Here is a 72,089-nt window from a genome sequence, read left to right on the forward strand (position 1 = left end):
AAATTTTTGGAAGTCTTCATGGATGACTTCTCAGTATTTGGAGACTCATTCAGCTCCTGTCTTGACCATCTAGCACTTGTTCTGAAAAGGTGCCAAGAGACTAACCTGGTTTTAAACTGGGAGAAATGTCACTTTATGGTGACTGAAGAAATTGTCCTTGGGCACAAAATTTTGAACAAGGGAATAGAGATGGATAAGGCTAAGGTAGAGGTAATTGAAAAACTAGCACCACCTGCCAATGTTAAGGCAATAAGAAGCTTTTTGGGGCATACAGGATTCAATAGGAGGTTTATAAAGGATTTTTCAAAATTCGCAAAACCTTTGAGCAATCTGCTAGCTGCTAACACGCCATTTGTCTTTGACACGGAGTGTCTGCAGGCATTTGAAACTCTGAAAGCTAAGCTGGTCACAGCACCAGTCATTTCTGCACCAGACTGGACATTACCATTCGAACTAATGTGTGATGCTAGTGACCATGCCATTAGTGCAGTATTGGGACAAAGGCATAACAAGCTCTTGCATGTCATTTATTATACAAGCCGTGCTTTAAATGACGCACAGAAGAATTACACAACCACAGAAAAGGAGTTGCTTGCAGTGGTTTATGCCATTGACAAGTTCAGATCTTATTTAGTAGGATCAAAAGTGATTATGTACACTGACCATGCTGCTCTAAAATATCTCCTCACAAAGCAGGATTCAAAACCTAGACTCATAAGATGGGCGTTACTTCTGCAAGAGTTTGATATAAAAATAAGAGACAGAAAGGGGACAGAGAACCAAGTAGCCAATCACTTGTCCCGAATAGAGCCAGTAGCAGGAGCTTCCCCTCCTCCTACTGAGATCTCTGAAACCTTCCCGGATGAGCAACTCTTTGCCATTCAGGAAGTACCTTGGTTTGTAGACATTGCAAACTATAAAACTGAGACTAAATTAACAGCTCAGGAAATGTCCAGCTAAAGACAGTAAATAAGCCTTTATTGGGAGGCAACCCAATATTCTTTAATTATATATATTTATTTTCCATTGTTATTTTATGTTTTCTTTAGGTTGATGATCATGTGAAGTCATGAAACAGCTGCAAAATTAAAGCAAAATAAAAAACAGCACACCTTGGAGGACAGGTGGTGCACAAAATTGTGATTGTTCATTCCTTGGTAACGGCGCTAAAAACTTAATACGCACGTTCATAATCTTAGTTCTTTTTCACAACTTTGCACAACTAACCAGCAAGTGCACTAGGTCGTCCAAGTAATAAACCTACGTGAGTAAAGGTCGATCCCACGGAGATTGTCGGCTTGAAGCAAGCTATGGTCATCTTGTAAATCTCAGTCAGACAGATTCAAATGGTTATGGTAAATTGATAGTTAAAATATAATTAAAATATAAAATGGGATAGAGATACTTATGCAATTCATTGGTGAGAATTTCAGATAAGTGTATGGAGATGCTTTTTTTCCTTCTGAACCTCTGCTTTCCTACTGTCTTCATCCAATCATTCATACTCCTTTCCATGGCAGGCCGTATGTTGGGCATCACCGTTGTCAATGGCTACATCCCGTCCTCTCAGTGAAAATGGTCCAAATGCGCTGTCACCGCATGGCTAATCATCTGTCGGTTCTCGATCATGTTGGAATAGGATCCAGTGATCCTTTTGCGTCTGTCACACGCCAAACACTCACGAGTTTGAAGCTCGTCACAGTCATCCCTTCCCAGATCCTACTCAGAATACCAGAGACAAGGTTTAGACTATCCGGATCTCAAGAATGGCCGCCAATAATTCTAGCCTATACCACGAAGGTTTTAATCTTAGATTAGAAACCCAAGAGATACACATTCAAGCTTGTTTGCATGTAGAACGGAAGTGGTTGTCAGGCACGCGTTCATAGGTGAGAATGGTGATGAGCGTCACATAATCATCACATTCATCATGTTCTTGTGTGTGAATGAATATCTTGGAGAAGAAATAGACTTGAGTTGAATAGAAAAATAATAGTACTTTGCATTAATTCATGAAGAACAGTAGAGCTCCACACCTTAATCTATGGTGTGTAGAAACCCCACCGTTGAAAATACATAAGAACAAAATGGTCTAGGCATGGCCGTGAGGCCAGCCCCCAAACGTGAAAAGGTCTATCAAAGTCTTTTTTGTAAAAGTATCTTTGTAAAAGTCTGAAAATACAATAGCAAAAGGTCCTATTTATAGAAAACTAGTAGCCTAGGGTTACAGAAATAGGTAATTAATGCAGAAATCTTTTTCCGGGCCCACTTGGTGTGTGCTTGGGCTGAGCATTGAAGTTTTCATGTGTAGAGACTTTTCTTGGAGTTAAACGCCAGCTTTTGTGCCAGTTTGGGCGTTTAACTCCAGCTTTTGTGCCAGTTCTGGCGTTTTGACGCTAGAATTCTTATGCTGACTTGGAACGCCAGTTTGAGCGATCAAATCTTGGGCAAAGTATAGACTATTATATATTTCTAGAAAGCCCAGGATGTCTACTTTCCAACGCGATTGAGAGCGCGCCAATTGGACTTCTGTAGCGCTAGAAAATCCACTTCGAGTGCAGGGAGGTCAGAATCCAACAGCATCTGCAGTCCTTTTTCAGCCTCTGAATCAGATTTTTGCTCAAGTCCCTCAATTTCAGCCAGAAAATACCTGAAATCACAAAAAAATACACAGACTCATAGTAAAGTCCAGAAATGTGATTTTTATTTAAAAACTAATAAAAACATAATAAAAACTAACTAAAATATACTAAAAATAATGCCAAAAAGCATATAAATTATCCGCTCATCACAACACCAAACTTAAATTGTTGCTTGTCCCCAAGCAACTAAAAATCAAATAGGATAAAAAGAAGAGAATATACAATGAATTCCAAAAACATCTATGAAGATCAGTATTAATTAGATGGGCGGGGCTTTTAGCTTTTTGCTTCTGAACAGTTTTGCCATCTCACTTTATCCTTTGAAGTTCAGAATGATTGGCTTCTATAGGAACTCATAATCCAGATAGTGTTATTGATTCTCCTAGTTAGGTATGTTGATTCTTGAACATAGCTACTTTATGAGTCTTGGCCGTGACCCAAAGCATTTTGTTTTCCAGTATTACCGCCGGATACATAAATGCCACAAACACATAACTGGGTGAACCTTTTCAGATTGTGACTCAGCTTTGCTAGAGTCCCCAATTAGAGGTGTCCAGAGCTCTTAAGCACACTCTTTTTCCTTTTGGACCACGACTTTAACCGCTCAGTCTCAAGTTTTCACTTGACACCTTCACGCCACAAGCACATGGTTAGGGACAGCTTGCTTTAGCCGCTTAGGCCAGGAATTTATTCCTGTGGGCCCTCCTATCCACTGATGCTCAAAGCCTTGGATCCTTTTTATTTTACCCTTGCCTTTTGGTTTAAAGGGATATTGGCTTTTTTTGCTTGCTTTTTCTTTTTCTTTCTTTCTCTTTTTTTTTCGCATTTTTTTCGCATATATATATTTTTTCTGCAAGCTTTTCACTGCTTTTTCTTGCTTCAATAATCAATTTTATGATTTTTCAGATTATCAAATAACATTTCTCCTTTTCTATCATTCTTTCAAGAGCCAACAATTTTAACATTTATGAATCAACAAATTCAAAAAAATATGCACTGTTCAAGCATTCATTTAGAAAAAAAATAGTATTGCCACCACATCAAAATAACTAAACTGTTTTAAAATTTGAAATTCATGCACTTCTTTTTCTTTTTCAATTAAAAACATTTTTCATTTAAGGAAGGTGATGGATTCATTTTCATAGCTTTAAGGCATAGACACTAAGACACTAATGATCATGTAATAAAGACACAAACATAGATAAACATAAAGCATAATTTTCGAAAAATAGAGAAATAAAGAACAAGGAAATTAAAGAACGGGTCCACCTTAGTGATGGCGGCTAGTTCTTCCTCTTGAAGATCTTATGGAGTGCTTGAGCTCCTTAATGTCTCTTCCTTGCCTTTGTTGCTCCTCTCTCATGACTCTTTGGTCTTCTCTAATTTCATAGATGAGGATGGAATGCTCTTGGTGCTCCACCCTTAGTTGTCCCATGTTGGAACTTAATTCTCCTAGGGAGGTGATGATTTGCTCTCAATAGTTTTGTGGAGGAAAATGCATCCCTTGAGGCATCTCAGGGATTTCATGGTGAGGAATTTCCTCATGTCTATGAGTGAGATCTCTTGTTTGCTCTATCCTTTTCTTAGTGATGGGCTTATCCTCATCAATGAGGATGTTTTTCTCTATGTCAATTCCAGTTGAATTGCAGAGGTGACAAATGAGATGACGGAAGGCTAACCTTGCCAAAGTAGAGGACTTGTCCGCCACCTTGTAGAGTTCTTGGGATATAACTTCATGAACTTCTACTTCCTCCCTAATCATGATGCTATGGATCATGATAGCCCGGTCTATAGTAACTTCAGACTGGTTGCTAGTGGGAATGATTGAGCGTTGGATGAACTCCAACCATCCCCTAGCCACGGGCTTGAGGTCATGCCTTCTTAGTTGAACCGTCTTCCCTCTTGAATCTCTCTTCCATTAAGCGCCCTCTTCACAGATGTCTATGAGGACTTCGTCCAACCTTTGATCAAAGTTGACCCTTCTAGTGTAGGGGTGTGCATCCCCTTGTATCATGGGCAAGTTGAATGCCAACCTTACATTCTCCGGACTAAAATCTAAGCATTTCTCCCGAACCATTGTAAGCCAATTCTTTGGGTCCGGGTTCACACTTTGATCATGGTTCTTGGTGATCCATGCATTGGCATAGAACTCTTGAACCATTAAGATTCTGATTTGTTGAATGGGGTTGGTGAGAACTTCCCAACCCCTTCTTCGAATCTCATGTCGGATCACCGGATATTCACCCTTTTTGAATTTGAAACGGACCTCGGGGATCACCTTCTTCTTGGCCACAACTTCATAGAAGTGGTCTTGGTGCACCCTTGAGATGAATCTCTCCATCTCCCATGACTCGGAGGTGGAAGCTTTTGCCTTCCGTTTCCTCTTTCTAGAGTTTTCTCTGGCCTTAGGTGCCATAAATGGTTATGGAAAAATAAAAAGCAACACTTTTACCGCACCAAACTTAGAAGGTTTGCTCGTCCTCGAGCAAAAGAAGAAAGAAGAGAGTAGAAGAAGAAGAAATAGAGGAGATGGAGGGGGCTTAGTGTTTCGGCCAAGGGGGAGAAGTAGTATGTATGTTGTGTGAAAATGAAAAAGTGAAGATGGGTTTATATAGGAGTGGAGAGGGGGGTATGGTTCGGCCATTATGGGTAGGTTTGGGTGGGAAAGTGGTTTGAATTTGAATGGTGAGGTAGGTGGGGTTTTATGAAGGATGGATGTGAGTGGTGAAGAGAATGGTGGGATTTGATAGGTGAGGGGTTTTTGGGGAAGAGATATTGAGGTGATTGGTGTATGGGTGAAGAAGAGAGAGAGAGGTGGGGTAGGTGGGGATCCTGTGGGGTCCACAGATCCTGAGGTGTCAACGATATCTCATCCCTGCACCAAGTGGCATGCAAAAATGCCCCTTTCTGCCAATCCTGGCGTTAAACGCCAGGCTGCTGCCCATTTTTGGTGTTTAACGCCAGCTTCTTGCCTATTCCTGGCGTTAAACGCCAGTCTGGTGCCCATTTCTGGCGTTAAACACCCAGAATGGTGCCAGACTGGGCGTTTAACGCCCATTCTGCTACCCTTACTGGCGTTTAAACGCCAGTAAGTTTCTCCTCCAGGGTGTTCTATTTTTTATTCTGTTTTTCAGTCTGTTTTTGCTTTTTCAATTATTTTTGTGACTTCACATGATCATCAACCTACAGAAAGCATAAAATAACAAAAGAAAATAGAAATTTAACATAGATAATTAAAGATTGGGTTGCCTCCCAACAAGCGCTTCTTTAATGTCTATAGCTTGATAGTGGGCTCTCATGGAGCCTCACAGATGTTCAGAGCAATGTTGGAACCTCCCAACACCAAACTTAGAGTTTGAATGTGGGGGCTCTGTCTGACTCTGTATTGAGAGAAGCTCTTCATGCTTCCTCTCCATGGTTACAGAGGGATATCCTTGAGCTTTAAACATAAGGGAGTCTTCATTCACTTGAATGATCAATTCTTCTCTGTTAACATCAATTACAGCTTTTGCTGTGGCTAGGAAGGGTCTGCCAAGGATGATGGATTCATCCACACACTTCCCAGTCCCTAGGATTATGAAATCAGCAGGGATGTAGTGGTCTTCAACCTTTACCAAGACATCCTCTACAAGTCCATAAGCCTGTTTCTTTGAATTGTCTGTCATCTTCAGTGAGATTCTTGCAGCTTGTACCTCAATGATCCCTAGCTTCTCCATTACAGAGAGAGGCATGATGTTTATACTTGACCCTAGGTCACACAGAGCCTTCTCAAAGGTCATGGTGCCTATGGTACAAGGTATTGAGAACTTCCCAGGATCTTGTCTCTTCAGAGGTAATTTCTGCCTAGTCAAGTCATCCAGTTCTTTAGTGAGCAATGGAGGTTTATTCTCCCAAGTCTCATTACCAAATAACTTGGCGTTTAGCTTCATGATTGCTCCAAGGTACTTAGAAACTTGCTCTTCAGTAACATCTTCATCCTCTTCAGAGGAAGAATACTCATCAGAGCTCATGAATGGCAGGAGTAAATTCAATGAAATCTCTATGGTCTCTGTGTGAGCCTTAGATTCCCATGATTTCTCATCAGGGAATTCCATGGAGGCCAGTGGACGTCCATTGAGGTCTTCCTCAGTGGAGATCACTGCCTCTTCCTCCTCTCCAGGTTCGGCCATGTGAGACGTGTTTATGGCCTTGAACTCTCTCTTTGGATTCTCTTCTGTATTGCTTGGGAGAGTACTAGGAGGGGGTTTAGTAACTTTCTTACTCAGCTGATCCACTTGTGCCTCCAAATTTCTAATGGAGGACCTTGTTTCAGTCATGAAACTTTGAGTGGTTTTAATTAGATCAGAGACTATGGTTGCTAAGTCAGAGTGTCTCTACTTAGAATCTTCTGTCTGTTGCTGAAAAGATGATGGAAAAGGCTTGCTATTGCTAAACTTGTTTCTTCCACCATTATTGTTATTGAAGACTTGTTGAGGCCTCTGTTGGTCCTTCCATGAGAGATTTGGATGATTTCTCCATGAAGGATTATAGGTGTTTCCATAGGAATCTCCCATGTAATTCACCTCTTCCATTGCTGGGTTCTCAAGATCATAAGCTTCTTCCTCAGGGGAAGCTTCCTTAGTACTTCCTGGTGCAGCTTGCATTCCAGACAGACTTTGAGAAATCATATTGACTTGCTGAGTCAATATTTTATTCTGAGCCAGTATGGCATTCAGAGTATCAATCTCAAGAACTCCTTTCTTCTGATTTGTCTCATTATTCATAGGTTCCTTTCAGAAGTGTACATGAATTGGTTATTTGTAACCATCTCAATGAGTTCCTGAACTTCTGCAGGCATCTTCTTCAGATGAAGAGATCCTCCAGCAGAGCTGTCCAATGACATCTTGGACAGTTCAGACAGACCATCATAGAAGATACCTATGATGTTTCATTCTGAAAGCATATCAGAAGGACACCTTTTGATCAATTACTTGTATCTTTCCCAAGCTTCATAGAGGGATTCTCCTTCCTTCTGTCTGAAGGTTTGGACTTCCACTCTAAGCTTGCTCAATTTAAGGTGGAAAGAACTTTGCCAAGAAGGCATTGACTAGTTTTTCCCAAGAGTTCAGGCTTTCTTTGGGTTGTGAATCCAACCATGTCCTAGCTCTGTTTCTTATAGCAAAAGGGAAGAGCATAAGTCTGTAGACTTCAGGGTCAACCCCATTGGTCTTGACAGTGTCACAGATTTGCAAGAATTTAGCTAAGAACTGATGAGGATCTTCCAATGGAAGTCCATGAAACTTGCAATTCTGTTGCATTAGAGAAACTAATTGAGGCTTAAGCTCAAAGTTGTTTGCTCCAATGGCAGGGATTGAGATGCTTCTCCCATAGAAGTTGGGAGTAGGTGTAGTAAAGTCACCAAGTACCTTCCTTGCATTGTTGGCATTGTTGTTTTCGGCTGCCATGCCTTCTTCCTCCTTGAAGAGCTCTGTTAGGCCCTCTAGAGAGAGTTATGCTTTAGCTTCTCTTAGCTTTCTCTTCAAGGTCCTTTCAGGTTTAGGATCAGCTTTAACAAGGATGCCTTTGTCTTTTCTCTTGCTCATATGAGAGAGAAGAGAACAAGAAAGTATGGAATCCTCTATGTTACAGTATAGAGATTCCTTGAGGTGTCAGAGGAAAAGAAGAATAGAAGGAGAAGGTAGATAGAAGAGAATTCGAACTTATCAATAAGGATAGAGTTCGAATTGCACCTTGAGGAGGAGTCTTAGTCCCTTAAATAGAAGGATGTGAGAAGAGGGGAAGAATTTTCGAAATTAAAGTAAAAGATTTTTAAAATAATAAAAAGAAATTTGAAAATTTGATTGAGATTTTCGAAATTAAGATTGGGAAAGAAATTAAGTGATTTTGAAAAAGATGTGATTGAAAAGATATGATTGAGAAGATATGATTGAAAATTAATTTTAAAAAAGAAGGTTTTAAAATTAAAGTTGATTACTTGACTAACAAGAAATTAGAAGATATGATTCTAGGATTTAAAATTTGATCCTTCCTTAATAGGCAAGTAACAACTTGAAAATTTTGAATTAAATTACTAATTGTAGCAAGGATTTTCAAAAATAGTAAAAAAAATAAAAAAATGGAAAGAAATTGATTTTGAAGAGATATGATTGAAAATATATGATTTAAAAAAGATTTGATTTTGAAAAATTATGAAGATTTGAAAAAAATTGGATTAAAAACAAAATCTTTCCTCTAGTGTCATCCTGGCGTTAAACGCCTAGAATGGCATCCATTCTGGCGGTTAACGCCCAAAATGCTACCTTTTTGGGCGTTAAATGCCCAGCCAGGTACCCTGGCTGGCGTTTAAATGCCAGTTTTCCTTCTTCACTGGCGTTTTGAACGCCCAGCGTTTAAACGCCAGTTTTCCTTCTTCACCTTTTAATGATGAGAAACAATAAAAAATGCAACTAAGATTAAATAAACAATGCATGCAAGACACCAAACTTAGAAGTTTGTATACTAAGGACTATAACAATTTGAAAATGCATGTAAGAAACAACAAAATACACAAAACAAGAGAATTTAAAGATCAGAGCTAGGAAATCATTAAGAACAATTGAAGATCAATGAAGAACATATTATATATATTCGAAAAAAGGCAAGAAGAAGAAAGACATGCAATTGACACCAAACTTAAAAATTGACACTAAGATACATAAAATATTTTTGATTTTTATGATTTTATAAATTTTTTTGTGATTTTTCGAAAATTATATGGAAAAGAGAATAAAGAGATTCAAAACTTTTAATAAGAATTCCAGGAATCATGCAATGTTAGTCTAAAGCTTCAGTCTAAAAAGATTAGACATTGCTAGCCAAGCTTCAGCAGGACATTACATTCAGTAGCTAAATTGATGAGAATCAATAGGCTTTTGTGATGATAAGAACATCACCTTGAAACTCTAGAATTCATTCTTAAAAATTCTGAAAAATAAAAAGAAAAGTACCTAATCTAAGCAACAAGATGAACCATCAGTTATCCAAACTCAAACAATCCCCGGCAACGGTGCCAAAAACTTGGTGCACGAAATTGTGATCATCAACAATGGCGCCAATGACTTGGAGCTCTCAAACGTGAATCACACTTTGTCACAATTCCGCACAACTAACCAGCAAGTGCACTGGGTCGTCCAAGTAATACCTTACGCGAGTAAGGTTCGATCCCACGGAGACTGTCGGCTTGAAGCAAGCTATGGTCATCTTGTAAATCTCAGTCAGGCAGATTCAAATGGTTATGGAGGATTGATAATTAAAGATAAATAAAACATAAAATAAAGATAGAGATAGAGATACTTATGTAATTCATTGGTAGGAATTTTAGATAAGCGTATGAAGATGCTTTGTTCCTCCTGAACCTCAGCTTTCCTATTGCCTTCTTCCAATCATTCATACTCCTTTCCATGGCAAGCTTTATGTTGGGCATCACCGTTGTCAATGGCTACTTTCCGTCCTCTCAGTGAAAATATTCTACGCACGCTGTCACCGCACGGCTAATCATCTGTCGGTTCTCGATCATGTTGGAATAGGATCCATTGATCCTTTTGCGTCTGTCACACGCCCAACACTCGCGAGTTTAAAGCTCGTCACAGTCATCCCTTCCCAGATCCTACTCAGAATACCACAGACAAGGTTTAGACATTCCGGATCTCAGGAATGGCCGCCAATAATTCTAGCCTATACCACGAAGGTTCTAATCTTATATTAGAAACCCAAGAGATACACATTCAAGCTTGTTTGCATGTAGAACGGAAGTGGTTGTCAGGCACGCGTTCATAGGTGAGAATGGTGATGAGTGTCACATAATCATCACATTCATCATGTTCTTGGGTGCGAATGAATATCTTGGAGAAGAAATAGACTTGAGTTGAATAGAAAAACAATAGTACTTTGCATTAATTCATGAAGAACAGTAGAGCTCCACACCTTAATCTATGGTGTGTAGAAACTCCACCGTTGAAAATACATAAGAATAAAATGGTCTAGGCATGGCCGTGAGGCCAGCCCCCAAACGTGAAAAGGTCTATCAAAGTCTTTTTTGTAAAAGTATCTTTGTAAAAGTCTGAAAATACAATAGCAAAAGGTCCTATTTATAGAAAACTAGTAGCCTAGGGTTACAGAAATAGGTAATTAATGCAGAAATCTTTTTCCGAGCCCACTTGGTGTGTGCTTGGGTTGAGCATTGAAGCTTTCATGTGTAGAGACTTTTCTTGGAGTTAAACGCCAGCTTTTGTGCCCGTTTGGGCGTTTAACTCCAGCTTTTGTGCCAGTTCTGGCGTTTTGACGCCAAAATTCTTAAGCTGACTTGGAACGCCGGTTTGGGCCATCAAATCCTGGGCAAAGTATGGACTATTAAAAATTGCGGGAAAGCCTAGGATGTCTACTTTCCAACACAATTCAGAGCGCGTCAATTGGGCTTCTATAGCTCCAGAAAATCCATTTCGAGTGCAGGGAGGTCAGAATCCAACAGCATCTACAGTCCTTTTTCAGCCTCTGAATAAGATTTTTGCTTAGGTCCCTCAATTTCAGCCAGAAAATATCTGAAATCACAGAAAAACATACAAACTCATAGTAAAGTCCAGAAATGTGATTTTTATTTAAAAACTAATAAAAATATAATAAAAACTAACAAAAATATACTAAAAACATACTAAAAACAATGCCAAAAAGCGTATAAATTATTTGCTCATCATCCCTCAATTTCAGCCAGAAATTACCTGAAATCACAGAAAAACATACAAACTCATAGTAAAGTCCAGAAATGTGATTTTTATTTAAAACCTAATAAAAATATATTAAAAACTTACTTAATCATACTAAAAACTATGTAAAAACAATGCCAAAAAGCGTATAAATTATCCGCTCATCAACAGGCTTACTGGCGTTTAAACGCCAGTAAGGATAGCAGAATGGGCGTTTAAGACCCAGCCTGGCAGTATTCTCGGCGTTAAACGCCAGAATGGGCAGCATTTTGGGCGTTTAACGCCAGAATGGGGTGCCTGGCGTCTGCCTGGCATTAAACGCCAGAAAGGGGCAGCAGACTGGCGTTTAATGCCAGGAAACGTAGCAGAGTGGGCGTTAAACACTAGAATGGATAGCATTCTGGCCGTTTAATGCCAGGATGACACAAGGGAGGTAACTTTGTTTCTAATTCGATTTTTTTTTCAATTTTTCATCTATTAATTCATAATTTTTTGCATTAAACATATTTTAAACATTCATCTATCAATTTTTATTTTCAAAAATTAATAATCTTTCCAATTCCTTTTAATTCTTTTTCAATTCTTTTTAATTCCTTCCAAAACATTTTCAAAACTTACATGTCTTTTCAAACCCTTTTCAACTCTTTTTAATTTCTCTTGCACACAATAATAAGTTTTCAAAATTAATTGCATCATTCTTCTTCTACTCCCTTCTATCTTATTTTGCTCGTGGACGAGTGGTGCACGAATTGTGAATCACACTTTTCACAACTCGTACCACTAACCAGCAAGTGCACTGGGTCATCCAAGTAATACCTTACGTGAGTAAGGGTCGATCCCACGGAGATTGTTGGTTTTAAAGCAATCTATGGTTATCTTGTAAATCTTAGTCAGGAAATCAATTATAATTATCAGTATGAATTACAAAGAATAAAAGAGCATGGATTAAATACTTGTTCTACAGTAATGGAGAATATGTTGGAGTTTTGGAGATACTTTGTCTTCTGAATCTCTGCTTTCTCCCTGTCTTCTTCTTCACGCACGCAAGGTTCCTCCTATGGCAAGCTGTGTGTTGATGGATCACTGTTGTCAATGGCTACCATCCGTCCTCTCAGTGAAAAAGGTCCAGGTGCGCTGTCACCGCACGGATAATCATCTGTCGGTTCCCACTCATGCTGGAATAGGATCCATTGATCCTTTTGCGTCTGTCACTACGCCCAGCCCTTGTGAGTTTGAAGCTCGTCACAGTCATTCAATCCCTGAATCCTACTCGGAATACCACAGACAAGGTTTAGACTTTCCGGATTCTCAAGAATGCTGCCAATGGATTCTAGCTTATACCACGAAGATTCTGATTAAGGAATCCAAGAGATATTCATTCAATCGAAGGTAGAACGGAGGTGGTTGTCAGGCATGCGTTCATAGGTTGAGGATGATGATGAGTGTCACGGATCATCACATCCATCATATTGAAGTGCGAATAAACATCTTAGATAGAAACAAGCGTGTTTGAATAGAAACAGAAATAGTTGCATTAATTCATCGAAACACAACAGAGCTCCTCACCCCCAACAATGGAGTTCAGAGACTCATGCCGTCAAAGAGTATAAAGTTCAGATCTAAAATGTCATGAGGTACAAAATAAATCTCTAAAAGTTGTTTAAATACTAAACTAGTAACCTAGGTTTACAGAAAATGAATAAACTAAGATAGATGGTGTAGAAATCTACTTCTGGGGCTCACTTGGTGTGTGTTGGGGCTGAGACTTAAGCTTTACACGTGTCTGGGCTGTTTCTGGAGTTAAGTGCCAGGTAGTAACCTATTTTGGGCGTTCAACTCCAACTTGTAACCTGTTTCTGGCGTTTAACGCCAGACTGCAACATAGAACTGGTGTTGAACGCCAGTTTACGTCATCTATCCTTGAGAAAAGTATAGACTATTATATATTGCTGGAAAGCCCTGGATATTGACTTTCCAACGCAATTGAGAGCGTGCTAATTGGACTCCTGTAGCTCCAGAAAATGCATTCCGAGTGCATGGAGGTCAGAATCCAACAGCATCAGCAGTCCTTTTTCAGCCTAAATCAGATTTTTGCTCAGCTCCCTTAATTTCAGCCAGAAATTACCTGAAATCACAGAAAAATACACAAACTCATAGTAAAGTCCAGAAATGTGATTTTTATTTAAAAACAAATAAAAATATAATAAAAAGTGACTAAAACATATTAAAAACTACCTAAAAACAATGCCAAAATGCGTATAAATTATCCGCTCATCACAACACCAATCTTAAATTGTTGCTTGTCCCCAAGCAACTAAAAATAAAGTAGGATAAAAAGAAGAGAATATAAAATAAATTTCAAAAACATCTATGAAGATCAGTCTTAATTAGATGAGCGGGGCTATTAGCTTTTTGCTTCTGAACAGTTTTGGCATCTCACTTTATCCTTTGAAGTTCAGAATGATTGGTATCTATAGGAACTCAGAATTCAGATAGTGTTATTGATTCTCCTAGTTCAGTATGTTGATTCTTGAACACAGCTACTTTATGAGTCTTGGCCGTGGCCCTAGGCACTCTGTTTTCCAGTATTACCACCGGATACATACATGCCACAGACACATAACTGGGTGAACCTTTTCAGATTGTGACTCAGCTTTGCTAAAGTCCCCAATTAGAGGTGTCCAGGGTTCTTAAGCACACTCTGTTTTTGCTTTGGACCTCGACTTTAACCGCTCAGTCTCAAGTTTTCACTTGACACCTTCACGCCACAAGCACATGGTTAGGGACAGCTTGGTTTAGCCGCTTAGGCCAGGATTTTATTCCTTTAGGCCCTCCTATCCACTGATGCTCAAAGCCTTGGATCCTTTTTATTACCCTTGCCTTTTTGTTTTAAGGGCTATTGCCTTTTTTTGCTTACTTTTTCTTTTTCTTGCTCTCTTTTTTTTGCATTTTTTTCTGCAAGCTTTGTTCTTCACTGCTTTTTCTTGCTTCAAGAATCATTTTTATGATTTTTCAGATTATCAAATAACATTTCTCCTTTTTCATCATTCTTTCAAGAGCCAAAAATTTTAACATTCATAAACAACAAATTCAAAAGACATATGCACTGTTCAAGCATTCATTCAGAAAACAAAAAGTATTGCCACCACATCAAAATAATTAAACTATTTTAAAATTTGAAATTCATGTACTTCTTTTTCTTTTTCAGAAAATATTTTTAATTTAAGAAAGGTGATGGGTTCATAGGACATTCATATCTTTAAGACATAGACACTTAGATACTAGTGATCATGTAATAAGACCCAAACATAAATAAACATAAAGCATAGTAAACGAAAAACAGAGAAATAAGAACAAGGAGATTAAGGAACGGGTCCACCTTAGTGAGGGTGGCGTCTTCCTCTTCTTGAAGAACCAATGGTGCTGTTGAGCTCCTCTATGTCTCTTCCTTGTCTTTGTTGCTCCTTCCTCATAGCTCTTTGATCTGCAGTCAATGCTCTACCACTGAACTATGGGCCTTTGAGATGAACCTCTCCATCTCTCATGACTCAGGGGTGGAAGCAACTGCCTTCCTTTTCCTCTTTCTAGAGATTTCTCCGACCTTACGTGCCTTAAATGGTTATCGAAAAACAAAAAAAAGCAACGCTTTTTTTCCACACCAAACTTAAAAGGTTTGCTCGTCCTCAAGCAAAAGAAGATAGAAGGGAGTAGAAGGAGAAGTGGAGGAGAAGGAGGTGTGTGAATGGGTGGGTATGGGAGGGGAATGGTTTGAATTGGAATGGTGAGGTAGATGCGGATCCTATGGGGTCCACAGATCCTGAGGGAATCCTGTGGGGTCCACAGATCAAGTGGGGTCAAGGACTTAACATCCCTACTCAAATTAGGCATGTAAAACTCCCTTGCTGTGCAATCCTGGTGTTTAATGCCAGACTGCTACTTGTTTCTGGCGTTAAATGCCCAAATGTAGCTTGTTTCTGGCGTTTAATGCCAGGCAGATGCTTGTTTCTGGCGTTAAACACCAGCTTGGTGCTTGTTTCTGGCGTTAAACGCCAGACAGATGCTTGTTTCTGGCGTTTAAATGCCAGACTGCTCTCCTCCAGGGTGTGCTATTTTTAATGCTATTTTTCAATTTGTTTTTTGATTTTTCAGTAGTTTTTGTGACTTCACATGATCAACAACCTAATATATCACGAAATAACAAAAAGAAAATAAAATAGATATGATTAAATAACATTGGGTTGCCTCCCAACAAGCGCTTCTTTAATGTTAATAGCTTGACAATGAGCTCTCATGGAGCCTCACAGATAATCAGAGCAAGGTTGGAACCTCCCAACACCAAACTTAGAGTTTGGTTGTGGCCTCCCAACACCAAACTTAGAGTTTGAATGTGGGGGGTTTTGTTTGACTCTGTATTGAGAGAAGCTTTTCATGCTTCCTCTCCATAGTTACAGAAGGAGAACCTTGTGTCTTATAGTTTGCAATGTCTGCAAACCACAGAGCTTCCTGAATGGCAAACAATTTCTCTTCCGGAAAGGTTTCAGAGATCTCAGTAGGAGGGAGGGATGTTCCTGCTACTGGTTCTATCCGGGACAGGTGATCAGCTACTTGATTCTCTGTCCCTTTTCTGTCTCTTATTTCTATATCAAACTCTTGCAGAAGCAACACCCATCTTATGAGCCTGGGTTTTGAATCCTGCTTTGTGAGTAGATATTTAAGAGCAGCATGGTCAGTATACACAATCACTTTTGATCTTACTAACTATGATCTAAACTTGTCAATGGCATAAACCACTGCAAGCAATTCTTTTTCTGTGGTTGTGTAATTTTTCTAGGCATCATTTAAAATGCGGCTAGCATAATAAATGACATGCAGAAGCTTGTTATGCCTCTGTCCCAGTACTGCACCAATGACATGTCACTGGCATCACACATTAGTTCAAATGGTAATGTCCAATCTGGTGCAGAAATAACTGGTGCTGTGACCAGCTTAGCTTTCAGAGTTTCAAATGCCTGTAGACACTCTGTGTCAAACACAAATGGCGTGTCAGCAGCTAGCAGATTGCTAAGGGGTTTTGCGATTTTTGAAAAATCCTTTATAAACCTCCTGTAGAATCCTGCATGCCCCAGAAAGCTTCTGATTGCTTTAACATTAGCATGTGGTGGTAATTTTTCAATCACTTCCACTTTAGCTTGATCCACCTCTATTCCCTTGTTTAAAATTTTATGCCCAAGGACAATTCCTTCAGTCACCATAAGGTGACACTTTTCCCAGTTTAAAACTAGGTTTGTCTCTTGGCATCTTTTCAGAACAAGTGCTAAATGGTTAAGGCAGGAGCTGAATAAGTCTCCAAATACTGAAAAGTCATCCATGAAGACCTCCAGAAATTTCTCTACCATATCAGAAAAAATAGAGAGCATGCATATCTGAAAGGTTGCAGGTGCATTACACAGCCCAAATGGCATCCTTCTGTAGGCAAATACTCCAGATGGACATGTGAATGCTATTTTCTCTTGATCCTGGGGATCTACTGTAATTTGGTTGTAGCCTGAATAGCCATCCAAAAAGTAGTAATAATCATGACCTGCTAGTCTTTCTAGCATCTGGTCTATGAATGGTAAAGGAAAATGATCCTTTCTGGTGGCTATATTGAGCCTTCTATAGTCAATACACATGCGCCACCCTGTAACTGTTCTTGTAGGAACCAGTTCATTTTTTTCATTATGTACCACTGTCATGCCTCCCTTTTTGGGGACAACTTGGACAGGGCTCACCCAGGGGCTATCAGAAATAGGATAAATAATCCCAGCCTCCAGTAACTTGGTGACCTCTTTCTGCACCACTTCCTTCATGGCTGGATTTAGCCGCCTCTGTGGTTGAACCACTGGCTTAGCATCATCCTCCAATAGGATCTTGTGCATGCATCTTGCTGGGCTGATGCCTTTAAGGTCACTTATGGACCACCCAAGAGCTGTCTTGTGTGTCCTTAGCACTTGAAGTAGTGCTTCCTCTTCCAGGGGATTTAAAGCAGAGCTTATGATCACCGGAAAAGTGTCACCTTCTCCCAGAAATGCATATTTCAGGGATGGTGGTAATGGTTTGAGCTTGGTTTTAGGAGGTTTTTCCTCTTTCTGAGGAAGTTTCAGAGGCTCTTTCAATTCCTCTAAATCCTCCAGATCAGGCTGAACATCTTTAAAAATGTCCTCTAGCTCTGATTCGAGACTCTCAGTCATATTGACCTCTTCCACTAGGGAGTCAATAATATCAACGCTCAGGTAGTCGTCTGATGTGTCTGGATGTTGCATAGCTTTGACAACATTCAACTTAAACTCATCCTCATTGACTCTCAGGGTTATCTCCCCTTTTTGGACGTCAATGAGGTTCGTCCAGTTGCTAGGAATGGTCTTCCTAGAATGAGAGTTGCACTCTTGTGCTCCTCCATTTCCAGCACTACAAAGTCAGTAGGGAAGGCGAATGGCCCAACCTTGACAATCATGTCCTCAATTATGCCTGATGGGTATTTAATGGAGCCATCAGCAAGTTGAAGACAGATCCGGGTTGGTTTGACCTCTTCAGTCAAGCCAAGCTTTCTGATAGTGGATGCAGGGATTAGGTTGATGCTCGCCCCAAGATCACATAAAGCTGTCTTGGTGCAATTACCCTCTAATATGCATGGTATCATAAAGCTCCCGGGATCTTTAAGCTTTTCTAAGAAGCTTTTCAGAATGACTGCACTGCATTTTTCAGTGAGGAGAACTCTTTCATTTTCTCTCCAATCCTTCTTATGACTCAAGATATCTTTCATGAACTTGGCATAAGAGGGTATTTGCTCAAGTGCCTCTGCAAACGGAATCTATATTTCAAGAGTCCTGAGATAGTCTGCAAAGCGAGCAAATTGCTTATCCTGCTCCTCTATGTGGAGTTTTTGAGGATAAGGTATCTTGGCTTTGTACTCCTCAACTTTGGCTGCTGCAGGTTTATTTCCTATAGAAGTGGTTGGGAAAGCCTTTTTAGAGGGGTTGTTATCAGCACTTATGTGTGTCTGATCCCTCATTGGCGTTTGAATGCCAGGGTTGGAAGCTTGATTGGCGTTGGACGCCAACTTCCTACCTGTTTCTGGCATTTGAACGCCAGAACTGAGCTACCATTGGGCGTTTGACGCCAGCTCCTTGCCTGTTCCTGGCGTTTGAACGCCAGAACTGTGCGTGGGTTGGGCGTTTAATGCCAGCTTTGCACCCTTTTCTGGCGTTTGAACCCCAGAGTTATTCCTCTCTGGGCTCTTACTGTCCTCAGAGGGATTTTGGATAGTATTTAACTCATCCTCTGTCAGTTGTTCTTTTCTTGGCTTTCTGCTGCTCTGAAGTGAGGTGTTTAATGTTTTCCCACTTCTTAATTGAACTCTTTGGCACTCTTCTGTTATTTGTTTTGATAACTGCTGTTTTGTTTGCTTCAACTGTACTTCCATATTTATATTAGCTATTCTTGTGTCTTGTAGTATCTCCTTGAATTCGACTAGCTGTTTTGTTAGAAAATCTAATTACTGATTGAATTCAGTAACTTTTTCTACAGGACTGAGTTCAGCAGTGACTGTTTTAGCCTCTTCTTTCATGGAAGACTCACTACTTAGGTACAGATGCTGATTTCTGGCAACTGTATCAATGAGCTCTTGAGCCTCTTCAATTGTCTTTCTCATGTGTATAGATCCACCAGCTGTGTGGTCTAGAGAAATCTGAGCTTTCTCTGTAAGCCCGTAATAGAAGATGTCTAACTGCACCCATTCTGAAAACATTTCAGAGGGGCATTTTCTTAGAATTTCTCTGTATCTCTCCCAGGCATCATAAAGAGATTCATTATCTTCTTGTTTAAAGCCTTGGATGTCCAGCCTTAGCTGTGTTATCCGTTTTGGAGGGAAGTATTGATTCAGAAATTTTTCTGACACCTGTTTCTATGTCCTTATGCTAGCCTTAGGTTGGTTATTTAACCACCTCTTAGCTTGGTCTTTTACAGCAAATGGAAACAGTAATAATCTGTAGACATCCTGATCTACTTCCTTATCATGTACTGTGTCAGCAATTTGTAAAAACTGTGCCAAAAACTCTGTAGGTTCTTCCTGTGGAAGACCAGAATACTGGCAACTTTGCTGCACCATGATAATAAGCTGAGAATTCAACTCAAAGCTACTGACTCCGATGGAGGGTATATAGATACTACTCCTATATGAAGAAGTAGTGGGGTTAGCATATGACCCCAGAGTCTTTCTGGACTGTTCATTTCCACTTAGGTCCATGATGGAGAAAGGGAGATGATGTGGATTGTATTATTATTATTTTTTTTGAAACCGAAAATAAAATAAAATAAAGTAAAATAAAATAAGTGAAAATTCGAATATAAGTTCAGAAATTAAAAGGAAATTGAAAACTAAAATAATTAGTTAATTAAAAAGATTTGAAAAATAAGGGTAAGGATTTTCGAAAAATGAAGAGAGAGAAAATGGTTAGGAAGTTTTGAAATTTAAATTTTAGATTTGAAAATTAAAATTTGAATTCTTAAATTTTTGAAATTTGAAATTTGAATTTTGAAATTTGAAAATTTGAATTTTGAATTTTGAAAAAGTCAACAATATAAGATAAGGATTTGAAAGAGATTTAAATTTTGAAAAGATTTGATTTTTAAGTTTGAAAATTAAATTTTGAAGTTTAAAATTTTGAAATTTGAAATTTGAAATTTTGAAATTTGAATTTTGAATTTTGAATTTTGAATTTTGGAAGTTGAAAATTGAAATTTGAATTTGAAATAAGATAAGATAAGATTTTGAAACATATATGATTTTTTTTTGAAAGAGATTTGAATTTTGAAATTTTAAAACTAAGATAAGATAAAATTTTGAAATTGAAATCTGAATTTTTATAAAAAATTTCGAAATATTTGCTTAAAAATAGTTAGAAAAGATATTTTTTGATTTTTGAATTTTATGATGAAAGAGAAAAACACACAAAAGACACACAACTTAAAATTTTTAGATCTAATTCTCCTTGTTTTCGAAAATTTTGGAGGAAAAACACCAAGGAACACCAAACTTAAAAATTTTAAGATCAAAACACAAGGAAGACTCAAGAACACTTTGAAGACTCACAAGAACACAAGAACATGAAGAAAGAACACCAAACTTAAAATTTTTAGAAAACTAAAATAAAATTTTTGAAAACTAAAGAAAAGTTACAGGAGAACACCAAACTTAAAGTTTGGCACAAGATTTGTTCAAAGAAAAATTATTTTTGAAAAATTTTTAAAAAGAAGATACCCAATTTCCAAGAACATAAGCACCACGCTCTCGCCAATTGAGCTATAAATTTAACGTATTTTAATAAGGTATATAATAAATAATAATTTTTTTTTGAAAACTGATATTTTGAAAAAGCACAACAAAAACAAGAAAAGACACAGAACAAGAAAACTAAAGATCAAACAAGAAAAATTGACAAGAACAACTTGAATATCAAGGAAGAACAAAGAACATGCAATTCGAAAATTTAAAGGAAAATAAAAACATGCAGTTGACACCAAACTTAAAACATGAAACTAAACTCAAACAGAAGACTAAATCATGAAGTTATTGGTTTTAAAAATTTTTGAAAATAATTAAGAAAAAGGAAATAAGGATTCTAAAGTTTTAACAAGAACAATAATAAAAGACTCTGACCCAAAAGACAAAATTTTCCTAATCTAAGCAACAAGATGAACCGTTAGTTGTTCAAACTCGAACAATCCCCGGCAATGGCACCAAAAACTTGGTGCACGAATTGTGAATCACACTTTTCACAACTCGTACCACTAACCAGCAAGTGCACTGGGTCGTCCAAGTAATACCTTACGTGAGTAAGGGTCGATCCCACGGAGATTGTTGGTTTTGAAGAAATCTATGGTTATCTTGTAAATCTTAGTCAGGAAATCAATTATAATTATCAGTATGAATTACGAAGAATAAAAGAGCATGGATTAAATACTTATTCTGCAGTAATGGAGAATATGTTGGAGTTTTAGAGATGCTTTGTCTTCTGAATCTCTGCTTTCTTCCTGTCTTCTTCTTCACGCACGCAAGGTTCCTCCTATGGCAAGCTGTGTGTTGGTGGATCACCGTTGTCAATGGCTACCATCCGTCCTCTCAGTGAAAAAGGTCCAGGTGCACTGTCACCGAACGGCTAATCATCTGTCGGTTCCCACTCATGCTGGAATAGGATCCATTGATCCTTTTGCGTCTGTCACTACGCCCAGCCCTTGTGAGTTTGAAGCTCGTCACAGTCATTCAATCCCTGAATCCTACTCGGAATATCACAGACAAGGTTTAGACTTTCCGGATTCTCAAGAATGCTGCCAATAGATTCTAGCTTATACCACAAAGATTCTGATTAAGGAATCCAAGAGATATTCATTCAATCGAAGGTAGAACGGAGGTGGTTGTCAGGCACGCGTTCATAGGTTGAGGATGATGATGAGTGTCACGGATCATCACATCCATCATATTGAAGTGCGAATAAACATCTTAGATAGAAACAAGCGTGTTTGAATAGAAAACAGAAATAGTTGCATTAATTCATCGAAACACAGCAGAGCTCCTCACCCCCCAACAATGGAATTCAGAGACTCATGCCGTCAAAGAGTATAAAGTTCAAATCTAAAATGTCATGAGGTACAAAATAAATCTCTAAAAGTTGTTTAAATACTAAACTAGTAACCTAGGTTTACAGAAAATGAATAAACTAAGATAGATGGTGCAGAAATCCACTTCTGGGGCCCACTTGGTGTGTGCTGGGGCTGAGACTTAAGCTTTACACGTGCCTGGGCTGTTTCTGGAGTTAAGCGCCAGGTTGTAACCTGTTTTGGGCGTTCAACTCCAACTTGTAACCTGTTTCTGGCGTTTAACGCCAGACTGCAACATGGAACTGGGGTTGAACGCCAGTTTACATCGTCTATCCTTGAGCAAAGTATAAACTATTATATATTTCTGGAAAGTCCTGGATGTCTACTTTCCAACGCAATTGAGAGCGCGCCAATTGGACTCCTGTAGCTCCATAAAATGCATTCCGAGTGCAGGGAGGTCAGAATCCAACAGCATCAGCAGTCCTTTTTCAGCCTGAATTAGATTTTTGCTCAGCTCCCTCAATTTCAGCCAGAAATTACCTGAAATCACAGAAAAACACACAAACTCATAGTAAAGTCCAGAAATGTGATTTTTATTTAAAAACTAATAAAAATATAATAAAAAGTGACTAAATCATATTAAAAATACCTAAAAATAATGCCAAAAAGCGTATAAATTATCCGCTTTGCTTTTTGCTTTTCCATAACCATTAATGGCACCTAAGGCCGGAGAAACCTCTAGGAAGAGGAAAAGGAAGGCAGTCGCTTCCAACTCCGAGTCAAGAGAGATGGAGAGATTCATCTCAAAAACCCATTACTAGAAAGAGGATGGAGCAAACAATAGAGCCCACTCATGGACCTCAACAAGAGCACTCCATTATCCTCAATGAAATTAGAGAAGACCAAAGAGCCATGAGGGAGGAGCAACAAAGGCAAGGAAGAGACATTGAGGAGCTAAAGCACTCCATAAGATATTCAAGAGGAAGAACTAGCCGCCATCACTAAGGTGGACCTGTTCTTTAATTTCATTGTTCTTATTTTTCTATTTTTTGAAAATTATGCTTTATGTTTTGTCTATGTTTGTATCTTTATGACATGATCATTAGTGTCTAGTGTCTATGTCTTAAAGCTATGAATGTCCTATGAATCCTTCACCTTTCTTAAATAAAAAAAATGCTTTTAATTGCAAAAGAACAAGAAGTACATGGTTTCGAATTCTATCTTAAAATTAGTTTAATTATTTTGATGTGGTGGCAATACCTTTTGTTTTCTGAATGAATGCTTGAACAATGCATATTTTTGAAATTGTTGTTTATGAATGTTAAAATTTTTGGCTCTTGAAAGAATAAGAAAAAAGGAAAAATGTTATTGATAATCTGAAAAATCATAAAACTGATTCTTGAAGCAAGAAAAAGTAGTGAATACAAAGCTTGCAGAAAAAAAGAAAAAAAAGAGAAAAAGTGGTGATAAAAATAAAAAAAAGAAAGAAAAAGAAAAAGCAAGTAGAAAAAGCCAATAGACCTTTAAACCAAAAGGCAAGGTTCAAATAAAAAGGATCCAAGGCTTTGAGCATTAATGGATAGGAGGGCCCAAAGGAATAAAATCCTGGCCTAAGCGGCTAAACTAAGCTGTCCCTAACCATGTGCTTGTGGCGTGAAGGTGTCAAGTGAAAAGCTTGAGACTAAGCGGTTAAAGTCGTGGTCTAAAGCAAAAAGAGTGTGCTTAAGAGCTCTGAACACCTCTAACTGGGGACTCTAGCAAAGCTGAGTAACAATCTGAAAAGGTTCACCCAGTTATGTGTCTGTGGCATTTATGTATCCGGTGGTAATACTGGAAAACAAAATGCTTAGGGTCACGACCAAGACTCATAAAGTAACTGTGTTCAAGAATCAACATACTGAACTAGCAGAATCAATAACACTATCTGAATTCTGAGTTCCTATAGATGCCAATCATTTTGAACTTCAAAGGATAAAGTGAGATGCCAAAACTATTCAGAAGCAAAAAGGCTACAAGTCCCGCTCATCTAATTGAAGCTAATCTTCATTGATAAGTTTGGAATTCATTGTATATTATCTTCTTTTTATTCTATTTTCTTTTTAGTTGCTTGGGAACAAGCAACAATTTAAGTTTGGTGTTGTGATGAGCGGATAATTTATACCCTTTTTGGCATTGTTTTTACATAGTTTTTAGTATGTTTTAGTTACTTTTTATTATATTTTTATTAGTTTTTATTCAAAAATCATATTTCTGGAATTTACTATGAGTTTGTGTGTTTTTCTGTAATTTCAGGTATTTACTGGCTGAAATTGAGGGACCTGAGCAAAAATCTGATTCAGAGACTGAAAAAGGACTGCAGATGCTGTTGGATTCTGACCCTCCTGCACGCGAAATGGATTTTCTCGAGCTACAGAAGTCCAATTGGCGCAATCTTAGTTGCGTTGAAAAGTAGACATCCTGGGCTTTCCAGCAATATTTAATAGTCCATACTTTGTTTGAGATTTGATGGCCCAAACTGGCGTTCAAAGTAAGCCTAAAAATTCTGGCGTAAAACGCCCAAACTGGCACCAGAATTGGAGTTAAACGCCCAAACTGGCACCAAAGCTGGTGTTTAACTCTAGGAACAGCCTAAGCACGAAAAAGCTTCAATGCTCAGCCCAAGCACACACCAAGTGGGCCCCGAAAGTGGATTTCTGCACTATCTACACTTAGTTACTCATTTTCTGTAGCCCTAGGTTACTAGTCTAGTATAAAAACTACTTTTAGAGATTCATTCAGCACCTTATGACATTTTTACACTTTACATTGTATTGTTGGGGGTGAGGAGCTCTGCTGTGTTTCAATGGATTAATGCAATTACTACTGTTTTCTATTTAATCACGCTTGATTCTATTCTAAGATACTCATTCGTACTTCAATCTGGAGAAGATGATGATCCGTGACACTCATTATTATTCTCAATTCTATGAACGCGTGCCTGACAACCACTTTCATTCTATCTGAGCTCAACGTAGTCATTGGGCAACAGCTTGAGTGTGTATCTCTTGGGTCTTTGATCCATGAGATCAGAACCTTCGTGGTAGAGGATAGAACCAATTGATAGCATTCTTGAGATCCGAAAAGTCTAAACCTTATCTGTGGTATTCCGAGTTGGATCTGGAAGGGGATGACTATGACGAGCTTCAAACATGCGAATGTTGGGCATAGTGACAGTGTGCAAAAGGACAAGGGTCCTATTCCAACGCTAGTGGGAACCGACAGATGATTAGCCGTACGGTGACAGCACATATGAATTTGTTTCATATGAAAGGATCATACAGCCTGCCATGGAAGGAAGCCATGCGTGTTTGGAGAAGAAGACAGTAGGAAAGCAGATATTCAGATGATAGAGCATCTCCGGAACCTCAACCTGCTTCTCATTACTGAATCACAAGTACTGTTTATTTCATGTTATTTATTTTCATAAATATAACCACTATTATCATTAATCTCCTGATTGAGATCTACAAAATAACCATAGCTTGCTTCAAGCTGACAATCTCTGTGGGATCGACCGTTACTCACGTAAGGTATTACTTGGACGACCCAGTGCACTTGCTGGTTAGTTGTATGGAGTTTTGAAAACTGTTATCATAATTTCGTACACCAATCCCTGAGGTCCCTTTCAGGCTTAAGAAGAATGAGTGTCCAAAAATCCGAAGAGAGATTCGGAGAAGAGGTTGGGAAGTTTTAACCAATCCCATCCAAGAGGTTAGGATCCTAATGGTGCAAGAATTCTATGCTAATGCATGGGTCACGAAAAACCATGACATTAATGTGAATCCAAATCCCAAGAATTGGAGCTCCATGGTCTGAGGGAGAATCTTATATTTTAGCCAAGAAAGTGTGAGGTTGGCATTCAACCTACCTTTGACGCAAGGAGATCCACATCCTTACACTAGAAAAGTCAACTTTGATCAAAGACTAGATCAAGTGCTCTTAGACATCTGTGTGGAAGGAGCACAATGAAAAAGGGATTCTCAAGGAAGCCTATCCAATTGAGGAGGCCTGATCTCAAACCCATAGCTAGAGGAGGGTTGGAGTTTATTCAACGGTCTATCATCCCTACTAGCAACCGGTCCGAAGTGACCGTAGACCAAGCCATCATGATCCATTGCATCATGCTCAGAGAGAAGGTGGAAGTACATGAGGTGATACCTCAAGAGTTGTACAAAGTGGCAGACAAGCCCTCCACCAAGGCTAGGTTAGCCTTCCCTCATCTTATATGTCACCTATGCAATTCAGCTAGAATTGCCATAGAAGGAGACATTCCTATTGAGGAGGACAAGTGATAAACCCCATTTTTAGGGTTTATCATGTATAGATTTTGAAGATTTTATCAATGATCTTCCACACTTATTCATATAAAAATGCATGATTTTGTGTTCCTTTCCTAATTTTGCCTCATAGATGAAAACATGCTTCTCATTAAAATTGATATATTGTAATCCCCCTCTATTACCATTCGATGCCGTGACCTGTTTGTTAAGTGGTTTCAGAAGTTATAGGGAAAAAATGGCTAAGAGGGATGAAGGAAGCATGCATGAATGGAAGGAGCATGGAAAAATTAGAGTTTTGGAACTTCGGCTTGGGCGCGCACGCGCACCGTACGCATACACGCGGATGTGCACCCTCAGAGCCGGCTAAATGGAGTCAAAACGAGAAGCCGGCGCGCTTACATGGCTCGACCAGAAATCCTTGGACGTGCGCGCGCACTACGCGCCTACGCGCACACTCGCAAAAAGCCGCAGGGATGCGTACGCGAATTGTGCGCATATGCGCCGATGGTCGCATGTGATTTTTTAAGAAGAAAACGTGACCACCGATTTCAGGTAGTGGCAGGCCCTATTTTGGGGTAGAATTCTGGTGGGAAGAGCATAAGAAGACCAAAGATTAAGGATATTGGGACAATGAGACATAATTCTAGATATTTTGAGGAGTTATTTACATTTTTGCTTTTAGAGAGAGAAACTCCAACTTCTCTCTAGGATCTTACTCTCTCCATTGCAATTCTTCTTTGATTTCTTGGTGAGATCCATTGCTAATTCACTTTTACTTTGATACAAGTTGTAGATCTACTCTTCTTCTACTCTCAATTAGTGTTCTCTTGATTCATTCAATTAGATCTAGATTTATGACTTTGTTACTTTGAATTTTGATTAATGAATTGAGGAATTTTATTCAATTGCTTGATTGTTGATGATTGCTTGGATTAGATAGCTTTAATTCAATTCTCTTCTCTCAATTTCATCATGTCTTCTTTGATTGCCTACCAATTGTTTGTGAAAATGACAACCTTAGCTATGGAGTAGATTTCTCTTACATGGTTTAGGGGTTGAGTTATTAGAGACACTTGAGTAGTGGATATCAATTGTTGATTAGGAATTGAGAATTGCTAATTGACTTGGAGTGCACTAAAGCTAGACTTCCCTAGGGTTAGGCTAGGACTTGTGACTCGAGTTAGTTACTCTCACTTAACTTTCCTCCATTATTAGGGGGTTAACTAAGTGAAACAATAATTAATTCTTATCATAATTGAAGGAAACTACAATGAGGGAACTTCGAATACTCACCCTTGGCCAAGACCTTTATCTCAACTAATTGTCGTTTACTTTTTTTAGTTTGAATTCTTGCACCAACTCTCAAAACAACAAAAGACTTCCTAATCAATGATGTGCATTCTAAGGCAATTCCTAGGGAGAACGACCCGGGATCAACACTCTCGGTCATAGATTTTAGAATTGTTTGATGCGATATTTGCGTGTCGGTTAGACTATACTCACGAATGGATTCATTGCTAATGTCTAATCCGACATAAGAATATTTTGTTCATAAAAAATGGTGCCGTTACCGGGGAGTTGCTTATGTGTGCCGTTCTCTTGGTTAGTGTAAATATGTTAATATGTGGATACTTGCATTTTTCTCTTGATTGTTTGTTTGGTTGATTGTTAGTTAGGATTAATCTTTGCTTAAGTACCATTTGATGTCATGAGCTTCTTATCTCCTTCATTGTATGACGCATTCACTACCGAATCCGAGCTTAGCACCACTTGATTCGGAAATTGAAAGAACTTTACTTCATATTAGGCAAGCTCGGAGGCGGTTAGCCTTTGAGGAAGGTGAAAAGGTTTTTACCAACTCACCAACCATATCCGAGGTGGATACCGAATCATCATCCAAAGAAGGCACTAATTACTCTTCCATTGATGCTACTAATAGTTCTTCTTTTGATCTAGGTGTTGACAATATGGCCACTCCAAGGAGAGTTACTCTCAAGGAAGCGGGTGCACCGGACTTTGTTCTCCAACCTCTTCATGTGCTTCATCCCAACTTGAATGCAAACTTTGAACTCAAGACCGCTATCATCAATCTTCTACCAAAGTTTCATGGACTTCCCGCACAAGATCCAATTAGACACCTCAAGGACTTTCATAGGGTATGCTCGACCACTAGGCGGGAAGGATCCGATGAAGTAGTGATATGGTTGTTTGCCTTCCCTTTCTCTCTTGAGGGAAGAGCCAAAGAGTGGTTTTATACCTTACCTAGTGATGTTGTCTCTGATTGGGACTTGCTTAGAAGAGAATTCATAGATAAATTCATGCCTGTAGAAATGACGGATAAGCTAAGGAAGGAGATCTCATGTATTGTACAAGGCGAGATGGAAACCCTATATGAGTATTGGGAGCAGTTTCGCAAACTTCTTGACTCATGTCCCAACCACATAATTGACACTCAAGTATTGCTTAGCTATGTGTTCCAAGGCATGAGAGAGCAAGATAAGAATCTATTGGATGCCTCAAGCAACGGTTTTTTGTCAAAGTATAGGACGGCGGAGGAGGCATGGCAACTCATTACCGACTTGGCCGAATCCATTCAACATGTTAGACAGAGAATCAACCGCCCAAAGGCCGTGAATGAAGTCTCTTCTAGTGGTGAGACCGCCACCCTTACCAAAACCTTGTGTGAGATGACAAGTCTTCTAAAGCAACTCCAAGTGAATCAACAACAACCTCCACCATCTCCTCAACACCAACAAAGCCAACAATTGGTTCCCCAAAAAGCATGAGGTATTTTCTCATGCTACTTCCACTACACGGATGAAAGTCCGAGTCTCCAAGAAGATAACACTTTAGCGGCTACCCACAACTTTTATGATCGCTCCTTCTATGAGCGCCCTAATCAAGGATACCATTCACAAGGGAGCAATTTCAACCAAGGGTACCCCCATCAAGGAAGCAATTATAACCAAGGGAGTAGCAACTCTAATCAAGGTTGGAGGGATAGCTCCAACCAAGGTTGGTGGGACAATTATCAATAAGGAGGTAGGGACAATGGAGGCAACCAAAGATGGAACACCAACAATCCACAAAACCGACACTCACAAAACCCTCCAAATCAATAACCAAACCAAGGAAGAAACTACCAAACTTACATACTACCTCATAGACAACCACTTCCACCCAACCAATCACAAGTACCACAAATCACCTATCCTTCCACTTCTTTAAATCAAGATGAGACACTCCGGTCCATACTCCAAGGGCAAAAAGAACTCCAAAATACACTCAACTCTAGTCTTAATGGCCTCACTTTCACCCTCCAAGCTCTCATTGCTCGCATGGAGCTACCATCTACCTCCACTCCTCAAGCTCCAAACTCTAGTGCCATACCTTCTCAACCTCTACCCAATCCCAAGGGTGGTATCAACACCATAGCCTTGAGGTCCAAAACTAAATTGAAAGAGAGGGGCTCAAAGGCACCTAGTCCAATGATAGTTGCTCAAGAGGAGGATAGAGTTGAGATAGAAGAAATAGAAGAGGAGGAGGAAACACATGAGATAGTTGAAGATGAAGACCCTCAACCAAGGAGTGAAGTCCCTAGAAAGGAGCAAGTCTTGGAGGAAGTGGCTCAACCAATCCCATTTCCTACATTGGCAAGAAGGACCAAGAAGCATGTAGAACTTGACCCAAAAATGGTAGAGATGTTCATGAAAGTAGAGGTAACTATCCCTCTCTTTGATGCTATTCATCAAGTGCCTAAATATACAAAGTTTCTTAAGAACTTGTGCCTGAACAAAGATAGAATCCATGAGTTAGAAACCATTCCATTAGGGAGTTCTATTTTGGCTTTGATGGGAGCCATCCCAGAAAAGTGTGTTGATCTGGGCCTTTGCTTGGTCTCTTGTATCATCGATGGAGTCCAATTCATTGATTGTATGTGTGACCTTTGTGCATGCATTAGCATTATGCCCCTTTCCATTTATCATATATTGAAGCTCCCACTGTTGAAACGGTTGGCAGCTAGGTTTTTCTTGGCGGACAAGAGCATAATAACCGTGACGGGTATTGCGGAAGATGTGTTAGTCAACATAAAGGGTTTGGTATTTCCAATTGATTTACATATCCTTGAGATGCCACCAAGTGAATCCAAAAGGACATCATCTATCCTACATGGGACGCCGTTTTTGAGGACCTCTAGATTCAAGTTGGATGCCCATTCGAGAACCTACTCATTTGGGATAGATGGGAGACTCGTAAGTTTTAGCTTAGAAGAAGCAATGAAGCACCCACTGGAGAACTATTCCATATTCCGGTGTGATTTAATTGACAACATTGTGGCCGAAGTACATTATGCAAAGCTAGATGAGAAACATATGATTGAAGAAAATAGTGAAGACCAAAGTGAAGAAGTTCAAGTGTCAATTCAAGAGCAAAAGCTTGAATTGAAGCCACTGCCGCCCCACCTAAAGTACTCATACCTTGATGAAGCCCACAAGTTCCCGGTGATTTATCAAGGGAACAAAATCCTCAACAAGAAGAGAAGTTGCTATGTGTTTTGAGGAGGAACAAAAGAGTAATAGGATGGAGCTTGGCAGATCTAGTGGGGATATGTCCCCGAGTGTGTGAGCACCGGATCTTCTTAGAGGAAGAAGCTAGACCCGTTAGACAACCTCAAAGACGACTGAATCCTACCATTCTAGAGATCGTCAAGAAGGAGGTGACCCGGTTACTCGAGGCAGACATCATCTACCCCATTTCGGATTGTTAATGGGTGAGTCCCGTTCAAGTTGTGCCAAAGAAATCTGGGGTAACCACAATCAAGAATGAAAGCGATGAGCTTATAGCAACAAGGGTGCAAAAATCTTGGAGGGTATGTATCGACTACCGAAGGTTGAACTCGGCCACTAGAAAGGATCATTTTCCACTTCCGTTTATCGATCAAATTCTTGATCGGCTATCCGTAAACCTTATTATTGCTTTCTAGATGGCTATTCGGGGTACTTTCAAATCTACATTGCTCTAGAGGACCAAGAAAAAACAACATTTACTTGCCCCTTTAGAACTTATGCCCACAAGCGTATACCATTTGGCCTATGCAATGCACCGGCAACTTTCCAAAGATGCATGATGAGCATATTTGCGGATTTTCTAGAGCAATGCATGGAGGTATTCATGGATGACTTCACGGTATATGGTGATTCTTTTGATCATTGCTTGGATAACCTTGAAAGAGTTTTGGAAAGATGTACTAAATCCAACCTTGTCTTAAATTTTGAGAAGTGCCATTTCATGGTAAGGCAAGGCATTGTTTTAGGACATATTGTTTCCAAAGATGGTATTTCTGTAGATCCAGCAAAGATCAATGCTATATCTAGCTTGCCTTATCCCTCTTCCGAGAGGAAAGTCTGTTCTTTCCTTGGACATGCAGGATTCTATCGAAGATTCATAAAGGACTTTAGTAAGGTAGCATTGCCTCTCTCAAGATTGTTGCAAAAGGACATTGAGTTTGATCTAAGCAAGGAGTTCATCGAGGCTTTTGACAAGCTCAAGGTAGCATTGACCCAAGCTCCCATCGTGCGAGGGCCGGATTGGAGTCGGCCATTCGAAATAATGTGTGATGCTTCAAATTCTGCCGTGGGAGCCTCGTTAGCACAACGCGAGGGTAAAAATCCATATGTCATAGCCTATGGATCAAAAACACTAGATGGAGCCCAATCCAACTACACTACCACCGAAAAAGAACTATTGGCAATAGTTTTTGCCTTGGACAAGTTTCGAGCAATCTACTTGGTTCCAAGGTGGTAGTATACTCGGATCATGCGACGTTAAAGCATTTGTTGGCTAAGAAGGAATCCAAACCGAGATTGATTAGATGGGATTTATTGTTGCAATAATTTGACTTGGAAATTAAAGATAGGAGTGGTTCACAAAATCTAGTGGCGGACCACTTAAGTCGCCTTGAACATACCAAAGGCAATACCACTCCTATTAATGATTCTTTTCCCTTTGAGGGCTTGCAAGCAATCTTGGAAGTTATTCCTTGGTATGCATCAATTGCCAATTACTTCGTGTCTCGCTCCTTTCCTCCTAATCTCTCCAAACGTCAAAGGGATAAGCTAAAAAGCGAATCCAAATACTATGTGTGGGATGACCCATACCTTTGGAGATGTGGAGCGGATGAAGTAATTCGGAGGTGCATTCCACAAATCGAATTCCACTCAATCTTGGAAGCTTGCCACTCCTCTGAAGGAGGAGGCCATTATGGACCTCAAAGAACGGCAAGGAAAATCCTAGATTGTGGATTTTGGTGGCCAACTCTTTTCAAGGACTCTTCTCTTTTTTGTAAATCTTGTTCTCAATTCCTTAGATTTGGTAATATCTCCAAGAAGGACGAAATCCCCCAACAAACCATGCTATTTTGTGAGATTTTTTATGTGTGGGGTATCGACTTCATGGGGCCATTCCCAAATTCTAATGGTTTTCTCTACATTCTACTAGCCATTGATTATGTGTCCAAATGGGTGGAAGCAATACCCACCTGGACGGACGATGCTAATGTGGTCCTTTCTTTTGTGAGAAATAACATCATTTGTATATTTGGGTCGCCACGAGCAATCGTGAGCGACCAAGGCTCACATTATTGCAATAGAAGAATGGAAGGGCTAATGAAGAAATACGGCATCATGCATAAAGTGGCTATGGCCTTCTACCCACAGATAAACGGCCAAGCTGAGGTTTCCAATCGGGAGATTAAACGCATATTGGAAAGGATTGTGAAACCCAATAGAAAAGATTGGAGTGCCAAGCTTACCGACGCACTATGGGCATACCAAATGGCATACAAGATGCCAATTGGCATGAGCCCCTTTCTGTTGGTGTATGGAAAAGCTAGCCACTTACCGGTGGAGGTAGAGCATAGAGCATATTGGGCCGTCAAGGAGTGCAATCCAAGTTTGGGTGGGGCCGGAGTTGAGAGAAAGCTTCAACTAGTGGAATTAGAGTGTTTGAGGTTGGAAGCCTATGAGAACTCGAGACTTTACAAGGAGAAAATGAAAGCCGTGCACGACAAGAATATAAGAAGAAGAGAATTTAGAGCCGGTGATCTAGTCCTCCTTTACAATTAAAGGTTGAGATTGTTGCCCAGAAAACTAAGGTCAAAATGGGATAGCCCATATTGAGTGGAGAAAGCGGAGCCCTATGGAGTCTACCATTTACGCCATCCCTCAAGTCCGGATATCTTCAAGGTCAATGGGCACCGTCTCAAGTTATATCATGGTGAGCAAATGAAGAGCAACAAGGAGATTGAGGTATTCCTTTTGGAAGATGCACCTCTTGGCAAAGAGCAATGAGCTAGTGAAAGTCCAACTTAAGGACATTAAACAAAAGTGCTAGGTGGGAGACAGCCCACCATGGTGAGATCTATCTTTTTGCCCCTTTTGTATATAGTTCTTGAATTCTTCATTGTTTTGTGATTGCTTAGCTACAGTTTTGTTTGGTTAGATTTGATTGTGACTACCTTAGATATATTGATTCGTGACTTTTTGAGTTAAATTTGACTTAGTGTTCTCCATTTAGTGTTCTTTTTCATTCACGTGCTTGTTCATATGTGCATTGAGCTTACTACTTTTGTTGCTTCATTCCTACATGCTCATCCCTTAACTCTTATCTCTTGTTATTGATGTTGAGAGTGTGTGCTCCTCATGCTTCTTGCTTGCATGCCTATATCACTCCTATATATTGCTGGAAAGTATGGACTATTATATATTGCTGGAAAGCCCTAGATGTATACTTTCCAACACAATTAGAGTCACGCCATTTGGAGTTCTGTAGCTCCAAAAAATCCACTTTGAGTGCAGGGAGGTCAGAATCCAACAGCATCTGCAGTCCTTCTTCAACCTCTGAATCTGATTTTTTCTCAGGTCCTTCAATTTCAGCCAGAAAATACCTGAAATCACAGAAAAACACACAAACTCATAGTAAAGTCCAGAAATGTGATTTTTAATTAAAAACTAATAAAAATATAATGAAAACTAATTAAATCATACCAAAAAAATACTAAAAACAATGCCAAAAAGTGTATAAATTATCCGCTCATCACAACACCAAACTTAAATTGTTGCTTGTCCCCAAGCAACTGAAAATCAAATAGGATAAAAAGAAGAGAATATAATATAAATTCCAAAATATCAATGAAACATAGCTTCAATCAGATGAGCGGGACTTGTAGCTTTTTGCCTCTTGAATAGTTTTGGCATCTCACTTCCTCCATTGAAGTTCAGAATGATTGGCATATATAGGAACTCAGAATTCAGATAGTGTTATTGATTCTCCTAGTTCAGTATGTTGATTCTTGAACACAGCTACTTCATGAGTCTTGGCCGTGGCCCTAAGCACTTTGTTTTCCAGTATTACCACCGGATACATAAATGCCACAGACACATAACTGGGTGAACCTTTTCAAATTGTGACTCAGCTTTGCTAAAGTCCCCAATTAGAGGTGTCCCGGGTTCTTAAGCACACTCTTTTTTTGCTTTGGACCTTGACTTTAACCGCTCAGTCTCAAGTTTTCACTTGACACCTTCACGCCACAAGCACATGGTTAGGGACAGCTTGGTTTAGCCGCTTAGGCTAGGATTTTATTCCTTTAGGCCCTCCTATCCACTGATGCTCAAAGCCTTGGATCCTTTTTATTACCCTTGCCTTTTGGTTTTAAGGGTTACTGGCTTTTTGCTCTTGCCTCTTGTTTTTAAGAGCTTTTGGCTTTTTCTGCTTGCTTTTTCTTTTTCTTTCTATTTTTTTTCGCAAGCTTTCTGTATTCACTGCTTTTTCTTGCTTCAAGAATCATTTTTATGATTTTTCAAATTATCAAATAATATTCTCCTATTCATCATTCTTTCAAGAGCCAACATATTTAACATTCTTAAACAACAACTTCAAAAGACATATGCACTGTTCAAGCATTCATTCAGAAAACACAAAGTATTGCCACCACATCAAAATAATTAAACTAGTTTCAAGGATGAATTCGAAACCATGTACTTCTTGTTCTTTTGTAATTAAAACATTTTTCATTCAAGAGAGGTGATGGATTCATAGTACATTCATAACTTTAAGGCATAGACACTTAAATACTAGTGATCATGAAGACAAAAACATAAACAAACATAAAGCATAAAAATCGAAAAATAGGAAAATAAATAAACAAGGAGATTAAGGAATGAGTCCACCTTAGTGAGGGTGGCGTCTTCCTCTGCTTGAAGAACCAATGGTGCTTTTGAGCTCCTCTATGTCTCTTCCTTGTCTTTCTTGCTCCTCCCTCATAGCTCTTTGATCTTCTTTAATTTCATGGAGGATGATGGAGTGCTCTTGATGTTCCACCCTTAATTGTCCTATGTTGGAACTTAATTCACCTAGGGAAGTGTTGATTTGTTCCCAATAGTTTTGTGGAGGAAAGTGCATCCCTTGAGGCATCTCAGGGATTTCATGGTGAGGACTTTCCTCATGCTCATATTGAGGTCCATGCTCTCTTGTTTGCTCCATCTTTTTCTTAGTGATGGGCTTATCCTCTTCAATGAGGATGTCTCCCTCTAAGTCAATTCCAGCCGAATTGCAGAGGTGGCAAATGAGGTGAGGAAAGGCTAACCTTGCCAAAGTAGAGGTCTTGTCAGCCACCTTGTAGAGTTCTTGAGGTATAATCTCATGAACTTCCACTTCCTCCCCAATCATGATACTATGGATCATGATGGCCCGGTCTATAGTAACTTCAGACCGGCTGCTAGTAGGAATTATTGAGCGTTGAATGAACTCCAACCATCCTCTAGCTACTGGTTTGAGGTCAAGCCTTCTTAGTTGAACCGGCTTGCCCTTTGAGTCAATTTTCCATTGAGCTCCTTCCACACATATGTCCATGAGGACTTGGTCCAACCTTTGATCAAAGTTGACTCTTCTAGTGTAGGGGCGTGCATTTTCTTCCATCATTGGCAAGTTGAACGTCAGCCTTACATTTTACGGACTGAAATCTAAGTATTTCCCCCGAACCATGGTAAGCCAATGCTTTGGATTCGGGTTCACACTTTGATCATGGTTCCTTGTGATCCATGCATTTGCATAGAACTCTTGAACCTTTAGGATCCCGACTTGTTGAATGGGGTTGGTGAGAACTTCCCAACCTCTTCTTTGGATTTCAAGTCAGATCTCTGGATACTCATTCTTCTTGAGTTTGAAAGGAACCTCAGGGATCACTTTCTTCTTGGCCACAACTTCATAGAAGTTGTCTTGATGGACCTTTGAGATGAATCTCTCCATCTTCCATGACTCAGAGGTGGAAGCAATTGCCTTCCCTTTCCTCTTTCTAGAGGTTTCTCTGGCCTTAGGTGCCATAAATGGTTATGGAAAAACAGAAAGCAATGCTTTTACCACACCAAACTTAAAATGGTTGCTCGTCCTCGAGCAAAAGAAAAGAGAAAGAAGTAGAAGAAGAAGAAAAATGGAGGAGATGGAGGGAGAAGTTGGATTCGGCCATTTAGGGTTGGGTTTGGGAGGGAAATTATTTTGAATTTAAAGGTAGGTGGGGTTTTTGGGGAAGAGATGAGGGATGTGAGTGGTGAAGAGGTGATGGGAAAGAGTGATTGAGTTGATTGGTGAGGGGTATTTGGGGAAGAGAATTATGAAAAGGTGTGAAGAGGAGAGAAGAAGTAGGTGGGGATCCTGTGGGGTCTACAGATCCTGAGGAGATCCTGTGGGGTCCACAGATCCAGTGGGGCCAAGGACTTTAATCATCCTTGCTCCAATTAGGCGTGTAAATGCCTTCTGTAGGCAATCCTGGCGTTTAACGCCAGATTGCAGCATATTTCTGGCGTTAAACGCCACTTCCATGCTTGTTTTGGGCGTTCAACGCCAGTCTGCAGCATGTTTCTAGCGTTGAACACCAATTTTCCTCTAGGGTGCATTCCTGGCGTTTAAACGCCAGAATGCTACTTGTTTCTGGCGTTTAACGCCAGTTTCATGCTCTTTTCTGGCGTTAAATGCCAGCCAGATGCTCCTTACTGGCGTTTAGTAAGCCCTTCCTCAAGGGTGTTCTATTTTCAATGCTGTTTTTCATTCTGTTTTTGAATTTTTTTGTAGTTTTTGTGACTCCACATGATTATCAACCTAGTAAATCAAGAAATAACAAAGAGAAAATAAAATAAAACATATTAAATAACATTGGGTTGCCTCCCAACAAGCGCTTCTTTAATGTCAATAGCTTGACAGTGGACTCTCATTGAGCCACACAGGTGATCAGGTCAATTTTATAGATTTCCAACACCAAACTTAGAGTTTGGATGTGGGGATTCAACACCAAACTTAGAGTTTGGCTGAGGCCTCCCAACACCAAACTTAGAGTTTGATTGTGGGGGCTTTGTTTGACTCTGTAGTGAGAGAAGCTTTTCATGCTTCCTTTCCATGGTTACAGAAGGAGAACCTTGAGTTTTAAACACAAGGTAGTCCTCATTCAGTTGAAGGACCAACTCTCCTCTGTCCACATCAATCACAGCTCTTGCTGTGGCTAGGAAGGGTCTTCCAAGGATGATGGATTCATCCTCTTCCTTCCCAGTGTCTAGGATTATGAAATCAGCAGGGATGTAAAGGTCTTCAACCTTTACTAACATGTCCTTTACTAGTCCATAAGCCTATTTTCTTGAGTTGTCTGCCATCTCTAGTGAGATTCTGGTAGCTTGCACCTCATAGATTCCCAATTTCTCCATTACAGAGAGGGGCATGAGGTTTATCCCTGACCCAAGGTCACATAGAGCCTTCTCAAAGGTTATGGTGCCTATGGTACAAGGTATTAAGAACTTTCCAGGATCCTGTTTCTTCTGAGGCAATATCAGTTGATCCAGATCACTTAGTTCATTGATGAGCAAGGAAGGTTCATCTTTCCAAGTCTCATTACCAAATAATTTGGCATTCAGCTTCATGATTGCAACAAGGTACTTGGCAACTTACTCTTCAGTAACATCCTCGTTCTCTTCAGAAAAAGAATATTCATCAGAGCTCATGAATGGCATATAGAGGTTTAATGGAATCTCTATGGTCTCCAAATGAGCCTCAGAGTCCTTTGGTTCCTCAAAGGAAAACTCCTTGTTGATCACTGGCCGTCCCAGGAGGTCTTCCTCACTGGGATTCACGTCCTCCTCCTCTTTTGTGGTTTCGGCCATGATGGTCATTTCAATGGCCTTGCACTCTCCTTTTGGATTTTCTTTTGTATTGCTTGGGAGAGTACTAGGAGGGGTTTCAGTGATCCTTTTACTCAGCTGGCCCACTTGTGCTTCCAAATTTCTAATGGAGGACCTTGTTTCATTCATGAAACTTAGAGTAGCCTTAGATAGATCAGAGACTATATTTGCCAAGCTAGATGGATTCTGCTCAGAACTCTCTGTCTTTTGCTGAGTGGATGATGGAAAAGGCTTGCTATTGCTAAACCTGTTTCTTCCACCATTATTAAATCCTTGTTGAGGCTTTTGTTGATCCTTCCATGAGAGACTTGGATGATTTCTCTATGAGGAATTATAGGTGTTTCCATAGGGTTCACCCATGTAATTCACCTCTGCTATTGCAGGGTTCTCAGGATCATAAGCTTCTTCCTCAGAAGATGCCTCTTGAGTACTGTTGGATGCAGCTTGCATTCCATGCAGACTCTGAAAAATCATATTGACTTGCTGAGTCAATATTTTATTCTGAGCCAATATGGCATTTAGAGTATCAATTTCAAGAACTCCCTTCTTCTGAGGCGTCCCATTACTCACAGGATTCCTCTCAGAAGTGTACATGAACTGGTTATTAGCAACCATGTCAATGAGTTCTTGAGCTTCTGCAGGTGTTTTCTTTAGGTGAATGGATCTACCTGCAGAAGTATCCAATGACATCTTACCTAATTCAGACAGACCATCATAGAATATATCCAGGATGGTCCATTCTGAAAGCATGTTAGAAGGACACTTTTTGGTCAGTTGCTTATATCTCTCCCAAGCTTCATAGAGGGATTCACCTTCTTTCTGTTTGAAGGTTTGAACATCCACTCTAAGCTTACTCAGCTTTTGAAGAGGAAAGAACTTGGCTAAGAAAGCCGTGACCAGCTTATCCCAAGAGTTCAGGCTATCTTTGGGTTGAGAGTCCAACCACACTCTAGCTCTGTCTCTTACAGCAAACGGGAAAAGCATAAGCCTGTAGACCTCGGGATCAACCCCATTGGTCTTAACAGTATCACAGATCTGCAAGAATTCCGTTAAGAACTTAAAAGGATCTTCAGATGGAAGTCCTTGAAACTTGCAGTTCTACTGCATCAGAGAAACTAATTGAGGTTTCAGCTCAAAGTTGTTTGCTCCAATGGCAGGGATGGAGATGCTTCTTCCATGTAAATTGGAATTAGGTGCAGTGAAGTCACCAAGCATCCTCCTTGCATTATTATTATTTTCGGCTGCCATCTCCTCTTCTTGTTCGAAAATTCCTGTAAGGTTTTCTCTGGATTGTTGTATTTTAGCTTCTCTTAGTTTCCTTTTTAGAGTCCTTTCAGGTTCAGGATATGCTTCAACAAGAATGTTCTTGTCCTTGCTCCTGCTCATATGACAAAGAAGCGAATAACAAAGAAAATATGGAATCCTCTATGTCACAGTATAGAGATTCCTTTGTATGAGTAGAAGAAGAAAAGAATGTAATGTAAAGAAGAATGGATAATCCAAACACAAGGGTGAGGATAGAAGCAGAGATATGAGATGAAGAGTAGTGTTAGTAAGTAATTAAATAAATAGAAGAAGATGAGAGAGAAGTTTTCGAAAATAATTAAAATAAAAATTAAATTTAAAGTTAAATTTCGAAAATTAAAGTTTGAAATTAAATTAAAAATTAAAATTTAAAATAATTAGTTAATTAAAAAGGAATTTTGAAAAAAAAAATAGGGAGGGATTTTCGAAAATTTGAGGTAGAAAGTTAGTTGGGCAGTTTTGAAAAAGATAAGAATCAAACAAAAAGTCAATTAGTTAGTTGAAAAAGATTTGAAATTCAATTTTGAAAAGATAAGAAGATGAGAAGTTAGAAGAAATATTTCAAAATCAAATTTTTGAAAAAGATATGATTTAAAAAGATATGATAGAAAAGATATGATTGAAAGAGATTTGTTTAAAAAAGATTTGAAATTTTAAAATCAAAATTAATGACTTGACATACAAGTAATCACAAGATATGATTCTAGAACTTAAAGTTTGAATCTTTCTTAACAAACTTGAAATTTTTGAATCAAAACATTAATTGTTGATAATATTTTCGAAAATTATGAGATAAAATTAAGAAAAATATTTTTGAAAAATATTTTTAAAATTTTTGAAAATAAATAAGAAAAATGAAAGAGATTTGATTTTTAAAAAATATTTTGAAAAAGATAAGATTTTCAAATTGAAAATTTGATTTGACTCATAAGAAACAACTAGATTTTTAAAATTTTGAAAAAAGTCAACTCAAATTTTCGAAAATTTATGAGAGAAAAAGGGAAAGATATATTTTTGATTTTTGAATTTTTTTTTATGATGAAAGAGAAAAACATCAAAAAGACTCAATGCATGAAAATTTTGGATGAAAACATGTGATGCATGCAAGAACACTATGAATGTCAAGATGAACACCAAGAACACTTTGAAGATCAAGATGAACATCAAGACTTATTTTTGAAAAATTTTCAAGAAAAGAAAACATGCAAGACGCCAAACTTAAAATTTTTTTATTCTTTAGACATTAACAAATTGAGAATGCATATGAAAAACAAGAAAAGATACAAAACAAGAAAATATGAAGATCAAACAAGAAGACTTACTAAGAACAACTTGAAGATCATGAAGAACACTATGAATGCATGAATTTTCAAAAATTTTTAGAAAAATAAAAATATGCAATTGACACCAAACTTAGAAATTGACTCAAGACTCAAACAAACACATAAAATATTTTTGATTTTTATGATTTTATTAATTTTTTTGGATTTTTGTACATTTTTATTTTTTTGAAAACATATAGGGAAAAGGAAGCAATAAATTCAAAGTCCTCAATCAAGATTCCAGGAATCATACCAGGTTAGTCTAAAACTTGATGGCCAACCAAACTTCAGCATACCATTTTGAAACTTTAGAATTCATTCTTAAAAATTTTAAAATAATTTTCGAAAACAAAGGGAAAATTTTTTTTTTTTTGAAAGATTTTTGAAGAAATTTTTTTTTCGAAAATAAGAAATAAAAAGCTTAAATTAAAATAAAATTACCTAATCTGAGCAACAAGATGAACCGTCAGTTGTCCAAACTCGAACAATCCCCGGCAACGGCGCCAAAAACTTGGTGTGCGAAATCGTGATCATTCCATTCCTTGGTAACGGCACTAAAAACTCAATACGCACGTTCATGATCTTATATCTGTTTCACAACTTCGTACAACTAACCAGCAAGTGCACTGGGTCGTCCAAGTAATAAACCTTACGTGAGTAAGGGTCGATCCCACGGAGATTGTCGGTATGAAGCAAGCTATGGTCACCTTGTAAATCTCAGTCAGGCGGATTCAACTAATTTTATGAATTGATAAATAAAAGATAAGTAAAATATAAAATAGGATACTGGTACTTATGTAATTCATTGGTGAGAATTTCAGATAAGCGTATAGAGATGCTTTCGTTCCTCTAATCTCTGCTTTCCTGCTATCTTCATCCAATCAATCATACTCCTTTCCATGGCAATCTTTGTGTAGGGCATCACCGTTGTCAATGGCTACTTCCCATCCTCTCTGTGAAAATGGTCCGATGCGCTGTCACTGCATGGCTAATCATCTGGAGGTTCTCGATCATACTGGAATAGGATTCACCATCCTTTTGCGTCTGTCACTACGCCCAGCACTCACGAGTTTGAAGCTCGTCACAGCCATCCCTTCCCAGATCCTACTCGGAATACCACAGACAAGGTTTAGACTTTTCGGATCTTGGGAATGGCTATCCATGGGTTCTAACTTATACCACAAAGACACTAATAACTCGGACTCGGTCCCCTGTATTAGATATCCAAGAGATATCCATAGAATCTAAGGTAGAACGGAAGTGGTTGTCAGGCACGTGTTCATAAGTTGAGAATAATGATGACTGTCACGATCATCACATCCATCATATTGAAGTGCAAATGAATATCTTAGAAGCGGAATAAGTTGAATTGAATAGAAAAACAGTAGTACTTTGCATTAATCCTTGAGGAACAGTAGAGCTCCACACCTTAATCTATGGTGTGTAGAAACTCTACCGTTGAAAATACATAAGTGATGAAGGTCCAGGCATGGCCGAGAGGCCAGCCCCTAAACGTGATCAAAGGATCAAAAGATAATCCAAAGACGTAAATACAATAGTAAAAAGTCCTATTTATACTGAACTAGTTACTAGGGTTTACAGAAATAAGTAAATGATGCAGAAATCCACTTCTGAGGCCCACTTGGTGTGTGCTTGGGCTGAGCATTGAGATTTACACATGTAGAGGCTTCTTTTGGAGTTGAACGCCAGTTTGTAGCCTGTTTCTGGCATTGAACTCCACTTTGCAACCTGTTTCTGGCGTTTGACTCTAGAATTCAGCATGGAACTGGCGTTGAACGCCAGTTTACATCATCAATCCTTATTCAACGTATGGACTATTATATATTGCGAGAAAGCCCTGGATGTCTACTTTCCAACGCAATTGGAAGCACACCATTTGGGGTTTTGTAGCTCCAGAAAATCCACTTTGAGTGCAGGGAGGTCAGAATCCAACAGCATCTGCAGTCCTTCTTCAACCTCTGAATCTGATTTTTGCTCAGGTCCCTCAATTTCAGCCAAAAAATACCTGAAATCACAAAAAAACACACAAACTCATAGTAAAGTCCAGAAATGTGATTTTTAATTAAAAAATAATAAAAATATAATGAAAACTAATTAAATCATACTGAAAACATACTAAAAATAATGCCAAAAAGCGTATAAATTATCCGCTCATCAGAGCCTCTTCTTGTCCCTTCGGCTCATGTTGCTCCATTTGTGATGCACCACATCGAGCGGAGGCAATGGGGGTTTCTTATGAGACAACCTAAGGAAGCCAATCTATCGTGGGTGGTGGAGTTATACTCCAACTACAACTCGGCTTCTCTTGCATTGGTTTTCGTGCGTAGAAAGCAAGTTCCCGTCACGGAGGAGGCCAATCAAAAAGTGCTTAAAACCGGCCCATTAGCGGATGGGATTGATGTTTACCAATAGATCTTGTTGGCCTGTTGTGAATATGAATTTGATTGGGGTGCCATTCTCTGAGTCATTGCCATACCCAAATCGTTTTGGATTCAAGGGAGAATGAGGCAAAGGCCCAAGGGCATTGACGCATGTTTTCTCACTCAAGAGGCTGGGGCGTGGGCCCAAATCTTATTTTGGCTTCCGAGCACCCATGGGTCATCCATTACCGCCGAGCTTGCCTTATTGTTTTGGTGCATCCTAACCGAGAAACTGGTCAATATTCCATCTATCATCTAGCAAGCCATGGGGCGTATTCATGCTAAGGGTGACCTACTCTTCCCCGCCTTGGTGACCGAGTTAGTTACGGTGGCCGGTGTTCACCGTGAGACCAAGGATCGAAAAGCCATAATCCTGGTTGATGGTAATGTTATACCAACCGAGAAATATCTCAAGGCTCCGGTGAGCACCAAGAACTTTGGCATGGCCACTCCCGCAAGCACTCCTGCTACTTCATCCGCACCGTCCAAGTCAACCCACCAATGCCTTAAGGATCTTCACAAGAAGATGGATCGTTATGAACGACAAAACCAACGCCGGTATGCCTATGTAAAGAAGCTTCTAAGTGTTGCCACCCCACCTATGAAGGAACTAGATATCTCTACATCCACCGCAACCTCAAGTGAAGATAGCGGTGATGAGGAAGATGATGGACATTTCGGAGTCGATCGCCCATTGTGCATCACTTATAGCACGGAGGACCGTCCTAAGTTTTAAGTGTGGGGAGGTCGGTCGACCGATCTCTATAGGTAACACCCGAATAAACTTTGAATCTCTTTTGTTAACTAGGATAGATTGCATGATTAGGTTTTTCATTTTTTTTTACATCCTTTGCATGATAGTTATATTTTAATAAGTCCACTTGGTTAGAGTAATGACTTCTTTCTGAAGAAACTAGAGTTTTAGGGCAACCCTACTAATTTTGAAAATTTTGGATGCTAAAATTGTTTGAAGAATGTAATTTGGAACATAGATTTTGAGCCAAGAACACAAGCAAGTGAGTTTTGAGCTTAATTGCATGGCTACATCTTCTAGCCACTTACCTTCCTTCTTGTGTGCATTATCCTCTCTCTATGATGGTGATCCTTAATTTGTTTGACTCTATATGTCCATTGTTATATGTATGAATGCATGTACATGATTGAGGCCATCAATTCACTTAGCCACTTACCCAAATGACCTTACCTTATAACAACCTTTGCAACTAACTTTGAGCCTATGCTTAACCCACTTATTCTTAATTTTAGCATATTACAAGCCAAAAGCGGAAAACCATGAATGTCTCTATTTGAATCCTTGAATAGCTTAGGCTAGAGTGTGTATGTCATTCAAGTGTGGAAAAACGGGAGAAGGGGGGAGGGGGACATTAGTTGAGGTAAGAGCATGTTGTTGATTTTGTTAAAAATATCGGAAAGTGGATACATACTCATGCATTAATCAAATGTTAAACCTTATGCATTAATGATCATGTATGTAGTTTTGAAAGAAAGAAAATAATTGAAAAAAAATAATAATAAAAGAAAAGAAAAAAATATGGAAAGGAAAAGAGAAGAAAAAATATGCATAGAAGAAAAAGAAAAAAAAGAAGAAGAAAAAAAACAATAAAAAGGGGACAAAATGCCCCAAAGTAATGCTTAAAAACAATCAATGGATATGTATAATGATCAAAAGTAAATGCATGAGTATGTGAAAGAGTGAGGAATGGGTAGTTAAGTTAGTACATAATTGTATAGGATGTTATATAGGTTAGGAGGGGAGCTTAAGTTAATCAGAGGATTCAATTTTTAGCCCACTTAGCCAACTATATAACCCTACCTTAACCCTAACCCCATTACAACCTAAGGAAAGACCTCATGATATATGTATGCATGCATAGAACAATTGTTAATTGGTTAGAGGAAGAACAAATTTTGGAAAAGCTTGAAGTAGGGGAGGATTGAGTGATCATCCCTATACACCGAGCGAATAGAGTGCAAACCCTTCCGGTGAGGGGTTTGAAGCTCATTACCTTGTTCCCGGCTCTCGCGAGCGTTCTTCATGTAAGTAGATTGCATCCCATGAGTCTCATTCTCTTGTGATCCCTTGATCTTTTGCTTTTCTTTAGCATGAAGACATGCTATAGTTTAAGTGGAGGGAGGTTGATAAACCCCATTTTTAGGGTTTATCATGTATAGATTTTGAAGGTTTTATCAATGATCTTCCACACTTATTCATATAAAAATGCATGATTTTGTGTTCCTTTCCTAATTTTGCCTCATAGATGAAAACATGCTTCTTTTACATTAAAATTGATATATTGTAATCCCCCACTATTACCATTCGATGCCGTGACCCGTTTGTTAAGTGGTTTCAGAAAGTTATAGGGCAAAAATGGCTAAGAGGGATGAAGGAAGCATGCATGAATGGAAGGAGCATGGAAAAATTAGAGTTTTGGAACTTCGGCATGGGCGCGCACGCGCACCGTACGCGTACACGCGGATGTGCACCCTCAGAGCCGGCTAGATGGAGCCGAAACGAGAAGCCGGCACGCTTACATGGCTCGGCCAAAAATACTTGGACGCGCGCGCGCACTGCGCGCCTGCGCGCACACTCGCAAAATGCTCCAGGGACGCGTACGTGTACTGTGCGCGTACACGCCGATGGCCGCACATGATTTTTTAAGAAGAAAATGTGACCAGCGACTTCAGGCAGTGGCAGGCCCTGTTTTGGGGCAGAATTCTGGCGGAAAGAGCATAAGAAGACTAAGGATTAAGGAGATTGGGACAATGAGACATAATTCTAGATATTTTGAGGAGTTAGTTACATTTTTGCTTTTAGAGAGAGAAACTCCAACTTCTCTCTAGGATTTTACTCTCTCCATTGCAATTCTTCTTTGATTTCTTGGTGAGATCCATTGCTAATTCACTTTTACTTTGATACAAGTTGTAGATCTACTCTTCTTCTACTCTCAATTAGTGTTCTCTTGATTCATTCACTTGGATCTAGATTTGTGACTTTGATGCGATATTTGCGTGTCGGTTACACTATACTCATGATTGGATTCATTGCTAATTTCTAATCCGGCATAAGAATATTTCGTTCATCAACAAGCCCATCACTAAAAGTATGATGGAGCACACTAGGGGGTCGGCACATGAACCACAACATGAGTATATGGGGCCACCTCAACATGAGATCCTGGAGATGCCTCAAGGGATGCATTTTCCTCCTCAAAGCTATTGGGATCAATGGCATACTTCTCTTGGAGAACTAAGCGCTAAGATAGATCAATTGAGGTTGGAGCATCAGGATCATTCCACCACCCTCCATGGAATAAGAGAAGATCAAAGAGCCATGAGGGAGGAACAAAGAATTATGAGGGAAGAACAACAGAGACAAGGGCGTGAAATAGAGGAAATCAAGCACTCTGATAAACCATTATTTTATGGTTTATCTTGGGCTAAATTGAGTGGTTTTTATCAATTCTTTGCACACTTATTCATACAATTTGCATGGTTTTACAAATCTTTCCCAATTTTGTTCTATGATTGAAAACTTTCTTCCTAAGCCTTTAAATTGTGTATTTTTAAATCCCCTTTATACCATTCGATGCTGTGATCCATGCGTTATGTGTTTTCAGGTTATATAGGACAGGAATGGCTTAAAGAATGGAGAGGAAGCTTGCAATAATGGAAGGAACACAAGAAACAAAGGAGATGACCAGCGAAGATCGATGCACACATATGGCTCACGCGTGCGCGTGACTTGAAGCTTTTCACAGCGACGCGTATGCGTGACAAGCAAAGATGCACAGCGACGCATACGCGTGACATGCGCAGAACACCATCGACGCGTACGCATGACGTGCGCCACGTGCAGAAATTGCAGAAGACGCTGGGGGCAATTTTGGGCTGGTTTTGGAACCAGTTTTCGGCCCAGAAACACAGACTAGAGCCAGGGGTCAAGTAGAGACTCAAGACACATTCACTTTTACACAATTTTAGTTTTAGTTTTGAATCTTAGAAAGAAAATCACTACTTCCTCTAGGGTTCTTCACATTCATAATTTTCTAGTTTTATGCTTTCGATTGGGATATTGAGAAGAGTTACTACCTCCGTTTGAAGTCTTTGCCATTACAGTTTGCTTTCTTATTTCCTTACTCTTTCAGTTTTCATTCACTTTGTTCAGAGTTACATATGGATATCTACGATTTTGGAAAGGATTAATGCAAAGAATTATTTTTACCTTTGATTAATTTTCTGTTATTATTTTACTTGAATTTCCATGTCTTCTTTTCATTCCCTTTTTATGTTTATGAAAATGGAATTCATGTCAATGGAGTAGACTCCCAATTTGACTTGGGAGTTGATTAATAGGAGACCCTTGAGTTGGAATACTCAAGTGTTAATTGGTAATTGGAAGTTGTTGGCTGACTCTCTAGTCACTAAAGCTAATCGTTCCATAGGAGAGGATTAGGACTTGTGAATCGGAGTTGGTTCAGTTACTTGACTTTCGTTTATTCGGTAAGGGATAACTAAGTAGAAACAACAACCTCTTACCATTACACTTGGGAAAATTCAACATGGATAGAACTTCTAATTAATCTTCTCCGAGTCAAAGCTTTTTATTTTAAATATATAAAACCTCTTTTTAATTTTCATTGCTTTAGTTAATAATTATTTTATTTTCCCCGTTCTCCAACTCTAAAACTTCTCAGAAAATTCCTGACCCATAAATTGCACTCTTTTGTCAACTCGTTGGGAGACGACCTAGGAATTCTACTCCTAGTATTTTATTCTTAAATTGTGACAACTCTTTTTAAATTGATAAGTGGAACTTTCGTCGGTTAAAAACTGTTCTTACAACGCTGTTCTTATTATAAATTCTTAATCGACAAACCTCCGCCCGTCAATTTTTGGCGCCGTTGCTGGGGAGTTGCAACAGTGTGCTACATTATTGGTTGGTGTAAATATTTTTGAATTTCAATAATTGCATATTTTATTTTATTTTATTACCATGAGCTGTATGTTTCTTTTATTGAATGACGCGTTCACTACCTGATCCGAGCTTAGCCACGTTTGATCCTGAAATCGAAAGAACTATTTCACATATTAGGTGAGCTCGGTGTCGGTTAGCCTCTGAGGGTGGTGAAGTGGTTACTACCAATTCACCAATCTTATCTGAGGGCGAATTTGAAGTGCCATTTGAGGAAGAAGCAAGCTCGTCTTCTACTGATTCTGTTGATTTACGTGCAGGTAATATGGCAGAGCATAGAAGGATTACTCTCTAGGAAGCAGGAGCTCCGTACTTTACACTACAACCGTATCAAGCCCGTCATCCAAATCTGGCTGCAGATTTTGAACTGAAGACTGCACAAATCAATCTACTGCCTAAGTTTCATGGCTTACCTGCTCAAGAGCCTATAAAGCACCTCAGAAATTTTCAGACAGCCTGCTCAACTACTAGGCGTCATGGTGCATATGAGACTACTATTTGGCTATATGCCTTCCCGTTCTCTCTTGAGGGAAAGGCAAGAGAGTGTTTCTACACTCAACCTTAAGAAGTTGTTACTAATTGGGATCTGCTTAGAAGGGAATTCCTGGACAAATACTTTCCAGCTGAAGTTACAGATAGACTGAGGAAAGAAATTTCCTGCATTATCCAAGGCAAATCAGAGACTCTTTACGAGTATTGGGAATGCTTCAAGAATCTCCTAGACTAATGTCCCCACCACATGATTGACCAGTTGGTGTTGATTAGCTATTTCACACAAGGCATGAAGCGTCAAGACAAGACTATATTAGATGCTGTGAGTAATGGCTCTCTGACAAAGTACAAGAAGGCAACAGAAGCGTGGCAATTGATCACCGATCTAGCTGAGTCTACTCGGAATGCCAGGCACAGGAACAACCATCCCAAGGCTATTACGGAGGTTTCCTCTAGTAGTGAGACTGATGCTCTCACATACTCTGGGAGAGATGACTAACATATTGAAGCAGCTACAGCTAAATCAACAACAACCTCAGCCTCCCCCACAATAACAGTGTCAATAGTTGGTTCCTTAGAGAGTGTGCGGAATATGTGCCTGCTATTCTCGTTACACTAAGAAATGTCCGCAACTCCAACAAGAAGACAACACCTTGGCAGCTACTAGCAACTACTATAACCGCCCAAATCAAGGGAATTATCAACAAGGCGATAATTATAACCAAAGTGGGAACTACAATCAAGGTTGGCAAGACAACTCTAACCAGGGATGGAGAGACAATTCCAACCAAGGGTGGAGAAATAATTCCAACCAAGCATGGAGGGACTACTACAATCAAAGAAGCAGAGTCAACGGTGGAAATCAGAGGTGGAACAAAAACAATAATCAGCAGAACTGGTATCAGCAGAATCCTTCCTACCAATAGTAGAACCAAGGCTAGCCTTACCGAGCACCTCACCAAAGGCAAGCCCAGGCACCTCAAAACAACCAACAGCAAGCCCCTCAAATTACTTACCCTCCTTCATCTTCCAATGATGAGATGCTTCGCTCTATTTCACAAGGACAAAAAACATTCAGAATACACTTAACTCTACCATAAATGGTCTTAACTCCACTCTACAAGTTCTCATTTCCCGGTTGGAACCACCTTCTACCCCCAATAATCAACCCACAAGCTCAAGTGCACTTCCTCTCAACCCTTACCTAACCCAAATGGTGGAATCAATGCCATTACTTTGAGGTCCAGAACCACACTGCAAGAGGGGAGTCATGAAGAGCCAAGCTCAAAAGAAGATATTCATGTTGAAGACATTGTTGAGGTAGAGGATGCTGAAGAAGAGGATGAAGTACAAGACATGGTTGAGGAAGAAGCGGCTCAACCAAGGAATGAAGTACCAAAGGAAGATGAGGTTACAAGAGAAGCCATTCCCATTCCTTTTCCACACCTTGCTAGGAAATCCAAAAAGCAGATGGAGCTAGACCCCAAAATGGTGGAGATCTTCAAAAAGGTTGAGGTAACTATTCTCCTTTTTTATGCCATTCACCAGGTACCTAAGTATGCTAAGTTTCTAAAAGATTTATGCACGAATAAAGATAAAATACATGATTTAGAAAATATTCCTCTAGGTAGCTCTATTTCTACTTTAATGGGTGCTATACTCGAAAAATGTGGTGATCCGGGTCCTTGCATGGTTACTATTACTATAGAGGGTGTACAATCTTTTGACTGCATGTGTGATTTAGGTGCATGTGTGAGTATTATGCCATTATCTGTATATGATGCCTTGAGGCTCCCTTCCTTAAAAAGGTCGGCAACACGTTTTGTTTTGGCAGATAAGAGCATAATTTCGGTGGTTGGAATTGCTGAAGATGTCCTGGTGGGTATTAAGTGGTTAACATTCCCTATTGACTTCTACATTTTGGAGATGCCCCCTAATGACTCAGGAAGACCATCATCCATCCTGCTTGGAAGCCATTTCTGAAGACTTCAAAGTTCAAATTGGATGCCTTCTCAGGAACTTACTCTTTTGAAATAGATGGTAGAGCAGTGAGCTTCAACTTGGATGAAGCTATGAAACACCCTCCGAAAGATCACTCCATCTTCCAGTGTGACATCATTAATGAGAGTGTAGCTGCAGTTCACCAAGAAGAAGTAGAAGAGATGCACATGGAGCAAGGTGCAAGTGTGGGAAAGCCCTCTAAACAAGATGAAGACACCTTGCCACCACCAATGGCTCTAGATGATCAAGTGTCAAGCCATGAGCAGAAAATGGAGTTGAAGCCCCTTCCACCCCACCTCAAGTATGCTTACCTTGAGTATCATCAGAAGCTTCCAGTTATCATTGCAAGGGAACTCACTTCCCAACAAGAGGAGCAGTTGCTTAGTGTGCTGAGAAGACACAAGAGAGCTACTGGGTGGAGCTTGGCGGATATAGTAGGTATCAGCCCTCACGTCTATGAGCACCGTATATTTTTAGAAGAGGGAGCAAGGCTTGTCTGTCAACCTCAAAAGCGGTTGAACCCCATCATCTTAGAAGTTTTCAAGAAGGAAGTAACCAGACTGCTTGAAGCTGATATCATCTATCCAATCTCGGATAGTGAATGGGTTAGCCCAGTACAAATGGTGCCCAAGAATTCTAGAGTAACAACAGTGAAGAATGAGCATGGAGAACTCATGGCAACTAGAGTGCAGAACTCCTGGAGGGTATGCATTGATTACAAGCGCCTCAACCAGGCTACTCGCAAGGATCACTACCCCCTGCCCTTCATCGATCAAATGCTTGATCGCCTATCAGGTAAATCACACTACTATTTTCTAGATGGTTACACTGGCTATTTTCAAATTCATATAGCTCCTGAAGATCAGGAGAAAACTACTTTTACATGTTCCTTTGGAACGTATGCATACAAGAGGATGCCTTTTGGCTTATGTAATGCACCGGCTACGTTTCAAAGATGCATGATGAGCATTTTCTCAGATCTTCTTGGGAACTGTATGAAAGTTTTCATGGATGACTTCATTTAACCTTTGCTTGGATAGTTTAGCTAGAGTATTGATCAGAAGACTTTTGTGTGGTTTAGAATTCACAATAAATTCTCATTGCAATATAGTTTCTAAACCATCAATGATACTTTCATACAAAAATTTGTTTATCACAAGTACAAACCCCTAAAATCTATAAACCAAAGTATTCAAACCTCGGGTCGTTCTCCCTAGGAATTACAATAAAGTGTCTTGTTATTGGTTATGGGTTATGTTTGGAGTTTTTGGGATAAGAGACATGAAATGTAAATGGCAATGAATTAAACTAATAGCTAAAAATGCCTTGGCAAGGTTTGGTAGTCAAGGATTTCTATCCTAATCACTAACCACAACATGAGAATTGGCAAGGATCAACCCCATTAAGTCATCCTCTAACTAATAAAGGAAAGTCAAATGAGCTATGACAATCCAAGTCCATAAGTCCTAGTTCTACACCAAATCAATTAGTGAGATCTAGAGTTAATGGCTCCCAATCGTCAATCACTTAGACATTAGCAACTCAAGAGTTCCTAAGTTATCTTCCCAAGCCAAGAGCATAAAATTCTACTCTAAAATCTAACTAAGCATTTTATCAAACACTTAGAAGGCATAAAAGGAAAGCATAGTAAAATTGCAAGGAAATGTAAATCTACACTAAAATCTAACCAAGTATTTTATCAAACACTTGGAAGGCATAAAAGGAAAACATAGTAAAATAGCAAGGAAAGTAAATATACACTACTCAATTGCAAGGAATTAAACAACAACAAATCAAATCAACAATAAAGGAACATGAATCATAAGTTGCATTGAAAGAGAGATAGAAGAACAAAAGTGCATCAACATAAAAGTAAAGGATTACAAGAATTAAATGCAAAACTAGAGAGAAAAAAGGTAGAAGAATAAGAATTTCAAAGAGAAAAGTAAATCAAAGCATGAAATTAAACTAGATCTAAGAGTTCCTAATCTAGATCTAACCTACTCCTAATTCTAGAGAGAAGAGAGAGCTTCTCTCTCTAGAAACTAACTAAAAGTATGTAAAAACTAAAATAAAACTAAACTAATGACTAGATGTCTCATCCCTCTTCTATCCTTGGCTTAAATAGCATTATAAATGAGTTGGATTGGGACCACAAAGCTTTAGAATTCGCTGGCCACGAGTTGCATTAAGTAAATCATGTGGCACCATCGATGCGTACGCATATTGTGCGCGTGCGCGTCTCTATCCACGATGCAACTATGAAAAATCTTATATCATTTCGAAGCTCTGGATGTTAGTTTTCCAACGCAACTGAAACCGTATCATTTGGACCTTTGTAGCTCAAGTTATGGTCGATTAAGTGCGAAGAGGTTAGCTTGATAGCTTTTGCGATTCCTTCATTTCTTCATGAGTTCTCCATTTTTACATGCTTTTCCTTCATTCCCTTGATCCAATCTTTGCCTCCTAAACATGAAATTACTTAACAAACATATCAAAGCATCTAATGGTATCAAGGTGAATTAATATTAAACAATTAAGGGCCTAAAAAGCATGTTTTCACTCTTAAGCACAATTAAAGGAGAATTTACAAAACCATGCTATTTCATTGAATAAATGTGGGAAAAGATGATAAAACCCTCTAAATTCAACACAAGATAAACCCTACAAATGGGGTTTATCAACCTCCCCACACTTAAACCAAGCATATCCTCATGCTTAAACCAAGAGAAAGCAAAGGGGTATCAACATTTATTCAATGAAATCTAACTAAATGCAACCTAAACTATATGCAACTATCTACATGAATGCAATTGCTTGGTCAAAATAAATCAATGTCCAAGAAGCATATATGCACAAGGGCTAAAGGTATTAGCAACCATGCCAAACCACAATTGAATTGAGCTATTAAATAATTTTACATACTTGCATGAAGAATGATGAACATAGGTGAAAACATGTAATTGAGCATCAAACCCTCACCGGATGTGTTTGCACTCTATTCGCTCAAGTGTGTAGGGTTGATTCACTCAATTCTCCCCTAATCATGCTTTCCAAGATTTGTTTTTCTTCTAACAAAAATCATTTATTTCATGCATGCATACACCTATCATGAGGTCTTTTCATTGGTTGTAATGGGGCTAGGGTCAAGGTAGGATGCATATTTGGTCAAGTGAGCTTGAAATTTGAATCTTTGATAAGCTTAGACTTCCCACCTAACCTATGACATCCTATCCAATTCAAACTAACCTAACTACCCATTTTTCACTTTTTGACATACTCATGCATTTTCTTTTCAATTGATCACAACACATATGCATTGATTTTATTGAGCTTCACTTTGGGGCATTTTATCCCCTTTTTATTTCTTTTCTTTTTCTATTTTTTTCTTTTGATATCTACATATATTTTTTTCTTTTTTTTCTTTTTTTCTTTTTTCTTTTTCCAATAAAGTATATACAAGAGTATCAATGCATATGGTTTTACATTTGATTAACACATGAGCACGTACCCAATTTCCAATATTTACAACAAAAATACAAAATTACCCTTTTATTCACCGAATGTCCCAAGATTTCCCACACTTAAATGACACACACACACACACTAGCCTAAGCTAATCAAAGATCCAAATTAAGGACATTTATTGTTTTCCGCTTCAAGGCTTCTAATGTGCTAAAATTAAGAACAAAGTGGGTTAATCGTAGGCTCAAATTGGCTAACAATGGAAGATAAAAGGTAAGGTTATTTGGGTAAGTGGGTTAAAAGAAACGATGGCCTCAATCATATACATGCATAAATACAAGGAATAATGGACATAGAGAATCAAACAAATCAAAGATTACAATTATAGAAAGAGAATAATGCACACAAGAAGGAAAATAAGTGGCTATATAATGTAACCACATAATTAGGCTCAAATCTCACTTGCTTGTGTTCTTAGCTCAAAAATCATGTTCCACAATATATATATATATATATATATATATATATATATATATATATATATATATATATATATATATATATATATATATAATTCAAGCAAGTTCTATGAAAAGTTTTCACTCAAATCAATTGATGCCCTATAGATAGAATTCTTGAAAGATTCCATTATTTTGACTAAGCTTATTATGTATATATATGCAAAAATAAGAAAATGAAACAAAAATCCTAAAAGACCTAAAATGAAATGCAAAAGTGTTGGAATTAGAAATTTGTCACCCAAAATCGCTGACCGGTCGGACGACCTCCCCATACTTATAAGTTTGCACCGTCTTTGGTGCAAGCAAAGATGAACAGGGGGTACGACGACTCTCTGGATTGCTACCTTCAGCTGGTAGATCAACCGGTTGCTGCGTATTCTTTCTTCCGCTTCCATTTTTGCTTGCGGTGCATCATTCATGAAAAACAAAAATATAACACCATAAGATGAGAAAATACAAAAGCAAGGAAGTATACATTGTTGGAATGAGGTAATAATCACTAGAATTGAGTGAGTGAATTAGTGTGACATTAATCACAAAAAGGAATGTGAGTCCTAAATTAGGCGCCTTTTAGAACACACATTATCATAAAAAGCGATGTCACAAAAGAAGCATGCACTTCACTTATCCTAGTGTGCTTGAGATGCTTTAAGTAAACTTGTGAGGTAAAAGAAGCATTAAAGAAGCATGAAGGCATTCAAGCTATAAGCATATGGAGGCATATGATCATGAAATACAATGCATTGAAGTAAATGCACATCATCATCCATTAAAAAGTTGCCTAATCAAAGAATAAAGTTCGAATCACATGGTGGCCAAATCATGCAATTCAAAAGGATTTAAAAACTTGAAGGTAATGTCATGTACTTGGTATTCACAAAAGTGAAGCATGAGAAACTCAAAACCAAGTAGCAAAATATAACCTCAAAAATAGAATCCCACAAAGATTATAAACATAATGATGTTAAGATAACATCCCTTTTTAATACTCAGCAGCAATTAATGGTAAACAAGAATAACAATCCAACACTTACAATGAAAAAGAGAAAATAAAATGAAAACTAACTAAAACTAACTAATCATCTAACTAACTAACTAATTAGTTAACTAAAATAAATGGTTATCAATGGTGTTTGGGAGTGTTGGATGAGGGGTAGAAAAAGGGAAGAAGAAAGGAGAAGGAAAGAAATGGAAAGAGGAGAAGAACATAGATGTGTTGAAGGAAGGACATCCGCGCGTACGCGAACATGGCGCGCGCGCACGGATGGTGATGCAATGGACGCGACGCATACGCATACATGGCGCGTAAACGTCGATGGCTTATTTCGAGAGTGGCGCGTACGCGTCATGTGCGCGTACGCGCGAGTTGGTTTGTGCGAAAGGCACAATGCGCACGCAACGTTCGCACAACTCTCGGGTTTTTGACTTGGGGTGGAATTTCTCAATCCACGCGTACGCGCGCAGTACGCATACACGCGGATGATGCTCTTTTTTTTTTTCAAAATTTTTCTATATTTTTGCACCAATCCAAGCATTTCAAACCTCCAAACAGCTACCAAAACACCATAAAACCTTATTTAACATACTAAACTACCAATTATACTCAACAAATCAACCAAAAACATGAATTTGAACTAATTACCAATATGTACAAAAAGAGAAAATGAAAAGAAGTTACCATGGTGGGGTGTCTCCCACCTAGCACTTTTGTTTATTGTCCTTAAGTTGGACTTATGGGGAGCTCCTCTCAAGGTGGCTTGTGCTTGAAACCATCCTTGAACACCCCACCAATGCTTGCATTTCCAATGAGCTCCATTCTTCAAGTTCAATTCTTCCAAGATTATGGGCTCCCAAAGTTGATCCTCATGTATGCCGGGATCCCATATCTTGTTTCTACACCCATCTTTGAGTTTATTAGCATTATTCCATTTGGGTGGCATAATCTTGGAATTCTCATTTATGCGACCAAACAACATCCTAGACCCAAGTAATCTAGTTCTACACCAACTATTGCAATTAAGCTTTGAACGTGTAGCCATCATGAACCTAGAATGATATTTCCAACCACTAGCCATCTCCCTTTTGCTCTTAAGGCCACAAATATATCTAAGTTGACCATTCATCTCAAGCAAACCATATTCAAGGGGAATAATAAAGCTTAAGTACAAGGAATTTACCCAGTTGAATGAAAGAATGGATGGTGATGGCTTGGGGAGAGGTATCTCCAATGTCCTTGCAAGCTCTACTCCCTTATGTTCTTCCTTGTCAATCTCCACCTCTTCATAAATTTCTTCAACTTCAATCCTTTGTTCATTAATTTCATCTAGCTCTTCTCCATCACTCAAATCATAAATGGGAGGAAGAGAGAAATCTACCTCCACATTACTTTCTATCTTATTAGAGGAAGGTTCCTCAAATTCAAAGGATTCACCACCAAGAAGGTTGGATGCATGGTCTTCATCACCAAGGGAACTCAATTCTTGCTTCATTCCCTCCAAGTCTTCACTCAAAAATTGTTTTGGAGGTTGTGCATTCTCCTCCTCAACATCAAATTCAATCTTCTTGGAGGAATTTTCTATGATTTTAGCTTCTCATGGAGGTTCCGCATCTCCTAGGTCATCAACCACTTCTTCCTCTTCTTCAATGATCATAGGTTCCTCCAATTGTTTTAACACAAAGTGGCCTTCCTCCTTCTCCACCGGAGTTTCCAATCTCTCCTTCATGTGTTGCTCTTCAATTGATTCTCCACATGTAACTATGGAAGTGCTTTGAGAGCTCAAATATTGGGAAGCTAAGGTGCTTACTACCTTGGTCAAGGTAGCCACAAATTCTAGTGTCTCCCTTTGCATTTCTCCTTGCCCTTGAAGTATGAGGCTAAGGATTTCATCCATTAGAGATTGGGGTGGATAGGAGGGTTCAATGTCTTGGAGAATGGGTTCATAATAGAAAGGTGGTTTTTCTTGGTAAGGATGTGGTGGTGTGTATTGTGGTGGTTCTTGGAAGTAGTAATCTTGGAATGGTGGTTCCATGTATGGCTCATATGGTTCAAGAGGTGGTTGGTAGGATGGATATGGATTAGGGTCATATGGAGGTATTTGGTGAAAGTAGGCTTGTGAGTGTGGTTGAGGCTCATGTTGAGGATATGACTCATAAGCATATGGTGGTGGTTCTTGAAAGTCACAAGGAGATTCACCATAGCCATTGGATTGTTGTGCATCAAAGAATGGCTCTTCTTCACAGTGCATTGGTGGAGGTTGTTGCCAAGAAGATTGATCATGTGCATATGGCTCCTCCCACCTTTGGTTATCCCATCTTTGATACATATCTTCATTGTAGCTCCCATTTCCTACAACATAGTTGTAATCACACTCATAGCCAAAGTGAGAATTCATAATGAAAAGAGAAAATAAAATTCAAAAGCTAATAGAAAAATAATGAAACAAAGTCCTAAAACTAGCCAAAAGTAACAAGCAATTCAAAAATCAAGCTATTCACAATATTCACATATATACAATAACCAATAACACAACAGCATTGCAATCCCCGGCAATGGTGCCATTTTGATGAGAAGACTTTTGTGTGGTTTAGAATTCACAATAAATTCTCGTTGCAATATAGTTTCTAAACCAACAATGATCCTTTCATACAAAAATTTGTTTGTCACAAGTACAAACCCCTAAAATCTATAAACCGAAGTATTCAAACCTCGGGTCGTTCTCCCTAAGATTTGCAATAAAGTGTCTTGTTATTGGTTATGGGTTATTGGTGCACGAATTGTGAATCACACTTTTCACAACGCGTACCACTCACCAGCAAGTGCACTGGGTCGTCCAAGTAATACCTTATGTGAGTAAGGGTCGAATCCCACGGAGATTGTTGGTTTGAAGCAATCTATGATTATCTTGTAATTCTTAGTCAGGAAGTCAATTATATTTATCAGTTGAATTGCGAATAAACAAGAGAGCATGGATTAAAGGTTACTTGTTGTGCAATAATGGAGAATATGTTGGAGTTTTGGAGATGCTTTGTGTTCTGAATCTCTGCTTTCCTCTGTCTTCTGATTCAAGCATGCACGTCCTCCTATGGCAAGCTGTGTGTTGGTGGATCACCGTTGTCAATGGCTACCATCCATCCTTCCAGTGAAAATGGTCCGGGTGCGCTGTCACCGCACGGCTAATCATCTGCAGGTTCTCAATCGTACCGGAATAGGATTTACTATCCTTTTGCGTCTGTCACTACACCCAACACTCACGAGTTTGAAGCACGTCACAGTCATTCAATCCCAGAGTCCTACTCGGAATACCACAGACAAGGTTTAGACTTTCCGGACTCTCAGGAATGCCGCCATCAATCTAGCTTATACCACGAAGATTCTGGTTAAGAGATCTAAGAGATACTCATTCAATCCAAGGTAGAACGGAAGTGGTTGTCAGGCACGCGTTCATAGGGAATGATGATGATTGTCACGTTCATCACATTCAGGTTGAGGTGCGAATGAATATCTTAGATGGGAACACGCATGTTGAATAGAAAACAGAAATACTTACATTAATTCATCGAGGCACAGCAGAGCTCCTCACCCCCAACAATGGAGTTTAGAGACTCATGCCATCAGAGAATACAAAGTTCAGATCTAAAAATGTCATGAGATACAAAATAAGTCTCTAAAAGTTGTTTAAATACTAAACTAGTAGCCTAGGTTTACAGAAAATGAGTAAACCATAACAGATGGTATAGAGATCCACTTTTGGGGCCCACTTGGTGTGTGCTGGGACTGAGACTTAAGCAATTCACGTGCATAAGGCCATTTTGGGCGTTCAACGCCAGGTTTGGATCCATTTCTGGCGTTGAACTCCAACTTTTAATCCTTTTCTGGCGCTGGACGCCAGAATTGGGCAGAGAACTGGCGTTGAACTCCAGTTTACGTCGTCTATCCTTGAGCAAAGTATAGACTATTATATATTTATGGAAAGCCCTGGATGTCTAATTTCCAACACAATTGGAAGCACGCCATTTCGAGTTGTGTAGCTCCAGAAAATCCATTTTGAGTGCAGGGAGGTCAGAATCCAACAACATCAGCAGTCCTTTTTCAGCCTGAATCAGATTTTTGCTCAGCTCCCTCAATTTCAGCCAGAAAGATACCTGAAATTACAAAAAAGCACACAACTCATAGTAAAGTCCAGAAATATGAATTTTTCCTAAAAACTAATGAAAATAAACTAAAAACTAACTAAAACATACTAAAAGCTATATGAAATTAACCCCAAAAAGCGTATAAAATATCCGCTCATCACAACACCAAACTTAAACTGTTGCTTGTCCTCAAGCAACTAGACAAATAAAATAGAAGACTAATAGGTTGAGAAGCAATAATATCTTAGAGTTCTTGAGTGAAGCTCAGATTCTAATTAGATGAGCGGGACTAGTAGCTTTTTGCTTCCGAACAGTTTTGGCATCTCACTTTATCCATTGAAGCTCAGAGTGATTGGCATCTATAAGAACTTAGAATTCAGATAGTGTTATTGATTCTCCTATTTTAGTATGATGATTCTTGAACACAGCTATCTCATGAGTCTTGGCCGTGGCCCTAAGCACTTTGTTTTCCAGTATGACCACCGGATACATAAATGCCACAGACACATAATTGGGTGAACCCTTTGGATTGTGACTCAGCGTTGCTAAAGTCCCCAATTAGAGGTGTCCAGAGTTCTTAAGCACACTCTTCTTTCTGCTTTGGACCTTGACTTTAACCGCTCAGTCTCAAGTTTTCACTTGACACCTTCACGCCACAAGCACATGGTTAGGGACAGCTCGGTTTAGCCGCTTAGGCCAGGATTTTATTCCCTTAGGCCCTCCTATCCACTGATGCTCAAAGCCTTGGGATCCTTTTTATTACCCTTGCCTTTTGATTTTAAGGGCTATTGGCTTTTTCTGCCTTTTTTTTTTTTTTGCTGTTTTTTCTTGCTTCAAGAATCATTTTTATGATTTTTCAGATTATCAATAACATGTCTCATGTTCACCATTCTTTCAAGAGCCAACATATTTAACAGTCTTAAACAACAAATTCAAAAGACATATGCACTGTTCAAGCATTCATTCAGAAGACAGAAAGCATTGCCACCACATTTAATTAATTAGAATTTCTCTTATTAAAACTCGAAATTTTATTGCCTCTTATTCAAAAGATCTACTACTTTATTCATGTTTGCTGATGATGAGAAAAATAAACTATAGCTTAATTGGAGAAAAAAAAAATCAAAATAGACACTAGTTACTACTATATGACTCCTAAGGTAAACTTCTATAAGGACACTATCACAGAGTTAAGGCAGAAATTGGAAATTAACAACCTTTATTCTGGGAGAACGGGGGTTCCTCTGATCTTTGGGGTGCTTGGTCCTGCAAGAGATAACTTCTGGCGCTTCAAGTCCCTTAAGTCACGCCCTTGCTCTTCTTGTTCTTTAAACATATAGGTAAGAATTTGACTGTGTTCCTTCTGTTCTTTTATGATTTGTTCCATAGCTTCCCGTATCTTGGTAACAGACGTCTCAAGATACTCCCAATATTCAGATTGAGGGATTTCTGGGAGAAATTCCTGCGTTTTCTTCTTGATGGGATCATCCTGTGCTTGTTGTTTTTCCATTGATGCCTTGGTGATTGGCTTCTCAACTGAGATGTACTCAGTTATTCCCATCCTTACTCCAGCATCCTTGCGGAGCAGCGATATCACGCTTGGATAAGCCAACCTGGCTTCTTTAGAATTTTTGTTAGCAATTTTGTAGAGTTTGGCTGAGATCAGCTGATGAACTTCCACTTCTTTTCCCATCATGATGCAATGGATCATCACTGCTCTTTTAACTGTGACTTCAGAACGGTTGCTGGTAGGCAACAGAGAATGCCCAATGAAGTCCAGCCATCCTCTGGCGACTGGTTTGAGATCTTCTCTCTTGAGTTGATTTAGGACACCCTTTGTGTTGGTGGTCCACCTGGCTCCAGGGATACATATGTCCTCTAGAATCTTATCCAGGCCCTTGTCTGTTCTCATCATTCTCCTGTTGAAGGAGTCTGGATCATCTTTCAGCTGAGGTAGCTTTAAGATCTCTCTAATCTTGTCAGGGGTGGTATGAACAATCTTTCCTCTGACCATGGTCCGATATTCATAGAAAGCAGTTCCAGATAGTTTTTGCTTGTCAGTCTGCCACATATTAGCATAAAACTCCTGGATCATATTCCTTCCCACTTTCGTTTCAGGATTAGCTAGGACTTCCCAGTTCCTGATTCGAATTTGCTCATGGATCTCCGGATATTCATCTTCCTTCAGATCGAATCTAACTTCCGGGATCACTGATCTCAGACCCATTATTTTATTATAATGGTCTGAATGTTCTTTAGATAAGAACTTTCCTTGATTCCAAAGTATTTTTGGAACGCTCTCTTTCTTGCCTCTTGGAGTGGGTTCTTTTCCTTTGGGAGCCATGATCTTAGTGATTGCGGATAAACACACCAAACTTAGAGGTTTGCTTGTCCTCAAGCAAAAGAAAAGAAAGGAGAGGGAGAGAAGGAGAGCTAAGTGCAATTGTTGATGGGAGGGGAGGGAGGCCGAACTCAACTTTATAGGGAGGGAAGGTGGGTTTTTCGAAAAAGAAGAGATAAAGATATGATAAAAAGATTTATTTGGAAAAGATAAGATAGAAGATATGATAAGAGAAGATATAGTTTAAAATTGAGAGGATATGAAAGATTTTTGAAAAAGATAGATTTAGATTTTGAAAAAGATAAAATGGGGGTTTTGAAAAAGATATTGATGAGTAGAAAAGATAGATTTGTAAAAAAAAAAAGTTTTGAAAAGAGTTGGGTTGAATTTGCAAAGAGGCCTAGTGCTTATGGATTAAAATACATTTGATATTTTTAGGGTAGGGTTTTTAGAAATTATGGAATTTAGAAATCAAGGTTCTTAACATGTTTATGTAAGAAATCATGAATTGAAGTATGAAAATCAAGATTTAGAATGAAAAAATTTGAATAAAAATGAGTTTTGTCTCTTCCCTGCCATCCTGGCGTTTGAACGCCCAAACACTGCCTGTTTTGGGCGTTCAACGCCCAAATGCTGCTCTCCTGGGCGTTCAACGCCCAGCTGCTGCCATTACTGGTGTTCAACGCCCAGTGGGTGCCCATTTCTGGCATTGAACGCCCAGATTGCTTCCATTACTGGCGTTTTCTTGCCAGTGAGCTCTTTTTCTCTGTTTTGTGTGCCGAGTCCTTCTGTAACTCTGTGGACTTATACAAATGATTCCTTACCTTAGTGTCAGTGAGCTTTATATAAACAAATAAAAATAAAAATAGGGCAAAATGCTTAGAGGATTGTTGCCCCATGGCTGGGTTGCCTCCCAGCAAGCGCTTCTTTATTGTCTTTAGCTGGACCTTGCTGAGCTTTTATTCTAGCTTCAGCCTTGAGCATTCTTGCTCAATGTTGCCTTCAAGATAATGCTTGATTCTCTGTCCATTGACAATGAACTTCTTATCAGAATCAATATCTTGAAGCTCCACATAACCATATGGTGATACACTTGTAATCACGTATGGTCCCCTCCACCGGGATTTCAGTTTCCCGGGGAATAGCCTGAGTCTAGAGTTAAACAACAGAACCTTCTGTCCTGGTTCAAAGATTCTAGATGACAGCTTTTTGTCATGCCACTTTTTTTATTTTTCTTTATAAAGCTTGGCATTTTCGAAAGCTGTGAATCTGAATTCCTCTAGCTCATTTAGCTGGAGCAATCGTTTTTCTCCTGCTAATTTGGCATCAAAGTTTAGGAATCTGGTTCCCCAGTAGGCCTTATGTTCTAGTTCCACGGGCAGGTGACATGCCTTACCATACACGAGTTGGTATAGAGAGGTCCCTATAGGGGTCTTGAATGCTGTTCTGTAAGCCCACAGAGCATCATCCAAGCTCCGTGCCCAATCCTTTCTACGGGTATTTACTGTCCGTTCCAGGATTCTCTTTAATTCTCTGTTAGAGACTTCAGCTTGCCCATTAGTTTGTGGATGATATGGAGTAGCCACCTTATGACGAATTCCATACCGAACCATGGCAGAGTAAAGCTGTTTATTGCAGAAGTGAGTGCCCCCATCACTGATTAGTACTCTCGGGACACCAAACCTACTAAAGATATGTTTCTGGAGGAACTTCAGCACTGTTTTAGTATCATTGGTGGGTGTGGCAATGGCCTCAACCCATTTTGATACATAGTCAACTGCCACCAGAATATAGGTGTTTGAGTATGATGGTGGGAAAGGTCCCAAGAAGTCAATTCCCCATACATCAAACAACTCAATTTCCAAGATTCGTTGTTGAGGCATGGCGTAACCATGAGGCAGATTACCAGCTCTTTGGCAACTGTCACAATTACGTACAAACTCTCGGGAATCTTTATAGAGTGTGGGCCAATAGAAGCCACATTGAAGGACCTTGGTGGCTGTTCGCTCACCTCCGAAATGGCCTCCATATTGTGATCCATGGCAATGCCATAGGATCCTCTGTGCTTCTTCTCTAGGCACATACCTACGGGTTATTCCGTCTGCACATCTCTTAAAGTGATAGGGTTCATCCCACAAGTAGTACTTTGCATCAGTAATTAATTTCTTCTTTTGTATCCTGTTGTACTCCTTGGGTATGAACCTTACAGCTTTATAGTTTGCAATATCGACAAACCATGGTATTTCCTGAATGGCAAATAAATGCTCATCCGGAAACGTCTCAGAGATCTCAAGAGAGGGGAGGGACGTCCCTTCTACTGGCTCTATCCGGGACAGATGATCAGCCACTTGGTTCTCTGTCCCTTTTCTGTCTCTTATTTCTATATCAAACTCTTGCAGAAGCAACACCCATCTGATGAGCCTGGGTTTTGAATCCTGCTTTGTGAGTAGATATTTAAGAGCAGCATGATCAGTATACACAATCACTTTTGATCCTACTAAGTATGATCTGAACTCGTCAATGGCGTAAACCACTGCAAGTAATTCTTTTTCTGTGGTTGTGTAATTTTTCTGGGCATCATTTAGAACGCGACTGGCGTAATAAATGACATGCAGAAGCTTATCATGCCTCTATCCCAACACTGCACCAATGGTGTGATCACTGGCATCACACATTAGCTCAAATGGTAATGTCCAGTCTGGTGCAGAAATGACTGGTGCTGTGACCAGCTTAGCTTTCAGCGTTTCAAATGCTTGCAGGCACTCTGTGTCAAACACAAATGGCGTGTCAGCAGCTAGCAGATTGCTTAGAGGTTTTGTGATTTTTGAAAAATCCTTTATAAACCTCCTATAGAATCCTGCGTGCCCCAAAAAGCTTCTGATTGCCTTAACATTGGCAGGTGGTGGTAATTTTTCAATTACCTCTATTTTTGCTTGATCCACCTATATTCCCTTGTTTGAGATTTTATGCCCAAGAACAATCCCTTCAGTCACCATGAAGTGACATTTTTCCCAGTTTAAAATTAGGTTGGTCTCTTGGCATCTTTTCAGAACAAGTTTCAGGTGATCAAGACAGGAGCTGAATGAGTCTCCATATACTGAGAAGTCATCCATGAAGACTTCCAGAAATTTTTCCACCATATCAGAGAAAATAGAGAGCATGCATCTCTGGAAGGTTGCAGGCGCATTACACAGCCCAAATGGCATCCTTCTATAAGCAAACACTCCAGATGGACATGTGATTGCCGTTTTCTCTTGATCCTGAGGATCTACTGCAATCTGGTTATAGCCTGAGTAGCCGTCCAAAAAGCAGAAATAATCATGACCTGCTAGTCTTTCTAGCATCTGGTCTATGAATGGTAAAGGAAAATGATCCTTTCTGGTGGCTGTATTGAGCCTTCTATAGTCAATACACATGTGCCACCCTGTAACTGTTCTTGTAGGAACCAGTTCATTTTTTTCGTTATGAATCACTGTCATGCCTCCCTTTTTTGGGACGACTTGGACAGGGCTCACCCAGGGGCTATCAGAAATAGGATAAATAATCCCAGCCTCTAGTAATTTGGTGACCTCTTTCTGCACCACTTCTTTCATGGCTGGATTTAGCCGCCTCTGTGGTTGAACCACTGGTTTGGCATTATCCTCCAATAAGATTTTGTGCATGCATCTAGCTGGGCTTATGCCCTTAAGGTCACCTATGGACCATCCAAGAGCTGTCTTGTGTGTCCTTAGCACTTGAATAAGTGCCTCCTCTTCCTGTGAATTTAAAGCAGAGCTTATGATCACTGGAAAAGTGTCACCTTCTCCCAGAAACGCATATTTCAAGGATGGTGGTAATGGCTTGAGCTCGGGTTTAGGAGGTTTTTCCTCTTCCAGAAGAAATTTCAGAGGCTCTTTCATGTCCTCTGAATCCTCTAAATCAGGCTGAACATCTTTAAAGATGTTTTCCAACTCTGATTCAAGACTCTCAGCCATGTTGATCTCTTCTACCAAAGAGTCAATAAGATCAACTTTCATGCAGTCTTTTGATGTGTCTGGATGCTGCATGGCTTTGACAGCGTTCAACTTGAATTCATCATCATTGACTCTCAGGGTTATTTCCCCCTGTTGGACGTCAATGAGGGATCGTCCAGTTGCTAGGAAGGATTTTCCTAGAATGAGAGTAGCACTCTTGTGCTCCTCCATTTCCAGCACAACAAAGTCAGTGGGAAAGGTGAATGGCCCAACTCTGATAATCATGTCTTCAATCACGCCTGATGGGTATTTAATGGAACCATCAGCAAGTTGGAGACGTATCCGGATTGGTTTAACTTCTTCAGTTAAGCCAAGCTTTCTGATAGTGGATGCAGGTATTAGGTTGATGCTTGCCCCAAGATCGCATAAAGCTGTCTTGGTGCAATTACCTTCTAATACGCATGGTATCAGAAAACTCCCAAGGTCTTTAAGTTTTTCAAGAAAGCTCTTCAGGATGACTGCATTGCATTCTTCAGTGAGGAGAACTCTTTCTGTTTCTCTCCAATCCTTTTTATGACTCAAGATCTCTTTCATGAACTTGGCATAAGAAGGTATTTGCTCAAGTGCTTCTGCAAAATGAATCTTTATTTCAAGAGTCCTGAGATAATCTGCAAAGCGAGCAAATTGCTTATCCTGCTCCTCTTTCCGGAGTTTTTGAGGATAAGGTATCTTGGCTTTATATTCTTCAACCTTAGTTGTTATAGGTTTATTGCCTACAGAAGTGGTTGAAGAATCCTTTTTAGAGGGGTTGCTTTCAGCATTTGTGTGTGTCTGATCTCTCACTGGCAATTGAGTGCCAGAGTTAGAGACTGGAGTAACGTTAGATGCCAACTCCTTCTCTGTTCCTGGCGTCTGAACGCCAGAATTGTGCCCATTTTGGGCGTTCAATGCCAGATCCTGCCCATTTTGGGCGTTCAACGCCAGATCCTTGCCCATTTCTAGCGTTGAACGCCAGTTTTGGCCATGGTCTGGGCGTTCAGCGCCAGCCTTCCACCAATTTTCTGGCGTTTTAGCGCCAGAATTATTTTTCCCTGGGCTCTTACTGTCCTCAGGTGAATCTTGGGTGGTTTGCTCATTTCTTGGTTTTTTGCTGCCTTGAGGTGCGGTATTTAATGTTTTCCCACTTCTTAGTTGAACTGCTTGGCATTCTTCTGTTAATTGCCTTGACAGCTGCTGCTTTGTTTGCTTAAACTGTTCGTCCATATGTATATTAGCCATCCTTGTCTCTTGTAGTCTATCTTTGAATTCGGCTAACTGCTTTGTTAGAAAGTCCAATTGCTGATTGAATTCAGCAGCTTGTATTACAGGACTGAGTTCAGCAGTTGCTGTTTTAACCTCTTCTTTCATGGAAGGGTCACTGCTTAGGTACAGATGCTGATTCCTGGGAACTGTATCAATGAGCTCTTGAGCCTCTTCAATTGTCTTTCTCATGTGGATAGATCCACCAGCTGAGTAATCTAGAGACATCTGAGCTCCTTCAGCAAGCCCATAATAGAAGATGTCTAACTGAACCCACTCTGAAAACATTTCAGAGGGGCATTTTCTTAGCATCTCTCTGTATCTCTCCCAGGCATCATAAAGAGATTTATTATCTCCTTGTTTAAAGCCTTGGATGTCCAGCCTTAGCTGTGTCATCCGTTTTGGGGGAAAGTATTGATTCAGGAATTTTTCTGTCAGCTGTTTCCATGTCCTTATGCTGGCCTTAGGTTGGTTATTTAACCACCTCTTAGCTTGATCTTTCATAGCAAATGGAAACAGTAATAGTCTGTAGACATCCTGATCTATTTCCTTATCATGTACTGTGTCAGCAATTTGTAAAAACTGTGCCAGAAACTCTGTAGGTTCTTCCTGTGGAAGACCGGAATACTGGCAATTTTGCTGCACCATGATAATGAGCTGAGGATTCAACTGAAAGCTACTGACTCCAATGGAGGGTATGCAGATACTACTCCCATATGAAGGAGTAGAGGGGTTAGAATATGACCCCAGAGTCCTCCTAGACTGTTCATTTCTGCTTATGTCCATGATGGAGAAAGGGAGACGATGTAAAATAGAGAAAATATTTTTATTTATTTATTTATTTATTTATTTCAAAAATGAAATAAATTAAAATAAAATAAATAAAAAAATTGAGTGAAGAATTTCGAAAAACTGAGGAGAGAGAAAGTGGTTAGGAAGTTTTGAAAAGGATATGATGATTTTTTTTTTGAAAAAGGTTTTAAATTTTGAAATAAAAATCTGAATTTTAGAAATAGATTTCGAAAATTTGCTTTTAAAACAGAGAGAAAAGATATTTTTGAATTTAAAGAGGAGAGAAAAAATAATAAGATAGCACAAGATTTAAAATTTTTAGATCTGATGCTCCTTGTTTTCGAAAATTTTTAAGGGAAAAACACTAAGGAACACCAAACTTAAAAATTTTAAGATCAAGACACATGGAAAACTTAAGAATACTAAGGAAGAACACCGAACTTAAAATTTTTAGAAAACCAAACTAAAATTTTCGAAAAACACAGAGAAATCAACAAGAAAACACCAAACTTAAAATTTGGCACAGGATTTAATAGAAAAATTATTTTTGAAAAAGATTTTAACAAGAAAATAAGGATTCTAAAGTTTTAGAACGGCAATAATACGAGACTCTAAACAAAAAGAGAAATTTTTCCTAATCTAAGCAACAAAATAAACCGTTAGTTGTCCAAACACGAACAATCCCCGGCAACGGCGCCAAAAACTTGGTGCACGAATTGTGAATCACACTTTTCACAACACGTACCTCTAACCAGCAAGTGCAATGGGTCGTCCAAGTAATACCTTACGTGAGTAAGGGTCGAATCCCACGGAGATTATTGGTTTGAAGCAATCTATGATTATCTTGTAATTCTTAGTCAGGAAGTCAATTATATTTATCAGTTGAATTGCGAATAAACAAGAGAGCATGGATTAAAGGTTACTTGTTGTGCAATAATGGAGAATATGTTGGAGTTTTGGAGATGCTTTGTATTCTGAATCTCTGCTTTCCTCTGTCTTCTGATTCAAGCATGCACGTCCTCCTATGGCAAGCTGTGTGTTGGTGGATCACCGTTGTCAATGGCTACCATCCATCCTTCCAGTGAAAATGGTCCGGGTGCGCTGTCACCGCACGGCTAATCATCTGTAGGTTCTCAATCGTACCGGAATAGGATTTACTATCCTTTTGCGTCTGTCACTACGCCCAGCACTCACGAGTATGAAGCACGTCACAGTCATTCAATCCCAGAGTCCTACTCGGAATACCACAGACAAGGTTTAGACTTTCCGGACTCTCATGAATGCCGCCATCAATCTAGCTTATACCACGAAGATTCTGGTTAAGAGATCTAAGAGATACTCATTCAATCTAAGGTAGAACGGAAGTGGTTGTCAGGCACGCATTCATAGGGAATGATGATGATTGTCACGTTCATCACATTCAGGTTGAGGTGCGAATGAATATCTTAGATGGGAACACGCATGTTGAATAGAAAACAGAAATACTTGCATTAATTCATCGAGGCACAGCAGAGCTCCTCACCCCTAACAATGGAGTTTAGAGACTCATGCCGTCAGAGAATACAAAGTTCAGATCTAAAAATGTCATGAGATACAAAATAAGTCTCTAAAAGTTGTTTAAATACTAAACTAGTAGCCTAGGTTTACAGAAAATGAGTAAACCATAACAGATGGTATAGAGATCCACTTCTGGGGCCCACTTGGTGTGTGCTGGGGCTGAGACTTAAGCAATTCACGTGAATAAGGCCATTTTGGGCGTTCAACGCCAGGTTTGGATCCATTTCTGGCGTTGAACTCCAACTTTTAATCCTTTTCTAGCGCTGGACGCTAGAATTGGGCAGAGAACTGGCGTTGAACGCCAGTTTACGTCATCTATCCTTGAGGAAAGTATGGACTATTATATATTTCTGGAAAGCCCTAGATGTCTACTTTCCAACGATATTTTAAGCACGCCATTTCGAGTTCTCTAGCTCCCGAAAATCCATTTTGAGTGCAGGGAGGTCAGAATCCAACAGCATCAGCAGTCCTTTTTCAGCCTGAATCAGATTTTTGCTCAGCTCCCTCAATTTCAGCCAGAAAAATACCTGAAATTACAGAAAAGCACACAACTCATAGTAAAATCCAGAAATATGAATTTTTCCTAAAAACTAATGAAAATAAACTAAAAACTAACTAAAACATACTAAAAGCTATATGAAATTAACCCCAAAAAGCGTATAAAATATCCGCTCATCAATTATGTTTGGGGTTTTTGGGATAAGAGACATGAAATGTAAATGGCAATGAATTAAACTAATAGCTAAAAAGGCCTTGGCAAGGTTTGGTGGTCAAGGATTCCTATCCTAATCACTAACCACACATGAGAATTGGCAAGGATCAACCATATTAAGCTATCCTCTAACTAATAAAGGAAAGTCAAATGAGCTATGTCAATCAAAGTCCATAAGTCCTAGTTCTACACCAAATCAATTAGTGAGATCTAGAGTTAATGGCTCCCAATCGTCAATCACTTGGACATTAGCAACTCAAGAGTTCCTAAGTTACCTTCCCAAGCCAAGAGCATAAAACTCTACTCTAAAATCCAACTAAGCATTTTATCAAACACTTAGAAGGCATAAAACGAAAGCATAGTAAAATTGCAAGGAATGTAAATCTACACTAAAATCCAACCAAGCATTTCATCAAACACTTGGAAGGCATAAAAGGAAAACATAGTAAAATAGCAAGGAAAGTAAATCTACACTACTCAATTACAAGGAATTACACAACAACAAATCAAATCCACAATAAAGGAACATGAATCATAAGTTGCATTGAAAGAGAGATAGAAGAACAAAAGTGCATCAACATAAAAGTAAAGGATTACAAGAATTAAATGCAAAACTAGAGAGAAAAAAGGTAGAAGAAGAAGAATTGCAAAGAGAAAAGTAAATCGAAGCATGAAATTATACTAGATCTAAGAGTTCCTAATCTAGATCTAACCTACTCCTAATTCTAGAGAGAGGAGAGTGCTTCTCTCTCTAGAAACTAACTAAAAGCATGTGAAAACTAAAATAAAACTAAACTAATGACTAGATGTCTCATCCATCTTCAATCCTTGGCTTAAATAGCATCAGAAATGAGTTAGATTGGGCCCACAAGGCTTTAGAATTCACTGGCCATGAGTTGCATTAAGTAAATCATGTGGCACCATCGATGCGTACGCATACTGTGCGCGTGCGCGTCCCTATCCGCGATGCAACTATGGCAAATCTTATATCATTTCAAAGCCCCGTATGTTATCTTTTCAACAGAACTAGAACCGTATCATTTGGACCTCTGTAGCTCAAGTTATAGTCGATTAAGTGCGAAGAGGTCGGCTTGACAGCTTTTGCGATTCCTTCATTTCTTCACGAGTTCTCTATTTTTACATGCTTTTCCTTCATTCCCTTGATCCAATCTTTGCCTTCTAAACCTGAAATCACTTAACAAACGTATCA

At 39.2% G+C, this 72,089-nt stretch overlaps 2 protein-coding genes and 2 non-coding genes across 4 annotated transcripts; all 4 read left to right on the forward strand.

Annotated features, from left to right (window-relative positions):
- The first annotated feature begins 7,578 nt into the window (after positions 1–7,578).
- Positions 7,579–7,686, forward strand: LOC112768710 (small nucleolar RNA R71). The gene has a single exon (XR_003186108.1). It is a non-coding gene; the product is annotated as a small nucleolar RNA R71 (small nucleolar RNA).
- Positions 7,687–30,026: 22,340 nt separating this feature from the next.
- LOC112763295 (uncharacterized) lies at positions 30,027–30,893 on the forward strand. Its single transcript, XM_025809002.1, has one exon. The coding sequence runs from the start codon at positions 30,027–30,029 to the stop codon at positions 30,891–30,893; it is 867 nt and encodes a 288-aa protein (XP_025664787.1).
- A 2,094-nt stretch (positions 30,894–32,987) lies between these two features.
- On the forward strand, positions 32,988–33,458 carry LOC140180603 (uncharacterized). Its single transcript, XM_072221851.1, has one exon. The coding sequence runs from the start codon at positions 32,988–32,990 to the stop codon at positions 33,456–33,458; it is 471 nt and encodes a 156-aa protein (XP_072077952.1).
- Positions 33,459–39,296: 5,838 nt separating this feature from the next.
- On the forward strand, positions 39,297–39,404 carry LOC112768850 (small nucleolar RNA R71). The gene has a single exon (XR_003186232.1). It is a non-coding gene; the product is annotated as a small nucleolar RNA R71 (small nucleolar RNA).
- Positions 39,405–72,089: the final 32,685 nt, after the last annotated feature.

The sequence above is a fragment of the Arachis hypogaea genome, chromosome 17 (genome assembly GCF_003086295.3).
Source record: "Arachis hypogaea cultivar Tifrunner chromosome 17, arahy.Tifrunner.gnm2.J5K5, whole genome shotgun sequence".
In the NCBI taxonomy this organism is placed as follows: Eukaryota; Viridiplantae; Streptophyta; class Magnoliopsida; order Fabales; family Fabaceae; genus Arachis; species Arachis hypogaea.

What these genes read in the sequence shown, in the direction of transcription:
- LOC140180603 (XM_072221851.1), top strand. Translation starts at nt 32,988, where the DNA reads ATGGAAGGGCTAATGAAGAAATACGGCATCATGCATAAAGTGGCTATG.
- LOC112763295 (XM_025809002.1), top strand. Translation starts at nt 30,027, where the DNA reads ATGGTAGAGATGTTCATGAAAGTAGAGGTAACTATCCCTCTCTTTGAT.